The following is a 72,089-nucleotide window of genomic DNA, read 5'->3' as shown; positions in this document are numbered from 1 at the left end:
TAATGCCTAATATACATGGGCTAAGTACCTTGAATTTCTCCTTGATGTTCAAAATGATTAAATCAATTTATTTGTTAAATTAAGCTCAAGAGCAAAGGGGAACTAAATCCGACAAAGGAAAGGAAAAGGTGATCGAATAGACGTTGAAATCGTTCGACAACATTGGAGGTAAGTTTTCGAGTAATGGAACTTAGATTATGATTCGATTAGGTCATGACATATAAGTATGACAAGTAAACGGTGATATAATGATTCTACTTGAATTATTTATTGAGGTCATTAGTTTATACCTATGACGGGTAGCCGAATGTGTATAGAGATCATGTTATAAAGCCAATCAAAATCGTGCTCTTTGTATGTGGCTATTGAGCCGAAATTAGTAAGTGTGATAAGTGTCTTGTGTTTGAGCTTTGGTAATGAAAATGAAATATGGATGTGTCATGATTTATTGATATATGTGCATGGTTATTCGAATGATATCCGGGCTAAGTCCCGAAGGCTTTTATGCTAGTGACTATATCCGGACTAAGATCCGAAGGCATTTGTGCGAGTTGCTATATCCGGGCTAAGACCCGAAGGCATTTGAGCTAGCGACTATATCCGGGCTAAGTCCCGAAGGCATTTATGCTAGTGACCATATCCGGGCTAAGACCCGAAGGCCTTGTGCGAGTGGTTATATCCGGCTAAATTCCGAAGATGCTTGGGTTTGGAAGTGAGCGATCTTGCTGTAATAATTTCAATTAATACGCTCATAAAATCCAAACGATAAGGTATGTTTCGTACATGCATCGGAAAAGTCGATTCATTTTTAAATAGTATCCGTTAAATTGATTAACGAATTTTCGGCCTTTAGATAGGTTGATACCTTGTGTATGAATATATTGGTTGAAGTGTAAAGTAAGTATGATTATGAAAATGTGCATATATGAAGTTATTCATTTAGCTATATGAATGTTATACCTTAGCCGAAACTAATTTCATTATTCAAAACTTACTAAGCATTAAATGCTTACTCCGTTCTTTGATTCTTTATTTTATAGATTTTGGTTCGTCAGCTATCGGACTCGGGATTGTCGAAGTCGAAGTCGTCCACACTATCAAAGCCCTTTGGTACACTTTTGGTTGAACTCTGAAAATGGCATGTATAGGACTGCCCTTGTGTTATTAGTCAAGTACTTTGGTGTTGTATATATTTGGATAGCCATGCGAAAATGGCTTATATATTTTGAGCATAGTGTTATAATCATCTTGTATGTATATGGTTATTGAGAGGTGTGGATATGCTTGGCACTGATTGGCCATTGGAATGGTTAATCATGATCATATTTTTGTGCTATATATGCTAAAGGGCTAGTTGAATCATGGAAACTATGAAATAGGTAAAGTCTACCTTAAAAACAGATGCTGACAGCAGAAGTGGTGTGGATTTGAAAAATCACTAAAAATAGTAGGAATGGAATTAAATAGTGAATAAATTATGTAATCGAACCTTGATGAATCTAATTTCATATGGAGGAAACGAAACAATCATATGAGTCGGATTTTAAGAGATATTTGAGTTTTCATGGAACAGGGCCAGAGCAATTTCTGGATCCCCTGATCTGACTTTGGAAATTCATTATAAATTAACCAGAGATAATTAGAAGTCATGAAATATATGTATAGATTACTTTTTCAGTCTAGTTTCCTTAGAAACAAACGGCATAAGTATTGAAGCCCTGTACAGGTAGATATATACGACGTAATGCATGAAGGTCAGAGCAGTCGAACCCTGAAATAGGGGAGACTTTAACTAATAAACTGTACTAATTGGCCTGACCAAAAATTCTAGAAAAAAATTTGTAGATGGACTTGTGGGTCTAGTTTCAGAAAAAATTTACGGAACTGGTTTTCGAGTTTTGGAGCTCGAGATATTATTTTGAAGGTGACAGTGATGCAGTTAGCCAGCTTGTCTGGAAATTTTAAATGAACTGTGTTTTTACAATGAAATAAGTCTGTTAACATCTCGTGTTCGACTCCGGCAACGGTCTCGGGCACGAGGCGTTACACTGCACTCATCCGAACGTTCAAAGAAAAGTGCGCCTAGCACTTATCGACATATAGCCGAAGTAACTCGTACTTAATCTATCCTATAGCTTGCCAACTAAATCTAACTTTGCCCGAACAGTTAATAAGGTAACCAATTATTCAATTCATTAAATAATAAAAATTACACTTCATCATCTCCAATTCACAATTCAATTCATCACTTTATCACAAAATATATTCCATCCTAATTCAAAGTCAATTTCATATTTTTATCAAATTACACTTTTTATAATTCTATTCAATTTAATCCTCTATTTCGATAATCAATCTTAATCATAACAATTCAATTCAAATAATCATTTTTAACTCACACCAATATCATATTATGCAAAACAATATAACTATGTAACAATTATAATGATTTGAATAATAGAAATACAAATCGAAGACTCGAGTTACTCGTCGTCAACTCTCGCCTTTCCTTTCCCTCTCAATAGCCCTGCATCATCTTTAGCTAATAATAATAATAATTGTAACACCCCTAACCCTATCCATCGCCAGAACAAGGTTACTGAGTATTACTAGAGTTTACAAAATCAGCCCAGATAAATCAAGTAAAAGTAGTACTCATATCTGAAAACAATCATATCATCCCTTAAATGGACCCTCGTAGCCCAATACGAACAGTAGAAACGAATCGGGACTCAATCAGGATCTCATATAATTTTCCTTAAAATTTTTAAAATTTTGCTTATGAACAGTACCCACACACCCGTGTCTCTAACCTATGTAACTCTCTAACTTATAAGGCATGAAGAAATTGAAGTCACACGGCCAAGTCACAAGCCCATGTGCTAGGTCATGGTTCATTTTCAAATTTACATACAGTTTTCACACGGTAGTGTAACACACCCGTGTTCAAGGCCGTGTCAACCACACGGCTAAGACACACGCCTGTGTCTCTGCCCGTGTGCCCAGTTCTGAAAATTTTTTTTTCTCATTTTTAAGGTGCAAGGGACATAAGGTCCGACCACATGCCCATGGGACGAGCCGTGTGTCACACACGGCCAAGACACACGCCTGTGTGTCTACCCGTATGGACAAAATAAAGCCATTTCCTAGCCTCATTTATCACCCAAAACTTACGATTTTCTTGCACCAAAACTCACAAGTATATATCCACCAATCCTACATCATATTCACATAAAATTAGTCATCAATCATGGGTATTATCTCATGCATCAATGGATATAAACTTATATGCAATATAATTCCATCAAACCAACACAGAATAAGCATTTTTATAATTACCAAAACATAACTTTTAAGATAACCAAGTTAGATCATCACTAGCCACTCTAATGGATAGTTTACAAAATAACAATTACAAGCCATCACTGGCCAAATAAGCTTATACATGTCATTATACCAAAATGAGATTTCTATTTATACCAAAATGAGATAGTGGATAGTGTGATGATTGCTCTGATCGACTTCCAACCTTTGCGAGCGTTTGAGCACTATAAAACAGGGAGAATTAAATAGAGTAAGAATTTTATGCTTAGTAAGTTCGTATAATAGAAAATAAACTTACCAATCATATTTATCAATACAAGCATACATAGTCATACTTCCCATAAATTTTGGGTGAGTTTACCTATACACAAACACTTAATCAAACAAGTTAAATATATAACCTCATATAAGAATCAAGTAAACATAGATGAGCTCATCACATTACCAGCATCCATTAATTTCACCTTTCCACACTTCAAGAGTCTTTTTTTTCAAACTATTGAAATTTCGATGGATTTTCGGATAATATATTCATGTGCAAAAGTACCCATTAGGGTACATAATAAAAAGGCACACTCTTGAGCAGCACATTTTACAGCAGGATTACCAGTCTAGGCTAAATCCTATCTATAGCATATGCTCTAGAGAGCTTAATTTGGATTACCCGTCCAGGCTAAATCCAATTTATAACCTAAGCTCAAGAGGGCTTACATTAGAATTACCCGTCCGAGCTAAATTCTATCTGCAACATATGCAATATTATTCTTATTCAAGAAATCACCTTAATCCATCGAAATTCAACATTCAACCGGAACATGACAATTTGTCCATATTTCACAACTTATGACTATTTCATTATGTATATTATCTCATACATATCAACTCAATGATACAATTCAATTCAAGCATATTAACATACATATTTAAGTTACACAAACTTACCTTGAAAATGGTTCGTATTTGAATTTCAACTAATCCGAAACCTTTTGTGTTCCTTGATCTAGTTCCGTAGTTGGTCTTTCTGGATCTATATGGGTAAATTTAACTATTAATCTATCACATTTCATATACATTTGCATCCTATTACATCCTAGGCAAAATTATCATTTTGCCCCTATCTTTTTCAAAAATTCTAATTTCGTCCCTAAGCTCAGAAAATGAAATTCGTGAAATTTATCCCTCTTTCCAAGCCTAGCCAAAATTTATATACTACATTTATAGCACATAAATTTCAAAAATTTCAAAATTTTCCATGGGTTTTACCACTTTTTCATTTTAGTCCCTAAATCAAGTTTTCAAAAAAATTGTTTTGTAAAAGTTGTTATCTATGAATAACTTTTCATTTTCTACCATAAATTTCTAATTTTCAGCATATTCATCCATGACCCAAATTTCATACCTTAATAACCTTTCAAAGAAATCCCCTAAATAGAAAGATTGGACTATCCCGATTCTAAAAATATATAAATTACTAAAAACAGGACTTGACTTCATACCTTTTTAAGCTTGAAAAGTTTTCTTCCTCTCTCCTAGGGTTTCCATAGAAAAATTGGAAAGATTGTATGAAAATAGATGATTTTTTTCTTTTTAATTAATTATCGTCTATTAATTTTATTGATTTCCAATTTAGTCCCTACCCTTTTCTAATTTTTCCATGGATGAGTCATTAAAATATCTACATACTTTTCTTTAATGGTCTAATTACTATATAAGGACCTAAAGTTTTGAATTCCATAGCTATTTGATACCTATAGCTAATAGAACCCAACTTTTGCATTTTATGCAATTCAGTCCTTTCCCTGATTAAACACACAATCAGTAAAATTTTCATATCAAAATTTTCATGTGACCTTCCTATCATGATGCCAAACGTAAAATAAAAATAAAATAAATTTTTATTTTTGGCTCGAATTTGTGGTCCCGAAACCACTGTTCCGATCTCGCCGAAAATAGGTTGTTACAATAATAATAATAATTACAAAGTCATACGTATTTTGCAATCTATTCAATTTAACATTCGAATTAAAACCCGACTTCACATATATCTATTAAGGACCTTCTATTTTCTATCCGTACCAAAATTTCATGAAAAAATTATATTTATTCAATTTAGTCCCTAATGTACGAAATTATCAATTAATGTTACAATTTAGTCCATTTTCTTAAATTAAGCTTATTTTCTATGAATTTCACACTAATTTTATCAATTTCTCAACTATGGAAACTTTATAAAACTTTACTAATTAATCAAATTAATCCTTGGGTTAGCTTAATCAAGCTTCCAAGACAAACAAATATATATAAAAATCAAAGAAAAAAAGGATAGGGACTTACTTGAAATTAAGGCCAAAAAGCTTAAATAAAACAACAATGGTGTCCTCCCCATTGTTTTGATCTTTAGACGGTTGAAGAAGATGATACTTCATCTCTTTCCCACTAATTTATATATATATATTAAGTTTTAATTAGTTCAATTAATTATGTTTTAACCTTGATTTACTTAATTAATCCAAAATCATCATTACCATCTACTAACACATGATTATTAATGCTTTAATAACCATTTTGGCCATTTAGATAATTTCAATTTAAGTCCCCAAGCCATTTACCAATTAAAAAAATCCATATTGATTGGATTTTACAATTAATCCCTAGGCCTTAATTAAACAAAATTTTGGCTAAATTAACCATCATAATTTCAATTCATATAAATATTAACTTTTTAAATATCCCTATTTAATATTTACGGACTCGATTTACGAAAAAAATGTCTTGAAACCATATTTTCTGACATAACTAGAAATTGGGTCATTACAAAAATGTATAGAGTTTAAATCCCTTAGGACTCTCATTTTGTAGATAGACACTAATCTCATTTAAATACCTATTTGCTTACTAAGCATTTGATATGCTTACTCCGTTACCTCCTTTTTTCCTTGTAGATTGCTAACTTGCAGAACCTGCCTAGCAGATCGATAAGAAGCTTACACTATCGCGTTGTTGATTCAATAGTCTTTCAAATGTTTAAAAGTCTGATTATATGGCATGTACATAGGTATTTATATGTGTTAGCTTGGAATGTTAACTTATTTTGAATCCTATTTAATGTTTGAATTTGACAAGGTTAATGCTAACATGTATATTTATGTTTTAGTAACTTGTTGCGACATTGTGGATGGCTTTAAAATGGTATATTTGAGAATGAAATGGTATAGATAAAATGATGAAATTGAATGGGTAAAAGCATGGTAGAGTAGATTGTGTTTGAACAGTTTGAATTGATACGTTTTGATGTTAACTTGTGGCCTATTGAATTGATTGATTTGAAAAGGTAAAATGAAATGTTTAGTATGTGTTTTTGGTATGTTTTCATGAAGGTAAGTTGTGCAATTATGCACCAAACTTAGAATTTGAGAGGTTGACATGAAATAGGTACCAAATGACTCAAGTTTTACCAAAAATAAAGTCCACGTACCAACGAGTAATCTTCCTCGTCGCAATGTCGACCAACAGTATACGATGTTGCGATGTCAAGTGGTCTGACATTGTGACGTGAAAAACTATTTGGAGATGTCATGATGTGGAGGAAGTGACGTCACGAAATTGGCTCTGGAATTTTAAAACTTTACAATTTGGTCATATTTTATGCTCGAGTTAACAATTGAGCTTTCGTAAGCTCGATTAAGGCTCGAATTTAATTATGTATCATAATAAGAATGTGTTTATGATATGTTTGTATGTTTGATTGATTTATTTACCGTATATTTGATTGTAGTTGCTCCAGCAACAAATGCGGCATCCTGTAGCTTGGACCCGGTGATCGGGTCGGGCAATGGGTGTTATAGGTTTGCTCATTTTCGATTAGACTAAAGACATGTTTAGGTTCGTGTACTAATATAAGTTGTCTTTCCATATTACGATTCGACCACGTAATACCACTAGTATTAGTTAAACATTAGACAACCAGTGAGCTAATATTTGCTTCCATTTTGCTTTGCATGCAAAAACCATTAAGGACAACATACAAAAGGTATTAATTTAATTCCTGATTAATTTTATTAAAGTAATTTGGAAAAAAATACAAGTATACAAACGAATATACTACACTCAGGGCACCACATCCAACACAATTGTTGATGTAATTCAATTTGTACCGCTGGGTTTGAGGGAGCTCAACTAAAATAGAGGTCTTCCCCCTCATTTATAATCAATTCATCCCTTTTTTTTCCATTCAAAGTAAGAAAATACATTTAAGAGCATTTACTCAAACACTTTGTGTGCTATTATTTTCTTATGAATTTTCTATTAGATTCAAGTCCCTTTATCTATTTTAGTCCCTTTCGATTCATTTTGGTGCCTTAGAGAAATTCCTTTGTGAATTCTAATGTTTGAGAGTAAGGTCGACTTAGGTGGATTTGAAGCAAAGAAATTGCCTAAGGCCGCGCAGTTTGCCAGACTAAAGTTCTAGCCTCGTGACACTTGAAACTAGTTTATTATAAGCTTCTTTCGTTAGATCCCTAACAAGAAAAAAAAACTTCTTTACTGCAAACAACAACAACATAGTACTCGAAGATGTGTTTGTTTTCGCCATTGAATTTAGCAATCTTGAGGTCTTAGAAGACATCAACTTGTTTACCATTGATTATAGAGCGTTTGAACCATTGCTTTCTCCAAAAACACCATGGCTTAAGCTCAACTTTACCGCCAAACTGACTCTTTCCCTCAGGGCCTACAACTAAAACTGAAAGACCATGGAGTAACAGATTATTACACCAAGTGGCAGTGGCTAAACGACACTGATCAAAAAATTGATAGAATACGTAAGTTTTGAGGATTAAATGTTCTATTATTATACTAGTTAGAAAAAAGGGTCATGTCATCAATTCCATTAACTATTTAACGAAGAATGACAAAAACAAAAGCAATTTAAAATGTTAATGATGAAATTGAAAATTTTTATAGTTTGGTGACCAAAATAGAAACACGCTAATAGTTGAATGACTAATTCTATATTTTACCTTACTATTATTATTTGGCTTAAATCACTATTTGAGGCTAAAATTAGCAACTATTCTCGAATTAGGACTTGAACTGATTTTTTTTTTTGCCCAAGTTAGGCATTGTACTTAGTAATTGTTCTCACATTGGGTTTGAATTAGGCAATTGTTTTCACAGTAGGGCTTAAACTTTTTTTTTCAAGTTAGTCGTTAAACTTGACAATTGTCCCTATATTGAGGTTTGAACTTGACAATTATTTCCACATTAAAACTTGTTGTAAATTAAATGGATGTCTATAACCCCCTTAAGCATATTAAAGTAATGAGATAAAACTCTTTACTTCATTTATAATCAGGAGATCATTAAATGGGGTAATTAAGAAAATTTAGTTCATTAAATGTAATACATTTATTAATTGAATGTAAAGAAGCTAATAAATAGCACCTTATAAGTGAAAATAAGACAATGAAAAATTCTCTCATATTTTCATTGTGACACCCCTAATTTGACCCTAGTCGAAAAGTGGTTTCGGGACCACAAAATCGAGTCATACAAATAATTAGCCGTCATATTTTATGTTTATTATATGTGAATATGAATGTGTGAAAGTTTTAAGCTTTGATTTAGTAAATTGCATGTGAATTTAGTCAATAGGACTTATGTGTGACACTTTTGAAATGTGATAGGTCAAAACATAAGGATCTATTAGTGCATGTAATAAAAAGGGTGGACTTGCATGTCAATTTCCCCCCCTAATTAGTAGTGGTCGGCCATGACAAATAGGGTGGACAAAGTGTGATGGGCAAAACATGTCATAACATGTTATGTTGGTGTTTCATGGGAGGAATGATAAAATAAGGAGCATGGTAATAAAATAATGGAAGGGAAAATGATGAAAACAAAAAAAAAGGCTTCATCCTCTTTGTTCTTCTTGACCGAAAAAAAAATGAAAGAAAGAAGAAATATGTTTTGAGGATTTCGGCAAGATAGCAAGCTAAAAATTTGAGGTATGTGCATTCGGTCATAGAGAAAATTGAATCAAAAGTTGGTTGATCCTTATCCTCCATTACCGTAGCCTAAAGGGAGGGAGAAGAAAGTTTGGTTGCCTTGATTTTTGGCTTAGAAGATGGCTAGAATGAGGTATGTATTGAATGATTCTTGAAAATCTATGCATGTTTGAGATGATTAGTTCAAACTCTACTTATCCCATAGATTAAACTTAGAATTTTGAGGTTTGGAAGAGGTAAGTACCTTGAAATTCTTGGAAAATTATGTATAAAGAAGGTGGTTAGTTCAAGTTCTAATCATTCAATGGCTTGTTTATTTTGTTAAGTTCGGTTTCAAGGTTTGATCAAATTATGGTTATATTTGACATGGTTGGTTTATTTTGTTATGCTTGTTATATGATAGGTATGATTTGTGTTTGGGTGATGTGTATGTGATATTGATTATATGATTCGAAAATGAGATATGTTAATGATGAAATATAATCGGCCATGGAAGTAGCTCATTTTGGAAGTATGATTTGTGGTATATTTTTTTTGTGGTTGATTATAAAATTTGGCTTAAGTGAGGTAATTGGTAAAAGATGTGTTTATGATATAATACATATGCTTTCATAAGCTAAGTTATGTATATGTGATATCTTGCATATTGGTTGTTAAGTTACATGCTTGAGTTTAAAATGTGCCTTATATGTGGTTTATGAATTTGGTAAATGATAGATTGATATTTTGGATATTTCATTAGTCAAGTGATATTGTAACTATGGTATGATTTGATTCGGCACTTATGTGTAAAATTGGTAGTTATTATTTTGGTAAAATGTGCAAAATTTGGTAAGACCAAATTTTATACTTAAGCTTAAGTGAAGTTGTTAATGCTGTATATATTAACGATTAATAAATCATGTGGTTTGGCTTGACTTAGTAAATAGTGAAGAAATGCATATTTATACATAGTGTTTATGAAAGGTAGTTTTATAAATGTGATATGAGTATTTTGTTTGTAAATGAGTAGTAAATATGTTAAGAATGGTTCTAAAATGTATATGGATGCCGTGTGATTGTGTTTGATTGGGAAGTAAATTGTTTGATTTAGCTCAAGAGCTTAGAGGATCAAAGTCGGATAAGGGAAAAGAGAAAGTAAACGAATAGCCGTGGATATCTAGTCGTCGACCACTTCCGAGGTAAGTTTTAAGTGATTAAACGTTGAGTAAATTCAATCATAATAGGACATAATGAGCTGATTTAATAAGATATGATGTGGCCATGACATGTCTTAAACTCAAATGGTAAGTTCATAAGTGTTTGGACTTGGAAATTTAAGAGCAAATTGTAATAATTTGCTTTGGACAGCAGCAGTAACGTGATTTTAGAAAATCACTATAAATTGTTGGTGTGGAATTATAGGCTGAATAAAATATGTAATCAAAGCTTAGTTAGTCTAGTTTCTTATAAAAGATACCGTGGAAGCAAAGAAATTTCCTATAAAGAGATATTTAAAGTTGTGTGGGACAGTGTTAGGATGACTCCGAAATCCCCTGTTCTGTTTTTAGAAAATCATTATAATTTGTACAAAAATGTTTATAAGATAATATTTATATGCTTAGACTCCTTAATGAGTCTAGTTTCAAATGAAATCAAATAGAACACATTATGAATTCTGTACAATGAAAAATTTGACTCGTAGTGAAGAGTGATCAGATTAGTCAAACAGTGAAACAGGGGAAACTTTAAGAAAAATATGGTATTGAATGACCAAACCAAAAATTCTGAAAATTTTATGGATGGAAGATATACGAGTCTATATTCAGGAAAATTGACGGCAATTGATTTGGAGTTTTGTAGCTCCAGTTATAAATAATTCAGTGACTATTGCTCAGGAAAAACAGCTTATGCTGAATTTGAGATTATGTTGTAAACCTTGACAAAACTTGTTTTAGTTGCTCATAAGCATTGATTAAACCCATACGTGAATTCTAAATTGTGATATTGTAAAATGATATATGAGTGATAGATGGATCTTTGATATTAAAATTTGTGAAATTGTAAGTTCATAAGTATTTGAATATGAAATGATAGTATGGCATGAAATTGAATTATTCATTGGAAAATGATAGATGTAGATTCAGCCAAGACAAAGTGTATACGTGAAAGTATATGTGGTATGTGAAGTATATTTGGATAATTGTGATGTGGATACATGAAAATTTATATTTTGATTTAGGATTTTATGTGATGAATGTGAATGTGCATATATGAGATAAGGCCGAATGGCCAATGTGATGAATGTGAACATGCATATATGTGATAAGGCCGAATGGCCAATGTGATGAATGTGAGCACGCATATGTGTGATAAGGCCGAATGGCCAATGTGGTGAATATGAACATGCATATATGTGGTAAAGCCGAATGGCTAATGTGAAAAATGTATGAGAAATGTATATGTAGTAAAGCCGAATGGCTAATGTGAAATATGTATGAGATATGCATATGTGGTAAAGCTGAATGGTCAATGTGAAATATATATATGAGATATGTATATGTGGTAAAGCCGAATGGCTAGTGTGAAATATGTAGGCAATGTGCGTATATTGTGGCCGAACGACCAATGTGAAAGGTGTGTATTATTAGATATTTGATGAGGCAAATGAATTTCAAATATGACAGTCGATGTGAATGTTGCAACATGTGATTAAATGTACATGAAACTTGGAAATATATTCCGGGTAAGACCCGATGACTACATGTGGAGATTATGTCCGGGTAAGACTCGATGACTACGTGTGGAGATTTTGTCCGGGTAAGACCCGATAACTTCGTGTGGAGATTTCGTCTGAGCTAAAGGTCTCGCCGATAATCCGAGTAGAGGTTAAAGCTATAAGACTTCGTAATAAGAATTGCTTATAAATATATTCAATGCGAAATGTTAAACAGGTATGTACTCCAAGTTTATATGTGAGCTTGATTTGAACTAAATCATAAGGTAGTTATGTGATGCATACGAGAGCAATCTATGAGACTATTCCTATGATTATGTGACACCGGATCAGTGTGAGAGGTTATGTGCAATCATACAATATATTTATGTCACATGAGCTCACTTTTATGTGAAAGTTTAACTGCCTATTGTACATGATGAGTTGTGCATATTCGGTAAAGGGATGGCATGCCCGAAGGAAGAGTGAAATAAAATATACGAACAACTATGTTATAATTTGATTGTTATCTGTTGACACTGCTTAAAACTTACTAAGCATTATAATGCTTACTCCGTTTACTCTGTTTCCTCTGTTTTATAGATCTCATTGCAAAGCTACAGGCTCGGGGATCGTCAGCAACTAGTCACACTATCACTATCCACCGCTTGTTACTGTTATGTTTAGAATTATTTTATGGCATGTATAGAATAGACTAGTGGCGGAAGAATATTTTTGGTTAATGTATATAAGCCATGCGAAAATGGCATCTTTTGAATGTTTACTTAGTGAAGTTTAAATTTTACCTCTGGTTGTGCTTAGTACTTATTTAAATGAACAATCTTTATTTCAAGAAAAAGTTCAAAATTTTATTGTTCTGACATGAGCTACAAGTCCGGTAATACCCCTTACCTATTCTGGCGACGGTTACGGGATAGGGGTGTTACATTCATCCACTTTTATTTATTGTTTTATTAATTGTCTATAACACGTTATCATCACGAGCTTCTACGAGTTCATAGTGAAGTTCATGTCATTTTGACTTTATATAATTTACCCGTATAACTCCCGTTAAACTATATAGGGTATACGTATTTTCATAATTCTTTTATTTTATTTTCTAGATGAAATATTTGCTTTGAGTAACATTTGCACATTTATTTTTCAACTAAAATCTAATAATTATTATTTTATATACATGTTTTCTTTTATTAAAAGAAATTTTAATTAATGTAATTTGTGTTAAGTTATTATAATGACTATTCCTCTCTATGCCAATATTTAACATACATATTATTATTTAACAAATTTGGTATATATAATTGAATTATTTTATGATTGAGAATACTTATTATTTTAAAATATTTTTTATTATTTTGATTCAAGTGATTATAATGTCAAATCTTGCCAAACTTGAATTTGCGACATTAGACGTCTCAGGCAAGAATTATTTGTCATGGGTGTTAGATGCTGAAATTCACCTAGATGTTAAAGGTCTAGGAAATACTATATTAGCAAATAAAGAAGCATCTAATCAAGACAAGGTAAAAGCAATGATTTTCATCCATCATCATCTAGATGAAGGGTTAAAAGTGGAATATCTCAATGTGAAAGACCCTCTTGAGTTGTGGAAAAATTTGAAAGAACAATTTGACCATTAGAAAATTATTATACTCCCTAAAGCTCGTTATAATTGGATGCACTTATGGTTGCAAGATTTTAAGACTATAAGTGAATACAATTCAGAACATTTCAAAATTAGTTCTCAACTAAAATTATGTGGAGAAAACATAACTGATGAGCGCTTGTTAGAGAAAATATTTTCAACCTTTCATGCTACTAATGTGCTCCTGCAGCAACAATACCGTGAAAAAGGTTTTAAAAGGTATTCTAAATTGATTTCATGCCTTTCGGTGGTTGAACAAAATAATGAGCTGTTGATGAAAAATCATGGAATTCGTCCAACTAGTTCTGTACTATTCCCTGAAGTGAATGTAGCAGTACATAATAATTATGAAAATAGAAAATATAGAGGTCACAACCATGGTCGTGGACATAGTGGGGGATGTGGTCGAGGACATATTAGTAATCATTATCATGGTGGACATAACACTGATACTTCTAACCACTATAAAAAGAATAACAATGAAAGACAAGAAAGAAGTGGTCAAAATAATTCTTCAAAGATTGTTGAGAATATATACTACCGATGTGGTGTGAAGGGGCATTGGTCACGTACCTGTTGTACACATGAACATTTAGTAAAACTTTATCAAGCATCCATTAAAAAGAAGGGAAGGCATATGGAGACAAATTTTATATCCCAAAATGATAAAATGGAGGCAAAAGATGAAGATATTCACTATAATACTAAAACTAACCATGCTTAGAGGGTGATAAATTTAATGACCTTAATAATATAACTCACCTAGATGTAGCAGATTTCTTTGAGAATCATTAGAAAAATTGATGTTATTTTGACATTTTTATATTGTTTTAAGTATGTTTTATTTTCTTGCATAAAGAATAATTTATATATTTAATAAATATTTGCAATGTTTCTCATATTATATTTTGTTTGTTTATATGAAGAATATGAATATTCAACAAATTTTGATGGACCCAAAATCAATGGAGACATGTGTCTTGCAAATAGTGCTACAACACAAACGATACTCAAAGATAAAAAATATTTTATACGATACTCAAAGATAAAAAATATTTCTCATTTGACAATTAGTACTGCCCATGTTAATACAATATCGGGTAGTTCAAAACTCATTGAAGGCTCTAGAAGAGCTATTATATTATTACCTAAAGATACAAAATTTGTCATTAATGATGCTTTATATTCCACTAAGTCTCAAAGAAATTTATTGAATTTTAAAGATATTCGTCTTAATGGATATCATATTGAGACTATGAATAAGAAAAATATTGAATATCTATATATCACAAATGTTGAACGTGGAAAAAATATGTTTTGGAAAGGCTACCTGCTTTTTCATCATGTTTGTATTATACACATATTAGTGCAATTGAGTCACATGTTACTACAAACCAGAAGTTTGTAGAACCACATACTTTTACTATTTGCATGACCGATTAGGCCATCCTAGATCTATTATGATACGAAGAATCATCGAGAATTCAATTGGACACCCATTAAAGAACCAAAAGATTCTTGAATTCAAGGATTTATCTTGTGTTGTTTGTTTTCAAGGAAAATTTATTATTAGACCATCACCAGCTAAAATTAGGATTGAATTTCTCGCATTTTTGGAACGTATTCAAGGAGATATATGTGGGTCTATTCATCCACCATGACCATTCAGATATTTTATAGTATTAATAGATGCATCTAGTAGGTGGTCACATGTGTCTTTATTATCGACTCGCAACCTGGCATTTGCGAGACTACTCGCTCAAATAATTCGATTAAGAGCACAATTTCTAGATTATGCAATCAAAACTATTCGTCTTGATAATGTTGGTGAGTTTACATCCCAAGTTTTTAATGATTATTGTATGTCAATTAAGATAAAAGTTCAACATCTTGTAGCTCATGTTCACACACAAAAATGGTTTAGCTGAATCGTTTATCAAGCGCCTCCAACTAATAGCTCGACCATTGCTTATTAGAACAAAACCCCCTGTTACAGCTTGGGGATATGCTATTTTGCATGCACCAGCACTTGCGCGCTTAAGGCCAACAAGTTATAATAAGTACTCCCCATTACAATTGGCTTTTGGTCAAGAGCCAAATATTTCCCATCTTCGAATTTTTGGATGTGCAGTATATATTCTAATTGCTCCACCACAACGCACAAAAATGGGTCCTCAAAGAAGGTTAGGAATATATGTTGGTTATGAATCTCCTTCTATAATTAAATATGTTGAATCATTAATTGGAGATTTATTTAATACACGATTTATTGATTCTCATTTTGGTGAAACAACATTCCCAACATTAGGGGGAAAGAAAATAAAACTGGTAAAAGAAATTAAATGGAATGGATCATCATTATCTCAATTAGATCCTCGCACAAGTCACTGTGAACAAGAAGTTCAAAGGATCATACATTTCCAAAACATTGCCAATCAATTGTCAGATTCATTTACTGACCTAAAAAGAATTACAAAATCTCGCATACCAGCTGAAAATGCTCCAATACAAATTGATATCCCAGTAGGGCAAATTGTTAGTGCAAAAGAAAGTAATCCACGCCTAAAGCGTGGAAGGCTAATCGATTCCAAAGCTAAAAAATACTTGTAAAAGGAAAGGAGCAATTATTCAAGATGATAATATTGTGGAGGCAAGTTCCCAAGAAAAGGCCAAAGATATAACTAATAAAAAAAAAACCCAGAAGAGGTTCAGGTGCCTAAAAATGGTGATAACGAAGAAATCTCAATAAGTTATGCTACTTCAGGAAAAAGATGGAACCAAAAAAATATAGTTTTCAATAAAAAAAATTTCTTATAATGTTGCTATTGGAATAGCAAAAGAAAATGAGGATCCTGAGCCTAAATCTATTGAGGAATGTAAAAGATTGGCCAAAATGGAAAGACGCAATTCAAGCAGAATTAAATTCACTTTCTAAATATGAGGTTTTTGGACCTATAGTCCAAACATCTAAATATGTAAAGTTGGTAGGATATAAATGGATAATTGTACGAAAACGAAATGAGAAAAATGAAGTCGTAACATATAAAGTACGACTTATAGCACAAGGATTTTTACAAAGGTCTGGCATTGATTATGAAGAGACATATTCTCCTGTGGTGGATGCAATCACGTTTAGATACCGTATTAGTCTAGCAGTACGTGAAAAACTTGACATGCGTCTAATGGATGTTGTTACAGCCTATTTGTATTGGTACATTTGATAATGAAATTTATATGAAAATCTCAGAAGGATTTAAAATCCCTGAAGGATATAGAGTTTCCCAGGAAAATTGCTCAATCAGATTAAAGAAAAGTTTATATGGATTAAAACAATCTGGACGTATTTGGTACAATCGTCTTAGTGAATATTTGTTAAAGGAAGGCTATAAAAATGATCTAATCTACCCATGTGTTTTTATAGAAAGGTTTGAATCAAACTTTTTTATAATTGCTATTTATGTTGATCATCTAAATATTATTGGAACTCCTAAAGAGGTTCAAAATGCAGTAAATTATTTAAAGAAAGAATTTGAGATGAAAGATCTTGGAAAAACAAAGTTTTGTCTCGGCCTGCAGATCGAACATTTAAAAGATAAAATTCATGTCTATCAGTCAACTTATACGAAAAAGATCTTAAAGAAATTTTATATGGATAAAGCACATCCATTGAGTACCCCAGTGATTGTACGATCATTAGATGTGAATAAAGATCAATTTCGTCCTTGCGAGAATGATGAAGAGTTTCTTGGTCTTGAAGTACCATATTTAAGTGCCATAGAAGCATTGATGTATCTTGCAAAACAACACAAGACCTAATATAGCTTTTGTTGTAAACTTGTTAGCAAGATTTAGTTCTTCTCCAACACATAGACATTGGAATGGGGAATTAAACATGTATTTAGATATCTCAGAGGGACCATTGATATTGGGTTATTTTATTCAAATGATTCAAAATCCCTATTAATTGGTTATGCTGATGCTGGATATTTCACGGATCCCCATAAAGGTCGATCTCAAACGGGATATTTGTTTACATGTAGAGGTACGGCTATATCATGGCGTTCGACAAAGCAAACATTAGTTGCTGCCTCTTCAAATCATGCTAAAATAATTGCAACGCGTGAGGCAAGCCGAGAGTGTGTTTGGATAAGGTTATTAACCCAACATATCCAGAAGATATGTAATTTGCATTTACAGGAAAATATGCCAACTATCTTATACGAAGATAATACAGCATGTATAGCTCAATTAAAGGGTGGTTTGAAACATATTTCACCAAAATTATTCTTCACTCATGATCTTGAGAAGAAATGTGACATAGAAGTTCAACAAATTCGTTCTACTGATAATTTAACAGATCTTTTTGCCAAGGCATTGCCAACTTCAACATTTGAAAGATTATGAAACAAGATTGGAATGCGTCGACTTAAAGATATAATGTGATGTTGCCATTAGGGGGAGTCTAAAACACATTGTACTCTTTTCCTTTAACCAAGATTTTGTCCCACTGGGCTTTCCTGGTAAAGGTTTTTAACGAGGTAACTTGTAATAGGAGATTGTGTACTCTTTTTCCTTCATTAGGTTTTTATCCCACAAGTTTTTCCTAATAAAGGTTTTAATGAGGCACATTCTTATTTAAAAGACATCCAAGAGGAGTGTTATAAATTAAATGGATGTCTATAACCCCCTTAAGCATATTAAAGTAATGAGATAAAACTCTTTACTTCATTTATAATCAGATCATTAAATGGAGTAATTAAGAAAATTTAGTTTATTAAATGTAATACATTTATTAATTGAATGTAAATGAGCTTATAAATAAAACCTTATAAATGAAAATAAGACAATGAATTTTTTTTTCATATTTTTCATCCACTTTTATTTATTATTTTATTAATTTTCTATAACATGAACCTTATAGTTTTTATGAAAATATCAAAGAATAACTTAAATGAAAAAAAAAGAAAAGAAAAGTTAAACTCCAATATAAAGACAATTACCAGCTAAAAGCCACTAACTTAAATAGAAAAAATTCAAAGAAATTACCAATTTTAGAAACAAAAGAAAATTGAAAAAGTTGCGATATTATTAATTTTTCTCCCGAAATGAGATAACAAGAATTACATAAGTACCCCCACCACAGCAATCAAATCTCAAATCTCAAATCTCAAATCTCCTACCCACCGAAACCTCAACTCAAACTCATCGAACCAGCGCAGCGAGAGATTGAAGATCAGATATTGAAGCCCCTATAATGGGTGACGTCAAGACAGCGGAGAGCAGTAACAAAGCTAGGCTAGCCATTATGGAGCTGGCCAACATGATAAGCGTCCCCATGTCTCTCAACGCTATCGTCCGCCTCAACGTACCCGATGCTATCTGGCAAGGAGGCGCCAACACCCCTCTCTCCGCCGTCCAGATTCTCTCACGGGTACTCCCTTACGGCGGCGGAGACCCTGAAAACCTCCAGCGTATCCTCCGTATGCTCACCAGCTACGGCGTTTTCGATGAACACCTTAATTGCAGCGGTGATGACTCCCACTCCCCGGAGAGAAAATACTCCCTAACTGACATCGGAAAAACACTCGTAACAGACGCTGAGGGTCTATCCTATGCACCATATGTCCTCCAGCACCACCAGGTAGGCCTATCCCACTTTTTCACTTTCAACCACAGATTCTCCCCAGATCTCTCCTTCATTTGATTGATTTATAGCGAAACCGTCATGTGTAGAAGAGTAGAGCTATGGGTTTTTACATGAAATAAGAAAGGTAATTGAGTGGAATAAATGTATTAGGATGCTTTGATGAGAGCGTGGCCATTGGTGCACGAAGCAGTGCTGAATCCGACATCGGAGCCATTCGTGAAGGCGAATGGGGAGGGAGCTTATAGTTACTATGGGAAGAAACCAGAAATGAACGGGCTGATGCAAAAGGCGATGTCGGGAGTTTCAGTGCCATTCATGAGAGCAATATTGGACGGCTATGATGGGTTGAAAGGCGTGAAGAGATTAGTTGATGTGGGAGGCAGCGCGGGGGATTGCCTCCGAATGATTTTGCAGAAATATCCCCATGTTGAGGGAATCAACTTTGATTTGCCTGAGGTCGTTGCCAAAGCACCTAGTATTCCGGGTCAGATTTTTCAGCTTTCTTGTTCACTAATCAATTTTACTTTCACCGCCTTTACTCCTTCGCTATCATTTAAAGAGATAATTACTCGGTAATTTAAAACCAAGATATCAAAAAATGAAAATATAAAAAATAAAATTTAATTTAATTTTTAAAAACTGTTATTAAAATAATTTGAAATTTGTTTAAGATATGATATTAATCTATTTTTTATTAAAATAATTAAAAGAAATGGTTGGGTATTGTTTTTATTAATTGAAGGGTGCGTGGTTGTTAAAGTGTTGATTGATTGTAGGCGTGACTCACGTTGGGGGTGACATGTTTGAGTCGATTCCAGTAGCTGATGCAATCTTCATGAAGGTGAATTTCATATTTCTTTAATAATTTACATATTTCACCTAATCTTTTTCTTTGATTTTTATAATTACGAATCATATTTTTTAAAATAGTATATTCACACAAATTATAAAGAAAGTAATAGTTTTAGGATAAATTATCTTTTTGACATGTGAACCATATTAATTGATGTGACATTAACATAAATATTAAATAAATGATAAATTTATGTCATACTTTGTTCCAACAATATATAAAATTATTCATAAGGTATTTTTTACTTTATTTACAGTAAATAAAAGGATTATTCATAATTAACTACTTTTTAATTAAACTCATTGTATGGATATGGAACTTTTGCTTTTGTAGTTAATGTAACAAAAAATTTAACTTCGTTATATTTTCAATCTGCCAAATTTTGTGAATTTAGTACATTTATTCTTGGGTTAAGAATAGTTAAATTTGATATTTTACTTTGAAATTATGGACAAATTTCCCATTGTAGAAATTTGTTTCAATTCTGCCACCCACTTTGTTTTTTAAATTAAAATTTACTATTCAGATTTAGCACAATTTGAGGATAATTTTTTTTTAAAAAACAGAGAGAGGTTATTTTGAATATCTTCTTTTAACAACAAATAATTTATAAGAATATTAAAACATAATAAATGAACATAAAGTTTTTATTTCATGAAAGAAAGACTTGAAAAACTTAAAAAAACAAAATATCTAAAAATTAAGTTTAGTTGTTATAAAATAAATTTTTAATTAGTTATTTTGTTATTGTTAAATATTATAATAAATACTAATTTTTTTATCTTCAAATTATTCAAAATTAAAATTGGATATCAAAATTCAAATAAAACAAACATAAAGTGCCAATTCAAATATTGAATTGAAAGATAGTGATAATTTTACTTTAGCCCAAGACAAATATTAAGAATCATTCAATGACGAATTTTAATTTGTAGAAAACAATGACAAGTTTTAATTTTATAGTGAGAAATTTGTCATTTAATCTTTGCGTTGCGGTAGCACCGGCAAGATTTCCAACCAATTGGGTCATCTCGGAACTTGGAACCACATTTTTCATTAAAATAAAATTTTGAATTGGAGTTTGGTTTCAGTTTGGGGCCTCTGAGTTGTCGTTTTGTTCATCATCTGCTTATTTATTGACACATTGACATTACTTATGTCACTGTTGGCAGGGCATTGGGTGGTCCATTAATTCTAGGGTAGCTTTAAAGCCCTCTTTAAAATGAATTCCTACTATATACAGAGCATTCACATTGACATTAATTCTAGGGCATTGGGTGATCCAATCCAAGCTTACGGTGACTTTAGGATTATCTTGTAAAATGAATTCATACTACATATATATTTTTTTAATATTTAAAATTACTCAAAAATAAGATATTTGAATATATGCCAAGGTCAGTGGTAAGATTTAGGGAGTTATAAGCATGTGGGCACCAAGTCCAGGATTCAAATCTTGGGTTGTAATGCTTATTCAGTATAATAAATATTTATGAATTAATGTCATTCCATGAATAGTGTCAAAGGCATTAATTTGACCAAATTTGACAATGGGTGATGCAGTGGGTGTTGACAACATGGACAGATGATGAATGTAAGGCGATAATGGAGAACTGCTACAAGGCACTTCCTGTGGGAGGGAAATTGATAGCATGCGAGCCAGTGTTGCCCAAGGAATCAGATGATAGTCATAGGACTCGGGCACTCCTGGAAGGTGACATTTTTGTGATGACGATTTACAGGGCCAAGGGTAAGCATAGGACACAAGATGAATTCAAACAGCTTGGTCTCTCTGCTGGTTTCCCTCATTTTCGAGCTTTCTATATTGATTACTTCTACACTGTCTTAGAGTTTCAAAAGTAGAACAGATCTCGGAATTACTGCCTGACAGACTCAGTAAAAGTATTTTATTAATAATTAATAATGATAAGAACCTCTTTGGCTGGCCTTATTTTAGTTTCTTAATTGTTTTCTTGAATTTTTTTTATTGGATGCAACATGATGAAATATCATGAGAAAAAGTTTCAGATTTTGAAAACATGAGAAGAAAATACTACGTTCAATGTGTACGTTTGAAAAGAGACAACATATGAGGGAATGCTCCTTCAGGAGCCTCAACATTAGGCATTTTAAGTTTGACTTCTTGCTGTTCATGCATAGTTTCAAACAGTGAAGTTCCATGGCCATATATAAGATTTATGTCTGATCGATACTAATAGGTATTGAACCCACTCATTGAATATCGAAAACCTTCCAAAAAAATGACATGAATGTAACTGTAGAATAATAATGAGGGGAAGAGGGTATTGGTGCTGTATATAATATAAATATAATATTTTAGTATTGTTATATCTCTTCCATGAATGAGGACATGTGGCAGATCGGAAGACCATCCGAGGGATGCACCTTACTTGCTACAAATGGAGTGTCACCAAGAGGAGGTGCATCCTAACCACCCAAACAAGTAGAAGATAACCATTCAAGGAAGTTAACCATTTGTCGCTCTAGGTACTTGACATTTTGTTAAGAACGTGATCTTTTTGGTTATCAAATCCCACATGAGTTTAACTGCTCTATATCAAATCAGAATGAATGACAGGATCTGCCCTATTATAGACATCCTCATCCTATTGAAGACATCTGCCTCATGCATCTTGCAATGATGACTTGATGATGAATCCAACATGTTAATACCATTGTAACGCCTTCAACCCGATCCGATTCATCGGGTCCAGATCTCGGGTGTCACTAAACGATACAAACCATTTAGCAAAAATAGTTTATAATTTTTCATTTATTTTAAAACTGTTATTTGAAGTTCCCAAAAGAAAAACTTTAACATTTCGAAATTTAAAATAATATATATGTGATATATATATGAATGATAAGTACTTATTACATCAGATTTGTTACAGACTACTACAAGAAAGAAAATTATTTTAAGACAGACTTGAAGGATGTATTTAAGACTGCACCACATATCCACTGAATGCATAACAGCTCACTCCACCACAAACTTGGCGTACTCCTGACGCTGTTCCTCGGGCGAAGTCTCTTCTACAACAACCCTGAAAAGCAATAACAAACATTGTAAGTACAATAGTACTTCGTGAGCTCATGAACCATACATTGATGGGTGCTTTGTAATCTTGTAGGAATTTTCTATGAGTCAACTACTTCTCTGTATCATTTACTGTGGTTGGGACCATCACAGTATTAACATTCCTTTATACGCCATTTACTATTCCCTTATCATATTTAATCTTCCATATCTTGTTAGCTAAAGAATCCTTTCAATCACCACATAAATCTCTTGTTCCATAATTCTTACTTAACAAAACATACTCTTAGAAACCACTTCTGTAATGCCCCAAAATTTATATTTTTGGTTTTGTTAAAATTTAACACAAGTGTGTATCTGCTTCAGTGGTTAAGTGTTTTGGGTGTGTGTGAGAGGTTCCAAGTTCAAGCTTTAGCTTGGGAAAATTTTTACTTTTAAATGAATAAACCCCTATCCCTAGTCAGTAGGCTTATAAATAAATGTTGGTAAGTTTACATTAGAATGGGCCTGCTGGTCTAGTGGTTAAGTGGAGTGTTAATGTTGCAAGAAGCCTTGAGTTCGAATCCCTACGCGAGCAAGGGATTTATTTTGCTGCTTGGGCCATGTGAGAGTTTGAGTAGATGAGGATTCTAAGTAGTGGATTTAGTGGAGAGGTTGATGTAGATAATTAAGGAGAGTTGGGGTAGGGGAGTTATCAGTATTTGGTTTAATTTTTGTTTCTCAAAATATCGATTTTTCAATTTCTGACGTTCTATCCTTATTTTCCCTCCTCTGCCGAATTTTTTCCCCCTTGACTATCGAATTTTACCCATATTTCTCTTCTGATTCTACTTCCCTTATTATCAAAATCGTATCTTCCCCTCTTCCTCTCTATCATTTACTTGTGCAGCACTGGTAAGTGGAATTTTGGTTTTTGTCTGTACGTTGCGTTTTCTAAGGCACTAATCTAGGGTCATATCGTTTTCTTGGGCAGCAGCAAATTCTAGAATAAGTGACTCGTCTTTCGTGGAGTTTTAGTCGAATTCTTTCGAGATGTTGTGGGTAAGATCGAATCGTTCAATGTTTAAGTTTCATTGTCGGATTAGATAATTATTCGACTGTTAAGTGATTAAATAGGTGCATATTGTTCAATTACAGGTTTTGGAGTGCTCGAGAGTGCTTTCGCAATAGAACGTGTGACAGCCCAAAATTGACCCTAGTCGGGAAGTGGTTTCGGGACCGCTAAATCGAGTCACCGAAATGTTTGAATGTGATATTTATTGTCTAGAATATGTAATTATGAATGTGTGAAAATTTCAAGCTTCGATTTAGTCGATTGCATGTGAATTTAGTCAATAGGACTTATGTGCGACATTTTTGAAATGTGATAGGTCGAAGCATAAGGACCTATTAGTGCATGAAATAAAAAGGGGGGACTTGCATGTCAAATTCCCCCCTAATTAGTAGTGGCCGGCCATGACAAGCATGGTAGACCAAGTGTGATGGGCAAGACATGTCATAGACATGTTGTGTTGGTGCATCATGGGTGGAAAAAATAAAATAAGGAGAATGGGCATAAAATAATGAAAGGGAATATGATGGAAACAAAAAAAAGTGTGTGGTTGTCTCCCCCCCCCATTTTGCCGAAACTAGAAAGAAAAACAAAAAAAAAAGTGCTCATCCTTTGGTTCATCTTTGGCCAAAAATTTTAAGGAGGAAGGAAGAAGAAAGGTTGGAGGGGTTCGGCCATGCATGTAACTAGGCTAAGGTATGTTTGATGATGTTCCATGAGATGCATGCATGTTTTAGTTGTTAGCTTGAGTTCTACCTAGCCCATGGTCTAAATCTTGCTATGTGATGGAAATGACACTCGGCCATGGATGCATCATTCTTGCTTGGTGTTGATGTTGTGTCGGTGAGATACCAAGTTATTTCGTGACCAAGTTGAGATTTGAATTTTTGGAATAAGTAAGGTTTCGGCTATGGAGATTAATAAGGGTGATGGTTGTGTTTCATGCTAAATCTAGATGAAAAATGGTAGTTACTTACATCTTGATGATTATGAGTTTCTTTCTTGGTTCTACCTTAGATCCATGAAGTATATTTTTATTTGGTGTTGTTGGAAGTATCGGCCATGGTATATCCATGAGTGTGATTTATGCTTATTGCATGGTAGGTAAGATTTATGTTTGGATATATGTTTAAATTTGGTTATAATCAAAATTTGGGATTCGGCTCTTGCACATATATATATATGATTGCACATGATGGTGCTTCGGTTATGGATTAAATGATGGATGCGTATTGAGTATAATATGGAATGCATTAGTTAGTAAAATGTATGTCATTTATGTGTGGTATTAAGTATATAATCGGCCTCAACATAGACATGCATATTCGGCCATAGGAAGAAGATTGATGTTGCATGTATTCGGTTAGAGGCAAGCATATTGATGCTTTTGTCTTGGCTTAGAAAATTCGGCCAAGGGGGAAAATTAGCTAAAATGTTGAGTTTGATTCATGATTCCGTACATATGTGACTTTAATGTCTAATGTATAAATATGGGCTAAGTGCCTTGTGTTCCTCTTTTCGATGCTCAAATGATTAAATCAATTTATTTGTTTAATTAAGCTCAAGAGAAAAGGGGAACTAAATCCGATAAAGGGAAGGAAAAAGTGGTCGAATAGCTATCGGAATCGTTCGACAACACCCGAGGTAAGTTCTTGAGTAAAAGAGCTTAAATTATGATTTGATTAGATCATGTTTTAAGCAAATTAAAATCATGCTCTTTGCATGGCTATTGAGCCGAAATTGCAAGAATGATAAGTGTCTTGTGTTCGAGTTTTGCTAACGAAAATGAAATACGAATGTGCCATGATTTATTGTTAAATGTGCATGGTTATTTGAATGATGTCCGGGCTAAGTCCCGAAGGCTTTGTGCTAAGTGACCATATCCGGACTAAGATCCGAAGGCATTTGTGCGAGATACTAATTCCGGGCTAAGCCCGAAGGCATTTGTGCGAGTTACTAAATCCGGGTTATGTCCCGAAGGCAATTGTGCGAGTTACTACAACCGGGCTATGTCCCGAAGGCATTTGAACGAGTAGCTATATCCGGTTAAATTCCGAAGGTACGTGAATTGGGAATGAATGATCTTGCTGTAAAAATTTCAGTAAATACTCTAGAAACATCCCAACATTGAGGTATGTTTCGTATGTGCTTGAATTTAGTTGAGCCCTTACAAATAAGTATTCGCTCAGTTGATAAACGAGCTACTGGCCTTTGGCTAAGTTGATCTTTTGTGTATGTACATAAGGGTTGGTAATATGGAGCAAGTATGATATTGAAAAATTGTGCATATGAAATTATCCGTTTAGCTACATGAATGCTATACTTTTGTTGTGCTGGAATTCCTTGCTCAAAACTTACTAAGCATAAATTGCTTACTCCGTTTCTTTGATCCTCTGTTTTATAGATTTTGGTTCTCCAGCTATCGGACTCGGGATTTTGAAGTCGAAGTCGCCCACACTATCAAAGCCCCCCCCTTTTTGGTACAATTTTGGTTGAACTTCGAAATGGCATGTATAGGACTACCCGTTTGTTGTGGGTCATGGACCCTTTGGACTTGTATAATTTTGGATAGCCATGCGAAAATGGCTTATATGTGTTTGAGTATAATGTTACAATCATTTGGTGTGGATATGCTTGACAAGGATTGGCCATGGGAATGGTTAATCACTATCATAAATTGTGCTATTTATGCAAAAAGGGCTAGTTGAATCATGGAAACCATGAAATAGGTAAAGTCTACCTTAAAGGCAGATGCTGACAACATCAGTGATGTAGATTTGGAAAATCAATAAAAATAGTAGGAATGGAATTAAATAGTGAATAAATTATGTAAACGAACCTTGATGAATCTATTTTCATAGGAAAGTAACAAAACAATCATACGGACAGTATGTTAAGAGATATTCAGGTTCTCGTGAGACAGGGCCAGAACGGTTTCTGGATTTCCTGTTCCGACTTTGGAAATTCATTAAAAATTAACCAGAGACAATTAGGAGTCAATCCATATATGTATAGATTCCTATCTGAGTCTAGTTTCTATAGAAACAAACGGCATCAGTATTGAAGCCCTGTACAGGGAGATATCCAAGTCGAAATGCGCAAAGGTCAGTGTAGTCGATCCCTGTAACATGGGAGTCTTTGACTAATAAACTGTACTAATTGGCCCAACCAAAAATTCTAGAAAAAAATATGTAGATGGGCATATGAGTCTAGTTTCAGGGAAAATTTACAGAACTGGATTCCGAGTTTCTGAACTCAATATATGATTTTTAAAGCGACTAGTACGCAGATTGGCAGTGTCTGGGAAATTTTTTAAAAGTCTGTTAACACCTCGTGTTCGACTCCGGTGACGGTCTCGGGTTCGGGGTGTTACATTTGATTGGTATCAGAGCTACGGTTTAGTCGATTCTAGGACTACCGTAATGCGTTGGGTCTAGCTATACATGCCATTTTATGTGATTATTTGATAGTGTAGTGATTTCTGACATTTGCAAATGTGTTTATTTATAGTAATGGATCCCGATCCCGACCGAGCGGTAGCTGATGATCTTGAGAGTGTAGCGCCTGCTCTCGCACAAGGGACAGCGCCGGTGAACTCTCAACCTAATGCTAGTAACCCGAATGATGAAGCTAGACAAGCTTTCTATAGCGTGATGAATGATTGGTTCAACCAATACATTCGAACTAATACGGCTGTTCCACAACCTCCCTTCCCGACTAATACAACCCCCGCACCTACAATACCTCCGGTAACTGACCAAATAAGGTCAAATAAGCCCCCAGTTGACAGAATCCGAAAACATGGGGCTACTGAATTTAAAGCTACGGATAGCGACGATGCCGAACAAGCTGAATTTTGGTTGGACAATACTATCCGGGTACTCGATGAGCTATCTTGTACACCCGATGAATGCCTAAAGTGTACTATCTCCTTGCTACGTGATTCTGCCTACTATTGGTGGAGTACTCTGACTTCTGTTGTGCCCCGAGAGCAAGTAACTTGGGAGTTTTTCCAAACTGAGTTTCGGAAAAAGTATATCAGTCAGAGATTTGTTGATCAAAAACGGAAGGAATTTCTTGAGCTTAAGCAAGGTTCCATGTTGGTTACTGATTACGAGCGAAAATTTGTTAGACTTAGCAAATACGCTCGGGAATGTGTTTCGTCCGAGGCTATCATGTGTAAACGCTTCGAGGATGGGCTGAATGAAGATATAAAAATGTTCGTTGGCGTTCTTGAAATACGAGAGTTCGTAGTACTTGTCGAGCGAGCTTGTAAAGCCGAAGAGCTTAGAAAAGAAAAACAAAAAGTTGATGTGGGAACTGGAGAGTTTCATAAAAGATCTTCGGGAAAGTCTCTTCAACAGGCATCGAAGAAATTTTGAGATGATGTGGGCTGGTCGAGAGGCACTTCGGGCCTTTTTAGACGAGATCGTGATCGACCCCCTGTGGGTACACGAGGCACTTCGGTCGCCAGTGTTGGGAATGAACGTCGAGACAGAACGAAATGTCGATATTGTGGTAAATGGCATTCGGGGAGTTGTAGATTCCCTGACCGCTCCTGTTACAAGTGCGGATCAGTTGACCACTTCATTAAAGATTGCCCGAGGTTGTCTGAACAGAATGTAAATCAGAGTGGGAAACCGGGTGCTACCACTGCTCGAGGTAGACCATCTGGAAATACAGGCAATGCTAGTGGTGGTCAGAGAGGATCTAGAGATGCTACGACCAGATCCGAGGCTCGTGCGCCTGCTAGAGCTTATGCTATACGTGCCCGCGAGGATGCTTCTTCGCCTGATGTTATTACCGGTACTTTTACTCTCTTTGATACTAATGTAATTGCTTTGATTGACCCCGGTTCTACTCATTCTTACATATGTGAAACCTTAGCATCCAGTAAGACTTTACCTATTGAGTCTACTGAGTTCGTAATTCGGGTGTCAAATCCCTTGGGTCGTTACGTGCTTGTCGACAAAGTGTGTAAGGAATGTCCCCTAGTAATTCGAGGTTCCTGTTTTCCGGCAGACTTGATGCTTTTTCCATTTGATGAATTTGATGTTATTCTTGGTTTGGATTGGCTGACCGCGCATGATGCTGTTGTGAACTGCAAAAGCAAGACTATTGATTTGAGGTGCGCAAATAACGAGATAATCCGAGTTGAGTCTACGGACTTAAAGGGGTTGCCAGTTGTAATATCCTCAATGTTGGCCCAGAAATATGTAAGAAAAGGGTGCGAAGCATACCTTGCGTATGTACTTGATGACAAAGAATTAGAAAAGAAACCCGAATCTGTGCCGGTGGTTTGTGAATACCCGGATGTTTTTCCTGAAGAATTACCGGGTTTACCACCTGTTCGGGAGATAGAGTTTGGTATTGAGCTTGTACCTGGGACTACGCCGATTTCGATGGCTCCGTATCGTATGGCACCAACCGAGTTAAAAGAGTTGAAAGCTCAGTTGCAAGAATTGACGGATAAAGGTTTTGCTCGACCAAGTTTCTCACCTTGGGGTGCACCAGTATTGTTCGTGAAAAAGAAGGACGGAACCATGAGGTTGTGCATTGACTATCGTCAACTGAATAAAGTGACGATAAAGAACAAATATCCGTTACCGCGTATCGATGATTTATTCGACCAACTGAAGGGAGCCTCAGTGTTCTCAAAATAGATTTGAGATCGGGCTATTATCAGTTGAGAATTCGAGATTCGAACATACCCAAAACTGCCTTCAGAACGAGATATGGTCACTACGAATTCTTAGTGATGCCGTTTGGGCTCACTAATGCCCCTGCGGTATTTATGGATTTGATGAATCGGATCTTCAGACCATATTTGGATCGGTTCGTAGTTGTGTTCATTGATGACATCTTGGTCTATTCAAGAGATGAGACCGAACATGCTGAGCACCTGAGACTAGTGTTGCAAATTTTGCGGGATAAGCAGTTATGTGCTAAGTTCAGTAAGTGTGAGTTCTGGTTAAGAGAGGTTAGCTTCTTGGGTCATGTGGTATCCGCATCGGGTATTCGAGTTGACCCGAGCAAAATTTCAGCCATACTTAACTGGAAGCCTCCAAGAAATATTACCGAAGTTCGGAGCTTCCTGGGGCTCGCCGGTTATTACCGACGATTTGTCAAAGGTTTCTCGATGATAGCCACACCAATGACGAAGCTACTTCAAAAGGATGTTAAGTTCGAATGGACGGAGAAATGTCAGAAAAGTTTTGATCAACTAAAAACTTATTTGACTGAAGCTCCAATTTTAGTGCAACCCGAATCTGGCAAAGAGTTTGTCATTTATAGTGACGCATCCTTACTTGGGTTGGGTTGCGTATTGATGCAAGAAGGTCGAGTGGTGGCCTATGCATCGAGACAATTAAAGCCACATGAGAAAAATTATCCGACCCATGATCTTGAACTAGCTGCCATCGTATTTGCTTTAAAAATATGGCGACATTACTTATTTGGTGAAAAGTGCCATGTATTTTCGGATCACAAAAGTCTTAAATATTTGATGACTCAAAGAGACTTAAATCTGCGACAAAGACGTTGGCTTGAGTTGTTGAAAGATTACGAGCTTGTCATTGATTACCACCCGGGAAAGGCTAATGTGGTTGCGGACGCCTTAAGCCGGAAATCATTGTTTGCTTTACCAGCGATGAATGTGCACTTGTCTGTTCTACCCGACAATGTGTTAGTAGCTGAATTAAAAGCCAAACCATTATTGATTCATCAAATTCGTGAAGCCCAGAAAGTTGATGATGAATTGGTTGCAAAACGGGCTGAGTGTGCTCCGAACAAGGAATCGGAGTTTCAAATTGATGATGATGATTGTTTAAGGTTCAGAAGTCGTTTGTGTGTTCCAAGGAATTCAGAACTCATTTCGATGATTCTGAACGAAGCCCAGTGTAGCCGAATGTCAATTCACCCGGGGAGTACGAAAATGTACAACGATTTGAAACGTTGGTTTTGGTGGTATGGTATGAAACGAGACATCTCCGACTTTGTTTCGAGATGTTTAATATGTCAACAAGTGAAAGCGGAACATCAAGTGCCTCCAGGATTACTTCAGCCGATCATGATACCCGAGTGGAAATGGGATCGAGTCACAATGGACTTTGTGTCCGGACTGCCATTGTCAGCAAGTAAGAAGGATGCGATTTGGGTTGTTGTTGATAGACTGACTAAGTCGGCTCACTTTATCCCCGTGCGTACGGATTTTTCATTGGATAAACTAGCCGAGTTGTATGTTTCTCAGATTGTGAGATTACACGGGGTACCTATTTCTATCGTGTCGGATAGAGATCCGAGATTCACCTCGCGATTTTGGAGGAAATTGCAAGAAGCTTTGGGTACCAAGCTGCATTTTAGCACTGCTTTTCATCCCCAAACCGATGGTCAATCTGAGCGGATAATTCAGATACTTGAGGATATGTTGAGATGTTGCATCCTCGAGTTCAGTAGTTCATGGGAACGGTATTTACCTTTGATTGAATTCGCTTACAACAATAGTTTTCAATCAAGTATTAAGATGGCACCTTACGAGGCTTTGTACGGTCGTAAATGCCGTACACCATTGTTTTGGACCGAGCTCGGTGAAAGTAAAATTTTCTGAGTTGATTTGATTAAAGATGCCGAACAGAAAGTAAAGGTAATCCGTGAAAGTCTGAAAGCAGCCACAGATCGTCAAAAATCGTATGCGGATTTGAAACGAAAGGACATTGAATATCAGGTGGGAGATAAAGTGTTTCTTAAAGTTTCTCCTTGGAAGAAGGTACTCAGATTTGGCCGTAAGGGCAAGTTGAGCCCGAGATTCATTGGGCCGTACAAAATCTCCGAACGAGTTGGTCCGGTTGCGTATAGATTGATTTTGCCCCCTGAACTTGAAAAGATTCACGATGTCTTTCATGTTTCGATGCTTCGACGTTATAGATCCGATCCGTCACATGTGATTAATCCCTCAGAAGTTGAAATTCAATCTGACTTGAGTTATGAAGAAGAACCGATTCGTATCCTAGCTCGTGAAGTGAAAGAGTTGCGAAACAAAAGGGTTCCGTTAGTTAAGGTGTTATGGCTCAAACACGGGATCGAGGAAGCTACTTGGGAAACCGAGAGCTCGATGAAAGAACGATACCCAAACCTATTTACCGGTAAGATTTTCGGGGACGAAAATTTCTTAAGTGGGGGAGAGTTGTGACAGCCCAAAATTGACCCTAGTCGGGAAGTGGTTTCGGGACCGCTAAACCGAGTCCCCGAAATATTTGAATGTGATATTTATTGTCTAGAATATGTAATTATGAATGTGTGAAAATTTCAAGCTTCGATTTAGTCGATTGCATGTGAATTTAGTCAATAGGACTTATGTGCGACATTTTTGAAATGTGATAGGTCGAAGCATAAGGACCTATTAGTGCATGAAATAAAAAGGGGGGACTTGCATGTCAAATTCCCCCCCTAATTAGTAGTGGCCGGCCATGACAAGCATGGTAGACCAAGTGTGATGGGCAAGACATGTCATAGACATGTTGTGTTGGTGCATCATGGGTGGAAAAATAAAATAAGGAGAATGGGCATAAAATAATGAAAGGGAATATGATGGAAACAAAAAAAGTGTGTGGTTGTCTCCCCCCCCCCATTTTGCCGAAACTAGAAAGAAAAACAAAAAAAAAGTGCTCATCCTTTGGTTCATCTTTGGCCAAAAATTTTAAGGAGGACGGAAGAAGAAAGGTTGAAGGGGTTCGGCCATGCATGTAACTAGGCTAAGGTATGTTTGATGATGTTCCATGAGATGCATGCATGTTTTAGTTGTTAGCTTGAGTTCTACCTAGCCCATGGTCTAAATCTTGCTATGTGATGGAAATGACACTCGGCCATGGATGCATCATTCTTGCTTGGTGTTGATGTTGTGTCGGTGAGATACCAAGTTATTTTCGTGACCAAGTTGAGATTTGAATTTTTGGAATAAGTAAGGTTTTCGGCTATGGAGATTAATAAGGGTGATGGTTGTGTTTCATGCTAAATCTAGATGAAAAATGGTAGTTACTTACATCTTGATGATTATGAGTTTCTTTCTTGGTTCTACCTTAGATCCATGAAGTATATTTTTATTTGGTGTTGTTGGAAGTATCGGCCATGGTATATCCATGAGTGTGATTTATGCTTATTGCATGGTAGGTAAGATTTATGTTTTGGATATATGTTTAAATTTGGTTATAATCAAAATTTGGGATTCGGCTCTTGCACATATATATATATATGATTGCACATGATGGTGCTTCGGTTATGGATTAAATGATGGATGCGTATTGAGTATAATATGGAATGCATTAGTTAGTAAAATGTATGTCATTTATGTGTGGTATTAAGTATATAATCGGCCTCAACATAGACATGCATATTCGGCCATAGGAAGAAGATTGGTGTTGCATGTATTCGGTTAGAGGCAAGCATATTGATGCTTTTGTCTTGGCTTAGAAAATTCGGCCAAGGGGGAAAATTAGCTAAAATGTTGAGTTTGATTCATGATTCCGTACATATGTGACTTTAATGTCTAATGTATAAATATGGGCTAAGTGCCTTGTGTTCCTCTTTTCGATGCTCAAATGATTAAATCAATTTATTTGTTTAATTAAGCTCAAGAGAAAAGGGGAACTAAATCCGATAAAGGGAAGGAAAAAGTGGTCGAATAGCTATCGGAATCGTTCGACAACACCCGAGGTAAGTTCTTGAGTAAAAGAGCTTAAATTATGATTTGATTAGATCATGTTTTAAGCAAATTAAAATCATGCTCTTTGTGTGGCTATTGAGCCGAAATTGCAAGAATGATAAGTGTCTTGTGTTCGAGTTTTGCTAACGAAAATGAAATACGAATGTGCCATGATTTATTGTTAAATGTGCATGGTTATTTGAATGATGTCCGGGCTAAGTCCCGAAGGCTTTGTGCTAAGTGACCATATCCGGACTAAGATCCGAAGGCATTTGTGCGAGATACTAATTCCGGGCTAAGCCCGAAGGTATTTGTGCGAGTTACTAAATCCGGGTTAAGTCCCGAAGACAATTGTGCGAGTTACTATAACCGGGCTATGTCCCGAAGGCATTTGAACGAGTAGCTATATCCGGCTAAATTTCGAAGGTACGTGAATTGGGAATGAATGATATTGCTGTAAAAATTTCAGTAAATACTCTAGAAACATCCCAACATTGAGGTATGTTTCGTATGTGCTTGAATTTAGTTGAGCCCTTACAAATAAGTATTCGCTAAGTTGATAAACGAGCTACCGGCCTTTGGCTAAGTTGATCTTTTGTGTATGTACATAAGGATTGGTAATGTGAAGCAAGTATGATATTGAAAAATTGTGCATATGAAATTATCCGTTTAGCTACATGAATGCTATACTTTTGTTGTGCTGGAATTCCTTGCTCAAAACTTACTAAGCATAAATTGCTTACTCCGTTTCTTTGATCCTCTGTTTTATAGATTTTGGTTCTCCAGCTATCGGACTCGGGATTTTGAAGTCGAAGTCGCCCACACTATCGAAGCCCCCCCTTTTTGGTACAATTTTGGTTGAACTTCGAAATGGCATGTATAGGACTACCCGTTTGTTGTGGGTCATGGACCCTTTGGACTTGTATAATTTTGGATAGCCATGCGAAAATGGCTTATATGTGTTTGAGTATAATGTTATAATCATTTGGTGTGGATATGCTTGACAAGGATTGGCCATGGGAATGGTTAATCACTATCATAAATTGTGCTATTTATGCAAAAAGGGCTAGTTGAATCATGGAAACCATGAAATAGGTAAAGTCTACCTTAAAGGCAGATGCTGACAGCATCAGTGATGTAGATTTGGAAAATCACTAAAATAGTAGGAATGGAATTAAATAGTGAATAAATTATGTAAACGAACCTTGATGAATCTATTTTCATAGGAAAGTAACGAAACAATCATACGGACAGTATGTTAAGAGATATTCAGGTTCTCGTGAGACAGGGCCAGAACAGTTTCTGGATTTCCTGTTCCGAATTTGGAAATTCATTATAAATTAACCAGAGACAATTAGGAGTCAATCCATATATGTATAGATTACTCTCTGAGTCTAGTTTTTATAGAAACAAACGGCATCAGTATTGAAGCCCTGTACTGGGAGATATCCAAGTCGTAATGTGCAAAGGTCAGTGTAGTCGATCCCTGTAACATGGGAGACTTTGACTAATAAAATGTACTAATTGGCCCAACCAAAAATTCTAGAAAAAAATATGTAGATGGGCATATAAGTCTAGTTTCGTGAAAATTTGCGGAACTGGATTCCGAGTTTCTGAACTCAAGATATGATTTTTAAAGAGACTAGTACGCAGATTGGCAGTGTCTGGGAAATTTTTTTAAAAGTCTGTTAACACCTCGTGTTCGACTCCGGTGACGGTCTCGAGTTCGGGGTGTTACAGAACGATACCAGGTGTGTACCCAAAACACCGAAAATGAGGATCGACGAAAAGCCAAAAAAGTATTCTATCGACGCCACACAGGCGTGTGGTTGCCCGTGTGGTAAGCCGTGTGATGAAACACGAGTGTGTGAGTGACGAGCCAGGCTGTGCGTGCGTGACACGTTCGTGTGATGGCCAGTGGGCCATGTGTGACACACGGGCTCGACCAATTTGGGCTGTGTGGGCCCACACGGGTGAACCACATGGGAGTGTGAAATATTGGGCCAGGCCGTGTGGTCCACACGGGTAAGGCCAATTTGGGCCGCGTGGACCACACGGGCAGGTCACATAGGCGTCTGAGCCCAAATTATTGATTTGTTTGCTAAGGTTGCACGGGTCGCCCGAGTCGACTATGAACCTATTGTGGGATCAGTAAGCAATGCTTTGATTCCCTAATTGACTGAATGATATATGTATTACTGTTTATTGAGTATGATTAGAATATTGTACTGATTATAGGCATGACACTATGCGATAGCATGCCATGACTGTATGTTGCATTACATAGGGATGGGGTTATATTACTCGGAGGAAGTGCACTGAAAGGCATCGAGCCTGATTTACTGGAAGCTCAGTTGCATATTACTGTATAGTGCTGCATTTGGTACTACTTAGAGTGTAGGGTTGGGTGGGTTGATTATATCCCCACATGGAGTGTAGGGTTGGACAGAGATGGTGTGTAGAGGCTGGTTGGGTAGGATTCTTGTGACTGTATATATGTGACTGTTACCGTACTGAGATGGGCTAAAGCCCAAACTGGATTGGCATTGTTACTAAAAAAGGGCTTATGCCCAGACTGTGTTTATCTGTATGCTATCTGTTTTTATGCATGGGGATTACACACTGAGTTTTCGTAAACTCACCCTTTTTTTTATTGTACAGGTAATCCTCAATCATAGGTGAATCGGTGCCGCGAGGTACTCAGAGGTGGCCACACGATCGCATATATTTTCGTACTTGATTATGATTTTAAGTATTATTATTTGGGGTATTTTTATTGTAATAAGGCCTTTATGGATTTTTACTTTAATTTGGGATTTGTTTATCGTTGCTATGATTTATAATCATTAGTGGTAGGGAAACATGGATTTTTAAAAGTTACAAATGTTTTTTTTAAAACACTCACCACTACGCAAACCATTTTAAAAGCTTCCGCAAATTATAACGACTGAAAAAAATGGATGATGTTTTGAAAACAACTAACTTGGTCTAGAGATAATATAAGATAACAGAAATTGTTTAAACAGGGAAATGGTTTATCAATGACTTAATTTTTGAAAGCACTTTCATGTGACACCGCCAGATTCGGCCATAACGTCTAGGCCGGGTTTGGGGGTGTTACATTTAGTGATATCAGAGCCATGTTGCAAAACTCAGCTGTGAATTTGGGTTTTTAAAAGAAAAACTTGTTTTTAACTAATTTTTAAATACTGGAATATTTCTACTGACCGTGTGGTGCATTGAGTCTCCGGTGCCAATTTTGTAAGTTCTCTATAACTATTATATGTTTTGACTGAAACTGTTATAGGTTATATATACTGAGATTACTATAGATGGACTGTATGGAAAACACTCAAAATAGTGTACACTGATACTGTAGTTAAACTGATAGACACTATGTTGTACGAGAATGAACTCCGAATTACTGATACTGTTGTGCATAAAAATTTTATTAAACAATTACTAAAACTATAAAGTGATGCATAAAACTGTTAAATTCAGATAAATGCGATTCGATAATGAGTATTCAATGTACTCGCGGATGAGGTACAAGAGGCCGTGGTAAAGGCCGTAAAGAGGCTCGAGTTGAGTCCTCTTCACTGGGCGATATGCCAAATTTAGACACTAGCGAGACGCCGGTGTCACCGGTTATAGAGATTGGGTCTGGGTTAGGGTCTCATGATCGAGTGGCTGAAGAAGAAGCACTGTCCCAGGCCATGTTGGGGATTTTGGAGAGGATCGTTGGGCCCAATACTAGAGCTGGAGGCTGAGGGTGTAACACCCCATACCTGTGTCCGACGCCGGGATAGGATCTAAGGCATTACTGGACTTAAATGCAATCAATCATGCAAACCCAGCCATAAAATTTCATTCATATTTCGAAATATCCAATCATATGTACATAGTCCCTTATTTGGGTCTACGAAACTCAAATTATACTTTAGAAGGGGTTCGGGACTAAACCGAGAACCTCCAAAAGTTTTACATCACTTAGAAAATTTTTCATGTTTTAGAGAGTCACATGCTCATGTGGGTAGGCTGTGTGGTCTCACACGCCCGTGTGGCTCTAGACACATTAGTGTCCTCAGCTCGTATAACTCTCTGTTTATGACGTCAGCAAACAAGTAAGGGTCACACAGCCAAGTCACGCGCCCGTGTACTAGACCGTGTCTCTGCCTGTGTGGCCAGCACATAGCTATTTTTCAAGCCTTTTTGTCACCCTTTACATGCATACACACAAACATGGATCCAGAAGCATTCAACATCCTCAATTATGATGTAGACATTTCAATTACTTATCAACATACATGTGTTACACATTCTCACATTAAATCAAGTCTAGACACACCATATCTTATTCATTTGGCTTTATCAAATACCTTACGACTTATACCTTTATACCATAGTTATCTCCATGTCTATTTAATTCCAACTTATCATCAACCATAACCTTCTAGCCAAGTCATAACTTTATATAGTGTCCACTTTTCATATGCATAAAACAATATGCCTGACTAAGACATTCTACACCAATTCCATATTCAATTTAACATTATTACTATTTCTCACTTTATACCATTGTACCATGGTTACCAAACTATCCATCAAACGTCCATGTTCAAGGCATTATCATTTTATTTCTACATTACACATTTAATTCATGGTCATGACCACCTCGATTGATCATAAAACATGCATTCAACACACATGACATATTACCAACCATGCATGGCAAACAGGCATATTCATATTACAATTATTAGACACAGCATGAATAGCTAGATTTACAAGTCATAATCAATAACTCAATATAGGCCAATACATTTGGCCAAATTATAATAACACATGTTATAAAACTAGGTCCCTATACATGCCACTCACTTGATATTTCTAACTTATGTATAAATACTCCAAAGGTATTGGTTTGATAGTGTGATGCTGCCTCTGACGATCTCCAACCCCGAGCCGACCTGAGAACACTAAGGAATGGAATGGAGGGAGTAAACTTTACCTTAGTAAGCTTGCATGAAAAATAATAAGCAATGTATTAACATGCTATTTTCAAATTCTTTCTATTTATTCAAAGTCCAGTCAAGCTGTTTTCTCGAGTCGTAGTGATTAAATTATTTATATTCAGAGCTACATAACTCCAAATTAAGATCTATTAATTTTTCCTGAAACTAGATTCACATATATTCTTACCATAAAATTTTCAAAATTTTTGGTCTACCCAATAAGTATAGTTTATTATTCAAAGTCTCCCCCATTTCGTTGTTTGACAGTTCCGAACCCTCTGCATTAAACATTAATTATCTTTTTATACAATATTTTTATAATGTTTTTGTTTGTTTCTTTCGAAAATAGACTCATTAAGGATTTTAAACATATAAATTATAACCCAAAATTAATTTTGTATAATTTTTAATGATTTTCCCAAATCAGAATAGGGGATTCTGAAATCATTCCAACTTTGTTTCACAAAAATTCAAATATATCATAATATGAAATTCTTTTGCTTACACCGTTTCCTTTATATAAAAATAGACTCAATAAAATTTTATTTAATATCTTATTCAACTTATAATTCAATTGTCACACAATTGTTGCTGTCCAAAACTATTTTATTACTAAATTTCACTCTTTCATGTTTTCTTTGTAGTAACTTTTATTATAACACTTACTCCATATCAATCTTAACAAAGTTCGATCACATATCGAGCACGTTGCTCATAAGTTTACACACACGAACCCTCACTTATTCATTACATAGTCATGTTCATATGTATTTTCACTTAGTAAATTTCCCATTGAACTCATCGGAATAATAACAGATACCCTATGGCCTGTACATATTACCACCCTTGTAACCGAAGCTCTCTGGTACGCATAGTAGCCTGCACTTAGTACTACACATGCGACCTAACAATTCAGTCACGTAGTAGCCTGCACTTAGTACTGCACACGTGACCTAACCATCTGATACACGTAATAGCCTGCACTTAGTACTACACACGTGATCGAAGCTATCGGGTACGCATAGTAGCCCCCACTTAGTACTACACATGTAACCTAACAATCTGGTACACGTAGTAGCCTGCACTTAGTACTACACACGTGACCTAAAACTGTCTTAAACACATAGTAGCCTGCACATAGTACTACGCATGTGTTCTCACAACGGATCATTCGTGTCCTTTCTATTCCGAAGGTCCAACCGGAAAATTCTTCACTTTTCAGCATTTTACTAATTCATTCTTAGTCAATTTCGATTCGTAATTTACATCAAATGATCATTCTATAGGCAGCTACATTTCATATAATAACAAAAGATAATAACATAAAAAAGAATCGATATATTATTTACATACAAACTTACTCGTTTCAAAGAAATATCATGTTTCATCAAATTTTCATTATATTCAATCATCCAATCACATGTTATCAACATTTAAGCTATCAATTACTTCATGGGTACATCATGTTCCCATACATAATATCATTAACATATGAATCAATACAACCATAGAAAAATAGATTTCAAGTGTAACAACAATAACATGAATATCATGCTTATTTAATAACATGAACTTACTTGTCGAAATCTCGTCGGGTATAACCGTGTAGCAATTCACACAACTCATGTAATAGTAATTTAACATTAATCACATTTTCCACATCATATTCATCATCTATAAATTTTTTTAATATATTAAATCATATATTTTATGCCATAATAATAGATAATTACAATTCAAGCATGATATTGCATTATTATTACCATACGAACTTACCTCGGGACCAAAATAGAAAAAAGGAACCTAACTGTCGATTTTTTATTTTTCACCCGATCTAGGTCCAATCCTCGTTTTCCTTGATCTATAATATCACATTTAGTCTAACTATTAGTTACTTTATTTAATGTGAGCCAAAAACCATATTTTGGAAAAAAATTATTTTTACCCTTAAACTTTGTCAAAATTACACTTTTACCTCTAGGCTCATAAAGTGATTTTTATTTAATTTTCTCACTCTATAGGCCTAGCCGAACCATTTTCATAACTATATAAAACTACAATTCTCATCAAAACACCCTTTTATACTACTTTTACAACTTTTACAAAAAGGTCCTTTCGGAATTTTTCATTGAAAATTGCTTAGTAAAAGTCATTTATTTAACACCCAACACTCATTTTCTACCATTAGACATCAAAGTGCATGCATGTAATACACGGGTCAATTTTTAAACATGAACCCTAGCTGAAATTAATGGTAGAAATAGATAGATCTTGTTACGGGGATTGCAAAAAAGTAAAAATCATTAAAAATGGGGCTAGAACGAACTTACAATCGACCTTGGAAGCTTGAAAAACCCTAAACATGGTTTCTCCATGCAAGTTTAGGCCAAGAGGTTGAAGATGGACAAAAATTGGCTTTTAATTTTGTTTTTAATTCATTTTTATAACTAAATAACAAAAATACCCTTAATGAAAAACTTTGGAAACATGCCTAACCATGTCCATTTTTGTCCACCAACTTAACCAATGGTCTAATTACCATATAAGGACCTCTAATTTAAAACTTCATAACAATTGGACACCTCTAGCATGTAGAACTCAACTTTTTCACTTTTTACGATTTAATCCTTTTGACTAAATTGAGTGCCCAAATGTCAAAATTTTTTAACAAAATTTTCATGAAATCATTCCGTGAAATTGTAGACCATAAAAATATAATAAATATAAAATATTCCTCATCGAATTTGTGGTCTCAAAACCACTATCCCTTCTAGGCCTAAAATCGAGATGTTATAGAGGGTTAGTTATAGAACGACTCCAGTCGAATGGAGCTGAGATATTCAGGGGTTTCGTTGGGGTCGACCCTAATGTGGTTGAGTACTGGATTGAGGCCACAGAGAGGATCATGGACGATCTGGACTGTATCCCCGAGCAGAAACTAAAGAGGGTAGTATCACTGTTGAGAGATGAGGTTACCTGTGGTGGCTTACGGTTAAAGAGGGAACTCAGCCCGATCGACTGTTTTAGGAGTTCTTCAAGACTGCCTTCTTGGGGAAATATGTGGGTGGCAGTTATGTGGATACCCGTATGAGAGAGTTCTTGAGTTTGACCCAGGGTGATAAATTAGTGGTCGAGTATAAGGCTGAATTTCTGCGACTGAGCCGCTATGTGCGAGGTATGGTGGCGACTGAGTATGAGCAATGTGTTCGCTTCGAAGATGGCCACAGGGATAATCTGAGGGTTCTGATAGCTCCATAGAAGGAGCGAGATTTTGCTACACTGGTTGATAATGCGAAGATCGCTGAGGAAGTAAAGCGCATGGAGCACCAGAATAGAGAAAGAGGTAACAATAAGAGGGAATCAGAGCCCTCGAGTTCTGTTCAGAGGCCTAAGAAAAAGGCCAGAGTTGATGGGTCGATCAGAGTTGGGGCTCCTATAGCTACTACTGGACAGCTGACTTATACTGACTGTGGTAGACGCCATTAGGGTGAGTGTTGGAAAACAATTGGGGCTTGTTTAAGGTGTGGTTCATTAGAGCACTGTATTAGGGATTGTCCGTGGAGGTCCGACCAAATGCAAGCCCCGGGTACTGGTACTGCACCACCTCTGAGAGCAGTTCAGCAGCCATCGAGAGGTCGTGGTCAGGCTAGAGGTGGTAATGGATTGGGTCGTGGTCAGAGAGCACCGAGCAAAGGTACAGGTCATGCTGAGGTAAGACAGTCGGCTCTAGTTTATGCCGCTCATCGTTTTGAGGAGGTAGATACTTCGGATGTCATAATGGGTACGTTTCTTATTTATGATGTGCCGTACTGCATTGATAGATATAGGATCTAGTCACTCTTATATAGCTTGTACTGTGTCCGAAAATTTGGGTATCTTGGTTGAAAGCATTACGAGTGAGGTGGCTGTATTAGTTGAGAGCACTACGAGTGAGGTGATTGTACTAAGTCTGCTAGGGCAATCGGTAAGGGTAAATAAGTTGTTTAGAGATGTCCCTTTAGAGGTTCAAGGGGCTATCTTTCTGTGGGATTTGATGGAACTTCCTTTCGGAGAGTTTGATCTAATACTGAGAATGGATTGGTTGGTCAAGCATCGAGTAAGCTTAGATTGTGCTACAAAACGGGTTGTACTGAGAACTGTGGAGGACAACAAAGTAGTTGTAATCGGGAAACGTCAGAATTACTAATCAGATGTGATTTCTGCATTAAGGGCTGAAAAGTTGGTTCGTAAGGGGTGTGAAGCGTATTTGGCCTACATTAGTGTTTCAGATTCTGGGTATGCCTCGGTTAATGATATCAAAATGGTTAAGGACTTTCTGGACGTTTTCTCGTAAGAGTTACCAGGGTTACCTCTGAATTGTGAAGTAGAGTTTAGGATCGAGCTTCTTCCCGGTATAGCTTTGGTGTCCATCACTCCCTATAGAATAGCATCGAAAGAGCTTGTAGTGCTTAAGGCTCAAGTTCAAGAATTATTGGATCATGGATTCATTCATCCTAGTGTGTCTCCATAGGGAGCACCAGTACTGTTTGTGAAAAAGAATGATGGATCCATGTGTATGTGTATTGACTACCAACAACTGGATAAGCTGACCATCAAGAATAAGTACCCCCTACCGAGTATAGACGATCTGTTTGACTAGTTCCGAGGTGCTTCAGTTTCTCTAAGATTGATCTCCAATCGGGGTATCACCAATTGAGAGTTAAGGAGGCTGATGTGCGTAAGACAACGTTTAGGACTCGTTATGGACATTACAAGTTCCTAGTAATGCCATTTGGATTAACTAATACACCGGCAGCTTTTATGGATCTGATGAACCGAGTGTTTCAGCCTTATCTGAATCAGTTTGTAGTGGTATTTATTGATGACATACTGGTGTATTCGAAGACTGAGGATGAGCATGATGAACATCTTAGAGTGGTTCTCCAAATTCTACGAGAGAAATAACTATATGCCAAATTTAGTAAATGTGAGTTCTAGTTACATGAAGTAACGTTTTTGAGACATGTGGTTTTAGCTGAGGGAATTAGAGTCGATCCTCGAAGGATTGAGGCTGTTTTGGATTGGAAACAGCCTAAGACTGTATCTAAGATCCGTAGTTTTCTAGGACTAGCAGGGTATTATCGACGTTTTGTAGAGGGGTTTTCATTGATTGCGGCACCCTTGACTAAGCTGCTACGCAAGGGTGTGCCTTTCGACTAGACTGATGCGCAATAAGAGAGCTTTAAAAAGCTCAAGACTAAACTGACTAAGGCCCCTGTATTAATACAGCCAGAGTCTGGAAAAGAGTTTACTGTCTACAGTGATGCATCGCATGTCAGATTGGGATGTGTGTTGATGCAAGAGGGTAAGGTGGTAGCTTATGCGTCTCGTCAGCTTAAGACTCATGAGGCAAATTATCCGACGTACAACCTGGAGTTGGTCGTAGTGGTTCGTGAGCCATTACCTTTACAATGAAAAGAGTATCATCTATACAGATCACAAGAGCCTCAAGTATCTCCTCACTCAGAATGATTTAAATCTTAGGTAGCGTGGATGGATTAAGCTGCTTAAGAACTATGACTGTACGATCGAATACCATCTGGGTAAGGCTAATGTGGTGGTCGATGCACTAAGCCGTAGAGCCATGACTGATTTGAGGGTAATATTTGCTCACCTCAGTTTATTTGATGATGGTAGTTTATTGGTCGAGCTTTAAGTTAAACTGACGTGGATGGATCAGATTAAGGGTAAATAGTTGGAGGATGAGTCACTGGGTCTTCGTTTCTGAAGATTGAGAGTGGTAGCACTTCAGATTTTGAATTGAATAGTGAAGGGGTCCTCTATTTTCGTAGGAGGGTCTCTATACCGAAGGATACCGAGTTAAGGCAGTCTATAAGGCGAGAGGAGTATAGTAGCCCTTATGATATGCATCCTGGCGGAAATAAGATGTATTAAGACCCTTGTAAGTTATATTGGTGGCTAAGTCTTAAGCGTGAAATTACAGACTTTGTGGGTAAATGTCTGACATGTTGTAGGTTAAGGCTGAGTATCAGTTGCTTTCGGGGTTGCTGCAGCCAGTTAAGATTCCCTTTTAGAAGTAGGAGCGAGTGACTATGGACTTCGTTAGTGGGTTTCCCCTAACGCCCACTAAGAAGGATTCAGTATGGGTTATCGTGGATCGATTGACCATGTTCGCCCATTTCATACCTGTTCGCACTGACTACTATCTGCTAAAGCTGGCTAAATTGTATGTGTTTGAGATAGTGAGACTACATGGGGTACCAGTTTCAATCATCTCTGACAGGGATCCTCGCTTCACGTCTCGATTCTGGAAGAAGCTTCATGAAGCTCTGGGTACTATATTGGACTTCAGTACTACTTTCTATCCTCAGACAGATGGTCAGTCAGAAAGGGTGATTCAAATACTAGAGGAAATGTTAAAGAGTTGCGTGATTGATGTCTGTGGCAGTTGGGATGAGTACTTGCCATTAGCAGAGTTTGCTTATAACAATAGTTATTAGTCTAGTATATAGATGGCACCTTACGAGGCTCTGTATAGTCGTAAGTGCCGTACTTCTTCATGTTGGACTGAGTTGGGCGAGTGGCGTGTTTTGGGCCCTGAACTAGTTTCTGAGACTGAGGATAGGGTTTGGTTAATTAGGGACTGTCTAAAGGCAGCTTCTGACAGAAAAAAATCTTATGCTGATCTGAAAAGGCTTGAGATTGAGTATTCTATGAGGGACTTCGTGTTTCTGAAGGTCTCACCTTGGAAGAAGGTTCTAAGGTTTGGTCGCAAGGGCAAGCTGAGCCTTAGATTTATTGGGCTTTACTGCATTCTGAGATGAGTGGAACCAGTTGCTTACCAGGTACCTCTAGAGTTGGATCGGATTCACGACGTGTTCCATGTCTCTATGTTAAGGCGTTACCGCTCTAATCCCACACATGTTGTGCCAATTGAGGAGATCGAGGTTAGACTAGATCTGATTTTCGAAGAGGAGCCGGTACAGATATTGGATAGAGATGTAAAGGTCCTGAGGAGAAAATCGATTCTACCGGTTAAGGTTCTCTGGTGTAATCATAGCACTGAGGAGGCCACGTGGAAGCCTGAGGATGCGAAGCGTCAGCAATACTCCACCTATTCTGATCAGGTAAATTTCAAGGCCGAAATTTTTTTTTAGGGGGATAGAGTTGTAACGCCCCAAAATTTATATTTTTGGTTCTGTTAAAATTTGACAAAGTGTGTATCTGCTTTAGTGGTTAAATGTTCTGGGTGTATGTGAGAGGTTCCAAGTTCAAGCTTTAGCTTGGGGAAATTTTTTCTTTTAAATGAATAAACCCCTATCCCTAGTTAGTAGGCTTATAAATAAATGTTAGTAAGTTTACATCAGAACGAGCCTGCTGGTCTGGTGATTAAGTGGAGTGTTAATGTTGCAAAGGGTCTTAAGTTCGAATCCCTGCGCGAGCAAGGGATTTATTTTGCTGCTTGGGCCTTGTGAGAGTTTGAGTAGATTGGGATTCTGAGTAGTGGATTTAGTGGGTTGATGGAGATAATTAAGGAGAGTTGGGGTACGGGAGTTATCAGTATATGGTTCAACAGTCGTGTGATGACCAGGTGGGCCGTGTGTGATGCACGAGCTAGACCAATTTCGGTCGTGTGGGCCACAAGGACGTGTGGGCCTACACAGGTGAACCACACAAGCGTGTGGAATGTTCGGCTAGGCCGTTTGATCCATACAGCCAAGGCCAATTTGGGCAGTGTGGGCCCGCACAGGCAGATCACATAGACGTGTGAGCCCAAATTACTGATTTGTTTGCTAAGGTTGCACGGGTCACCCGAGTCAACTATAAACCTACTATGGGATCAGTAAGCAATGCTTTGATTCTCTAATTGACTGAATGATATATGTATGACGTTTACTAAGCATGATTAGAATACTGTACTGATTATACGTATGACACTATGCGGTAGCATGCCATGACTGTATGTTGCATTGCATAGGGATGGGGTTATATTACTCGGAGGAATCACACTGAAAGGCCTCGAGCCTGATTTACTGGCAGCTCAGCTATATATTACTATATAGTGCCGCATTCGGTACTACTTGGAGTGTAGGGTTGGGTGGGTTGGTTATATCCCCACATGGAGTGTAAGGTTGGACGGAGATAGTGTGTAAAGGCTGGTTGGGTAGGATTCTTGTGACTGTATATATGTGACTGTTACTGTACTGAGATGGGTTAAGGCCCAAACTGGACTGACACTATTACTGAAAAAGGACTTATGCCCAAACTGTGTTTATCTGAATGCTATCTGTTTTTGTACATAGGTATTACATACTGAGTTTTTGTAAACTCACCCATTTTGTTTTATTGTACAGGTAATCCCCAGTCATAGGCGAATTGGTGCCTCCAGGGACTCAGAGGTGGCCACATGACCGTATATATTTTCATACTTGATTATGATTTTAAGTATTATTATTTGGGGTATTTTTACTGTAATAAGGCCTTTATGGATTTTTACTTTAATTTGGAATTTGTTTATCGTTGCTTATGATTTATAATCATTAGTGGTAGGGAAACATGGGTTTTTAAAAGTTACAAATGTTTTCTTTAAAACACTCACCACTACAGAAACCATTTTAAAATTTTCTGCAAATTATAACGGCTTGAAAAAATGGATGATGTTTTGAAAACAACTAACTTGGTCTAGAGATAATATAATATAATGAAAATTGTTTAAACGGGGAAATGGTTTATCAGCTATTTAATTTTCAAAAGCACTTTCATGTGACATCGCCAGATTTGGCCATAATGTCTAGACCGGGTTTGGGGGTGTTACATCTTCTAATTAATGCATGCCTTAACCCATACTCTTATTTCAAACAATAGTTCATTGACATTGTCTTGGGCGGATACATATACATGACGGATACTTACGTAGAGTTTCATACCAGTGGTTCACACTCAAACCTACCCTAATCCAATTCTATTCACATAACCATACTGATAATTCAAAGCTTATAACATCCAGATGAACTCCTTGTCATGCTATAACAGAATCTCATAATTCAAAACAACATTATCTCAAATTCAGAATAAATTTGGAAGAAGATGCGATACCCCTTTCTTTTCATACTTACAAATCATCATAAAAGATACCCTTCTTGACATACAGATACACATATTTTTTTCATGAAAAACCCTTAAGACTTTATTCAATACTTATTCTAAAGTATATCAATACTGTATCTTGGTCATACTTATTACAAAACTACTATAATTTACTCATCTCTTACCAGATAGACAGACATTCAGATTCATAGCTTACTAGATATTCCTAACAATTCACGCCACACAGACTTAGCAGAAACACTATACAAACAATCAGATAGAACATACTACTAAGGCAATCGTTTTAGAATTTTCCACAAAGGCTATTTTTTCAGAGTTCGCCACAAAGGCTATTATTTTATAGTTCGCTACAAAGGCTGTTCTTTTAGAGTTCACCACAAAGGCCATTCCTTGTTGTCGTGTTGATGATATGGATTTTCCTAAACTCACATTACGTGAGGTTTGCTCATCATCATCCTGGGACACGCAGAGAATCCCATTGGCTAATCACCATTCCTTAGTTCTTATTCAGACAATGTCATGGCTATGGACTTTTCCTTCAAAGTTCATATCAGAGTTAGTGTTTTCAGGCCCCATGGACTCCTCAGACACTATTGTGGTAAATAGACATAGATTCTCTTGACAAAATCTTCATGCATTGGCACAATCTAACTTCAACATTTTATTTCACTAACATACACCCAATCAGATCACACATCTCGTAGTATACATTTCAGACATATACATACTCAGTCATACTTCAATATTTCAATACTCATACATCAATCATCACATACTATACTTTTCATGACTTCAGATCTAGAGTCCAATCAATTTTTTTTATAGATGACACTCAATATGAATAGTATATATGTAGGAGTCAATATAGAACTCACTTGACATCTACGAGCTATAGTGTAAGCTACCAACTCAACCATCCATTATGAAACTACAACAACCTCTGCTTAAAAAACATAGGAACATCATTGAGAATCATTTGTATACAATTTTCCATCGATTCGAGCATTAACAACTCCCATTTAAAGCTTTATAATTACATCTTACTGTTTATGCACTTCTTACAGACTTACTTTTTCAGAATTTAACATTCAAAATAGTAATACTTACCCTTGAATGGAATAACCACTAATCATAACATCACATTAGCTTCTAGATTATTGGTAAATACATACATCCAGACTTAAAGAAAGTATCAGTAATTTCCACTTAAGGAAGAGGAAAAATAACATATTCTCACATATAAATATGACTCATCTTGCTTAGGGAAATTTAATTAGTGTCATACGTATCAAAACTTGCATTCATATTGGCCTACAATTTTCAAGAAAAGTATAAATAAGTTTCCTTCATCAAACTATTTGAACTCAGGCTTTTACTTACATCAAAGTATACGAGTCACACATATATAGTTCGTCATCCACTTAGAATTTAGGTATGCCACATTACGAAGGTTTCAGGATTTATTCTTCTTGGGCCCAATCTGATGTCCTGTCAATCCAGTCAGTCACACCTATGTCTCTATCTTCTGGGAGTTTTCTGCTTCAATGCCCAAGACAAAGCATCTCGCCAATTGGACTTAAAGACAACATATTAGTCTTTCAATCAGTTTGCTCATTTTTTTATTAAACTACATGTTTAGGTTTGTCTACTAATATAAGTTATCTTTTCATATTATGATCCGACCACGTAATACCGTTTAGTATTAGTCTAAACATTAGACAACCATTGAGCAACATTTACTTCTATTTTGCTTTTTGTGCAAAAACAACATAAGGATAGTTGTACAAAGTATATTTAATGTAATCAATGAATTTGTTTTATTAACCAATCTGTTCGAAAATATTACAAGTTTACAAAAAAATATGCTACACTTAGGGCACCAGATTCAACAACTTGGTAATTCAAAGCCATTACCATGGTTGACTTTGAGAGAATCATTCTTTTCTGTCTGATCACCTCTGGCGGCATTAAGGGCATCTTTCATCACATCTTGATTGGCACTAAAAGCCTCTACCACATAGTCCTTGAGTTGCTATTTCATCAAGTCGAACTCATTGGTGCATCCCTCAACTACCTCAAAGGCCTCCCTCATATCCCTCATGGACTCCTCCAGATTGATCATTCAATTTTCCAAAAACAATAGTATATCCCTCAATCTACTATTTTTCCTAGACCACTCATAGGTCTCCATCAGGACATTTTGCTCGTCTACTCCTTTTGTCATTTTAATCGGTGCCTTCGAACATTAGCTCGGATACCAACTACCACAGGGGTAGAACTTTAGTCTGGCAAACCACCTTAGGCGATTTCTTAGGTTCAAATCCACCTAAGTCAGCCTTACACTTGAAAAATGAGAATTCTCTCATTAATTATCTAAAGCACCAAAGCAAAGCGGAAACAAACTCGAAATAGAAAGAAGCCACAAACGAGCCACAAACGAACAAAAAAGCCACAGAAAAATAGTGCACGCCAAGTATTTGAGTAAATGCTCTCAAAAGTATTCTATTACTTTGAAAGTTTACAATTGAGTGATCACAAATAAGGGGGAAGGCCTCTATTTATAGTTGAGCTCCCCCAGATCCAGCAGCACAAATCAAATTACATCAAAGGTGAGATTTGTGCCTATCTACAAAGCGAGAGTCCTAAGGGATTTAAGCTTTATACATCTTTATCCCTTTCGATTTACAATAATTACCCTGGTAACTCTAGTTTTACTAGAGTGTTTCAATGGGCCATCAATGCTTCAAGTAGATGGGCTTCTCCATATATTCTACGAGTCGAGATGGTTCAAGGGGGTCAAATAAGCTCTGTTTAATCAATTGACCTCCATCGTACGTTCTGTAGACCTTGCCTCGAGACATAACTCCTAGTGTCTCAAGACATGTTAATATCGAAGTTAAAATTGTCAAAAAGTAAAAAAAAAACATAGGGCCTGTGTCAAGACATAAAGTTCCCTGTCTCGAGATTCGACATTGAAATTTGATAATTGAGTTTGAATTTGAACCCTAACTCTCAAATTGACTTCACATAACCCCGTAACTTGATAAATTAAGATTTATACACTAAATATGCTTGTGTATAAATATGTTGGATGAATAAAAGGATTGATATGATAATTGTCCAGTGTATGATGTGGTTAAGTAGTAAGTTTGCCAGAGTTGCTTCGACAACGTAATGTGACATCATACATTTAGATCCGGAAATCGGTTCAGGTGCTAGGGTGTTACATGTTTCCCCATTATTGAAAGAGAGCTCAATTATTCAAAACAAAACACACACACACACACACACACACAATGATTCACCAAAAAAAGTTTCTTCGAATGTAAGTTTTGGCTTTAATAAATTTGGGTTTGATTTTGTTTTAACATAATTTTTTTATATTTTTAATAATTTATACTTATTTTAATTTTTTTTAAAAAAATTTAGAACTATTGTTAAAAATTTTAAAAATAATGTTATTTTAGCTATAGTTTAAGGACCAAATTTGTAATTAACCATTTAGATTAATGTTCCATGTCATCATTTAATAGATAAAATATAACGGAGGGAGTAATTTGCATGTTCCAAAATGTATAAGGATTAATTTGTTCATTTTTCAATATAGAGGCCGAAATGCAATCTGTCCATAAGTACAGCGGCTTCCCTAGTACTTTTAGCAACACACCAACTATATATATACAAAAAATTGTATATATTTATAAAAGAATTTATTCATCAATTGAATTATAAGTTTAGTGATAAAACAGCATATATTTACCTAATTTTACTAATCTCAGTTCAATCCTTAGACATGAATTATTTTTAATAGTTTTATTCTAAAATTTTAAATAATGATTTAATCAAATACTAAACAGAAAAAAGAAAAATGTAATAGTATAGTCGGATAGAATATGAACTACTTTGTTTTGCAATTACCTTTGCATAAATTTATTTCGGTTCCATACTTCATTCACATTTATGTGCATCAATTTCAAATATGTTAAAGAAAAAGCCACAGCTAAGCACAGACCCAAATCTAGTTTTTAAAGTACAAAACTGAGGAGTGATAATACAAACTAAGCCGCAGTTTGCAGCCCACTGAAACATTGGCCACTGATAATATATAAATATTTAACTTGGATAGAAGAGTACCAAAGAAAACAGCAAGAGATTGCATAATCTGACTCGACCTAGGTGAATTTATTTGAGCTTTAAACATCATATAATGAAGTAAAAACCAGAGGCTGCCGTGGAAACCGAAATGCCAAAGGATCAAAGCTGCCCTATAAGAGAAAGTACTTCCCTTCAAGCAAATGATACGGAAGAAAGCGTGGAAGAAAAAGAAAGCAGCATCAGCATAGAATCAAGACCCTAGCTAGGTCACCTCTTGCTTGGTTGGTGCAAGGGGTGGCCTGGTGATGGTGTGCATAATTAAAGAGGGGGTTTTATACTGAAGCTTCATATGGGCTTATAGGAATCCGAAAATAAAATAATTAAAACATAAACACCATCATAATAATACATATTAAAAAGATGTTGTGAGTTATTGGTTAAAAGTGAAACCGAAAAAGAGAGAAGTGGAGGTTGCTAGATTCAGCATCTTCCAAGGGATATGCCATTGCAAAAGCTCCTAATTCGCACCAGATATGATGACAGCACTCTTTTTTTGATTCCCCCATAGGATTTTTATATATGGATGGTTCCTTTCCTGTTTCTCACATGGAAAGGATAGCACCTCTCATCTTTGTCAAGGGTCATGTTTTAAGAATGGGACTTGTTCACCACTCTCTTCCTGCCACCTGCATGCCAAAATATTTTTTGTCAATCCGCTATTGTCATGATGGATTTTGTATTTATCTAATTTTAAATCTCAAATTAGTATGAAACTGAACTTAAGTGTTTATCTAATTTTAAATCTCAACTTTTACCAACTATTCGAAAATTTTCTAGATTGAAAAATGTAGGAACAGATGAATCTCTAACCCTTGAACTAGGTCTTGTGTAGTTTAGAAACCTGGAAAAGAGTAATATGATTATAGGTCGGCCGGTGTCTTTGTTGTTGATGTTCAATAGCTTTTTCTTTCCCCCCTTTTTTTTGGGGGGGGGGGGTTACAAAAATTCTGAATAAGATTCCATGTTCTGAGTGACACCAGCAGTATAATTCTTTTGTTTACTGAAACAGAGAACTCCAATACTCCATTTTCTTTTTTATTTGATGGCGTAATGGCTTTGAAGGACAATTTTCACTTAGCTCCAGTCATGCAGTACATAGTTGTAGTACCAAATTATAAAAGCAGACTATACTTTCACCAATTAAAGTAGGGTTTACTACAGATTTGTAAACTGGAAATAAGAAGTTACTATCATGCCTTAATTTGAACACTAAATCCACTTGTTTGCAATGGAAGGGAAAAGGGTATTTGACCCCAAGAAGTATGAAATTTTTGCATTAAGTGACTGGGTTTAATTCTAAATCTGACCTCCAAATTTGCTGCCATGATTGGACTAGCATTAATATTATTGATGCCTTCTCGTAGATGTATTAGACTTAAAAGATGAGTTTAGGAGGAAGTTGGATCGTGTTGGAGGCCACATGTTCCTCCATAATGAACCGAAAGTATACTGAAGGTTTTTGTACCATGAGTTAATTTGTTTTTTCACTAAAAAATGAATAAATTAATCTATATATGTTAGATTAATAAGTAAATTGTTCATTATATTAAAATTTTCATCTATATCTATTGCTAAGTGATTATGTGGCATAATCAAATAGCGACACACTATGTGCAATGTAAATATTATGTTCATGTGCCATGGAACAAATTGTTGTCCAAGCTCGCATCCAATTCATGTTAGACGTGATTTTTTAAAATAATTATAAAATTATAAAAATAGAAAATTATTAAGAATTATAGAAAGTTACACAAAAAATTATGAAAAATTAATAAAATAACTAAAAATAAGATCTAGAATGAATCTGAATAACCATTTGTTCATATTCATTATGGATTGGTTTTTTAAATAATCATAGAAAATTTAAAAAAAAATTATAGCAAATTTTTTAAAAATTATTGAGAATTATAAGAAATTATTAATAATTATTTTTTAAAAATAATAAAAAATAAAAATATTTTATATACACATATTGTATGTTTAAATAATTCAAATCTATCTATCTATATATATATACATATTACTCTTCTTAATTGAGTAGATATTTTTAAATATTCAAATTTTTTACTTCATTAATTTCTTATAATTCAAATATAGGTAAAAATATAATAGTAACGTTTGATAATAATTTCTTATTATTAATTTTTAGAAATTTAAAAATTGTTTATAATTTCTTATAAATTTTAATAATTATTTTAAAAATTATATATTTTTTAACAATTATTTAAGAAACGGCTTAGGAATGGACTTGACAACCATTTTTTCAGATTCATCTTGGATGTGATTTTTAAAATAATTATTAAAAATATTTTTGTAATAACCTATACTCGACCCGGTTGTCGAGCCTGAGAACAGGACGCCACATCAAACATCACAACATCACACATTCCACATAGTCTCATTTTCATATGATCATTGTCACACCTAAGCATTTATAGAAGATTTAAGTCTAAAATACTTTAGGCGATATTAAAATTTTACTAATCATACATTAATTGACCATAAAATAAGTTAATAACATGCCTAGGGACCACTTAAAGAAAATTTTCAAAAAAGTCACGTAGGTATCAACACTCAAACTCAGGTATCGATATTTATAGGTATCGATACCATTAGAAAAATCGGTACCTTTTGTAGTATTTTGTTTCTCTGAAAAATTTAAAACCTAGCAATTTATCGATACAATTCAAAAAGTGTCTATATTTTTACCCTGAGTGTCGATACTCGAGAATTGGTATCAATGCTAAAATGAGCTACTGTTTTCTTGCACTTTCGTTTTAACATGGAGGTATTGATACATATGCTCGAATATTGATACCTTTGTACAAATCAGCAAAAATTACAGCAAAACAGGGCATTTAACATATTCAATCACATGCCACTTCAACATACATCCATAACTTCAGTATTCAACATCAAAATGTCCATATTTGCAGTTCATAGCAATGTCAATAATTCAAGCCAAGACAACCCAATAACATAATGTCAAACATCCATCAATTCCTAAGAGTCTAAAATCATATCAACCATTTAAGACATAATAATAATCAACCAAAAACGTCTACCACATTGCCTTATTCCCACAATTCAAAGAATAATATGAGTTTTATCTACTCAAAATCTAAAGCCCAACTTGGATCACCTTCTTGAAATTTTGCACCGCTCACATCGCAACACAGTTATAAACATGATTGACTATAGTAACATATTAAAATATTCATGCATCAGTTTCCAACTTTTCTAACTTTGTAATTACATAATAATATGCATACATCACATTTCATAATATTACATTCAACGATAAATTGGCACTTGATGCTATGAAATATAAAAGTGGGATCTACCACTACACATTGGATACACAGATATCCAACACCCCAGTGACTCAATGAGTGGAACATATCCCAAAAGCGTAGCATTTAGCTAACACTCTCCAACACACCAACGTATCCCGATGAACGGAGCTTGGCTCGTGATAAACCATAATTTATACATATTTCTACCTCATGTTTAGCTTATTTTTTGGATGAATTATCCTTAGATTTGGTGAATTCGATGCTCCTAATCCTTTAATTTCATGATTTATACTTAGGTGAGCACAGGAGAGTAAAAGGAACGAGAAATGGGCCGAAAACTGAGAAAATGGGCCAACGTGGGAAATCAACACGGCCTGGACCTCCTTACACGGGTAGACTACACGCCCGTGTTAATTTGACAGAATCGACCCAAGACATACATGGGTAGACCACAGGCCCGTGCCTATTTAATAGCCTTGAGCAAGGATTGAAGAAATCGCACACGAGCGTGTCCCTGTCGAGCCCAAGTCTAATTCTATTTGGAAAAGGGCACTCTTTAGGGCTTTTAGGCATTCTAAAGCCTATTTAAACACCTGAAGAGGCAATTAGAAGGGACACACAAAGTAGGAGGCAAGGAATTACTCAAGGAAAGTCGATTGATCCATCTCAGAAGCCAGATTCATCGTCAAGACTGAAGATCTCCCTTTAATTTCCTTTAGGAGTTTTGGATTTTCTTTATGTTTTGTTATCTTTATTCTTTTGAGATGTCTTCTTTCATAATTATAGACTAAACCCCTAAATACCTAAGGGGAATGAAACCTAAGACAGATCTTGTTATTATTATCTGAATTGTATGATAAATATTTGACTTGTTCTTAATTATGTGTTCTTAATTCTTGTTTTAATATTCCAAGATATTGATTCAAATTAATGCACTTATTCAGAGGAGCAAAAATCCCTGTCTAAGAGTAAATTTGTCGTAATTAAGCGGAGTTGATTGCAGCCTAGAGATAGGGTGACAAGATTTTGCCAGATTAGGGTGAAACCTAATAAGGGAGTCCATAGATCGAGTTAATGCAACACTAGGGTGTTAATTAGAAAGATATTTCAATTAATCAACCTAGGGTTAGACGCTATTAGTCTTGAGAGAGATAATAATATAACTTAGGGATTTCTACGGATCAAGTCAAATGCATAAATCGTCTGATTCAGAGTCAAATAACAAGTGAAGTCTAGGTGGATTTTTCCTTGGGTATTGTCTTAATCAATTGAGTTTTCCCAAAAGCTTTTCCCCAATCTTCTTTCTGTGCACCCTTAGTTTAGTAAATTAGTTTAGATAAACAAATCCCTTAATTTTTAGGCTAGATAGTAAAAAGAAAGTAATTAATAGTACTCTTGGTTCCTTTAGGTTCGACAATCCGGTCTTGCTAAAGCTATACTACTGTTCGATAGGTACACTTGACTTCATCATAATAATAGTTAGTTTCAAGAACGATTAATTATAAATTTTTAAAACCTATCGCGAATATCACGTATCAAGTTTTTAGCATCGTTGCCGTGGAACTAAGATATTAGGAACACTCGATTTTTATTACTTTAGTCATTTTACTTTATTTGCAATTTAAATTTTTATTTTCTTTTCTAATTTTCTCTTTTATTCGCTTCTGGCAGGCTTTTTTTATAGTGTATGACTAGAAGAAACCCGTCAGGACCATTACTTTTTGATAGTGAGATCGATCGTAGAGCTCGCAGAAACCGAAGAGAAATAAGGCGAAGCTTAAGATACATAGAGGAAGAGCAAGAGGATGATATTCAAACCACAACCGAGGAGATGACTGAAAAACAGGAAAATCCGCTACCTCCTGCGATTGCCGCTGATCCAGTAAATCAAAATCATGCTCCACGCACTATGTATGATTATGCTAAACCGAATTTAACAAGAACTGAGTCAAGTATAGTGAGGCCTGCTATTGCTGCAAATAATTTTGAACTGAAACCTAACACCATTTAAATGATACAGCAATTTGTTCAGTTTGATGGTTTGCAAGATGAGGATCCAAACACTCACTTGGCAAATTTTCTGGAACTCTGCGACACATTTAAAATCAATGGCATCTCTGATGATGCCATTCGTCTTCGGTTATTTCCCTTTTCATTAAGGAATAAGGCTAAACAGTGGTTGAACTCGTTACCACGAGGGTCAATCACTACTTGGGAACAAATGACCGAAAAGTTTTTACTAAAATATTTTTCGCCAACTAAAACGACTAAATTAAGGAATGATATCTCTTCTTTTGTGTAGATGGATCTAGAAACACTCTACGATGCATGGGAGAGATACAAGGATCTATTGAGAAGCTGCCCTAACCATGGGCTACCACTCTGGCTACAGGTTCAAACTTTTCATAATGGCCTGAATCCTTCAACTAGACAGATGGTTGACGCAGCCACTAGTGGGACTATCAATAATAAGACACCTGAGGATGCTTATGAATTTATAGAAGAGATGTCACTGAATAATTATCAGTGGCAAGTCATGAGGACAAAGCCAATGAAAGCAGCCTCCATTTTTAACATCGATTCGATCACCATACTCTATAATTAGTTAGAACTTTTGAATAGAAAAATTGACGGTTTTCTTGGTTCTTCACAAGTTCACCCAGTATTGCAATGCAATGCAAGTGGAGGAGGGACGAGCAATTCAGAATACCCACCTTATGGCCACATCATGGAAAACGAGCAATTAAATTATATGGGTAATAATCCTCGACCTCAAAATAATCCTTATAGTAACACTTACAATGCAGGATGGAGGAACCACCCAAATTTCTCATGGGGAGGCCAAGGGAATCAGAGACCACCCCCACCTCCAGGCTTCTAACAACCACATTACCAATAGGAAAAGAAACCAAACCTTGAGAAGATGCTAACAAAGTTTATCTCGGTGTCAGAAACTCACTTCCAAAATACTGAAATAGCACTTAAGAATCAACAGGTGTCGATCTAAAGGCTCGAAACTCAGATAGGCCAACTCACCAAATTGATTTCTGAACGACCATAAGGTATCCTGCCAAGTAACACTGAATCTAACCCAAGGGAACAACTCAACGTAATTACCATCGAAGAAGAGGAAGGGTTAGTTGAACCTGAACCAGAACTGAGGTAAGGAATTGTGGTAAGTAAAGCTAAAGGTGAGGTAGACCACAATGAGCAGAAACCGGTAAGTAAAGAGTACAAACCACGAGTGCCATACCTCAATGCGACAAGGAAAGACCGCACAGATGAACAATTTGATAAATTTCTTAAATTATTAAAGAAATTACACATTAACTTACCGTTTATTGAAGCTCTTTCGCAAATGCCAAACGCAGTCAAATTCTTAAAGGAGATTTTAGCAAATAAACAGAAGTTGGATGAGGTGTCACATGTGGAGTTAAATGCAGTTTGCTCAGCCATTCTACAAAACAAGCTTGCCAACAAATTGAAAGATCCAGGGAGTTTTACGATTTCTTGTTTAATTGGTAGCTTAAATGTTAAAATTGCTTTGGCTGATTTAGGGGCTAGTATTAATGTCATGCCCTAAAAAATGTTTAAACAACTAGGTCTTGGGAAACCTAAACAAACTAGGATGAGTATTCAGTTAGCCGATAAAACTATCAGATTTCCTAGAGGTATCATTAAAGATGTACTTGTAAAAATTGATGAATTTATATTCCTAATCGATTTTGTTGTTCTAGACATAGAAGAGGCCAGTGACACACTTCTAATTCTAGGAAGGCCCTTTTTAGCAACTGCTAGAACCATTATTGATGTTGGTACAGGTGAACTCACACTTCATGTGGGTGATGACTCAGTTACTCTTCAAGCTCGTAATCCTATTAATACTGACCATGTGGTGCAACCTTCTTTACAGGAAACACGTTCGAAGAGCACACATAAGCCTTGTTCAAGTAACAACCAAGAACCCATCTATGAAGAACGAAGGCTACAAATCGAGGAACTAGATGAATGTCGAACACATAAACCAAGGACACACGATAAACCAAAACCACGCCATGACGAGCTCAATATTTCACCAAATCAACTTAAGGTTGGAGACAAAGTACTACTAGATACAGCAGACCCTCGTATTGCCACTCCTGAACCTAACAGAGCAATCCCTCTTACAGTACTCAGCATTTTTCCATACGGAACAGTTGAGGTAACTCATCCCAAACTCGACACTTTTAAGGTAAATAGTACCGTTTAAAACCTTATTTTGATGAAATTGATAGCAGGGATGAGGAGTGTAAACTCCTCGCACCACCATGATCACGCAAAAGAGAGCTAAGTCGAGCTTAGGCTCTAAATAAGCGCTCTCGGGAGGCAACCCGAGCACTAACAATATTGATTTCTTTAAATTTTAGTTTTTAACATTTAATTCACTAATTGAGTCACTGAACACAAGATTTCTAGAACCACACAGCCAGGTACACGGGCGTGCCTTAGGCCGTGCCCAGACCACTGGAGGCAACACGGCCGTGGATACGACCGTGTAAAAATAGAGCAAAAAAGTTCCCCCAACTTGGGATTCGATAAATTGCCACGGCCGTGTGACATGGCCATGAGAAATCCTACCAAATTAACACGAGCGTGCGACAAGCCCTTGCCCACCGACCGTGGTCGAGCCTATCAAAACAAAACGGGCGTGCGCCTGCATACACGGGCGTGGGAGAAGCGAATGAAGAATGACACTGCCGTGCAACATGGCCGTGTGCACCAACGCGCCCAATTTCGAAAACCACGAAACGCACAGGCTAAAATGGGGGCACGCCCGTGTGCCCCAATTTCTTTATAAACACCTATTATTTTTACTTTTTTTATCTTTATTTATATTTTGAAATTACTTTTATTTCCCTTTAATAATATTTTTATTTTATCTTGAGATTTTATAATTTTTATTAGGCTATTTCATTATGAGCAATTATGCTTCCTTATATTTCCTAAAGAGTTCTTGACTTTATCATAGTTGTAAAGAGCTCCAAAGCTCATCATCACTTAAGAATTTGAAACTTCACTGGAAAAGGTTCTTCACGACTGCCATGTCCTGCTCAACCACGACCATAGCTACTACCAGATATAATATTCTTTTGGCGTAGGACTTATGGACTAATGAACCTCTACCACCACCAGAGTATCCTCCTCCACCCTCATCATTGCCTTAGCCGATTATTCTCTATAACTCCAATTCAAGGAATCCATTCATCATTCAGGAAATTTCACTTCTCTCCCTATCTTATGATTATATATCTATATTTTTCAGTATATCTATCATTGTACATTGAGGACAATGTACATTTTAAGTGTGGGGGGGTCATTTATATCATTATCAGAAAATCCCTGAATTTTGTCTTGTTCTCAAATAATTTTCTCAAAGAATAAATTTTGATTAATTTATGATTTTTATTAATATGTCTTGAATTAAAACATAGGCATTTATGCATTGATTGTTTAAACTTTAAGGAATTAGAGAATCAAGCATGATAAGTTGATTTTTGAGAATTAAAAATTTTTAGGTTGTTTCCCCAAGTCTAGGTATTATCTTGAATTGATGTTCATAGGTTAAACATCAAAAAGCCATAATTTTTGTGAGATCTTGAGCCCTTAGAGCATATATTATTTCTTTCATGCTCACTTTTATTGTTTCTTTGAGTGCGTCAATATCGAATCATTATTCTAGAACTTGTTTGATTATGCATGTCAAGACCACACCTTTGATTTGATATGTCAAAATGATAAGGGCACTTAGGTTTAACTCACTCACTCCATAAAAGCCTACCTTTATAATTAAACCTTAGTAAACCCCCTTGAGCCTAATAATCCATCCATTGGTTTACCCTCAATATTAACTCATAACCCATTATTGTTGAAATCCCCTAAATTAATTTGATCCATATTTTTGTCGAGATTTGATTTGAATAAATTGCTTAGCTATGTTTTATTTTTGATAGTTAGCCTATGTTATTTGACTTGTTCTTAAAAAAAAAACAACAACACATACATACATATTAGCAGTAATTCGTTGTTTTTGAGCTTAAGTGTTTAATCCCATATTCTGAGAAGAAGCTCACTTATTTTCAATTGATGATTAGTTATTTTTCTAGTTAAGTAATTTTTCAATTCAATATCGATTCTAACCTTTTCTTTCAGCTTGTGACCACACCCCCTAACCAAAATCACGTTACAACCCTCTAAAAACCTTTTAATTGATGTATCATCTCAATACATAGTGGTGGAGATGTGATTTTCATGCAAGCCTAAGGTAATAAATTTTCATATTGACTAATGAGTGCTTCATTTATTGTCCTTAAACACCTCGAGTGATTTGAGTGAATCTTTAGTGAGGAGATTAAACTTTGTGATATTTTGAATCAAAGGTAATTACTTAGATGAGGGGAGACACCTATGTTTTTGTGATAAAATGATCAACTTGGAATGTTTGAAATTTGATGTTCTTCTAGTTGAATTCTTAATGTGTGATTACTTATGGTTTATTTTGAGAGACTATTGATGAGAATTACAAGTTGAGAAGAATTTATTTTGATTGTGAGTTGAGGATTTTGCTTGAGGACAAACAAACGCTTAAGTGTGGGGGTATTCGATAAACCATAATTTATACATATTTTTACCTCATGCTTAGCATATTTTTTGGATGAATTATCCTTAGATTTGGTGAATTCAATGCTCCTAATCCTTTAATTTCATGTTTTATACTTAAGTGAGCACAGGAGAGTAAAAAGAACGAGAAACAGGCTGAAAACGGAGAAAATGGGCCAACGTGGGAAATCAACACAGCCTGGACTTCCTTACACGGGTAAACCACATGCCCGTGTTAATTTGACAGAATTGACACACGACTTACACGGGTAGACCACACGCCCGTGCCTATTTAACAGACTTGAGCACGGATTGAAGAAATCGCACACGTGCATGTCCCTGTCGAGCCCAAGTCTAATTCTCTTCGGAAAAGGGCACTCTTTAGGGCTTTTAGGCATTCTAAAGCCTATTTAAACACCTGAGGAGGCAATTAGAAGGGACACACAGAGTAGGAGGTGAGGAATTACTCAAGGAAAGCCGATTGATCCATCTCAGAAGCCGGACTCATTGTCAAGACTGAAGATCTCCCTTCAATTTCCTTTAGGAGTTTTGGGTTTTCGTTATGCATTGTTATCTTTATTCTTTTGAGATGTTTTCTTTCATAGTTATGAACTAAACCCCCTAAATACCTAAGGGGAATGAAACCTAAGATGGATCTTGTTATTATTATCTGAATTGTATGATAAATATTTGACTTGTTCTTAATTATGTGTTCTTAATTCTTGTTTTAATTTTCCAGGATATTGATTCAAGTTAATGTGCTTTTTCAGAGGAGCAAAAGTCCCTTTCTAAGAGTAAATTTGTCGTAATTAAGCAGAGTTGATTGCACGCCTAGAGATAGGGTGACAAGATTTTTTCGGATTAGGGTGAAACCTACTAAGGGAGTCCATAGATCAAGTTAATGCAACACTAGGGTGTTAATTAGAAAGAGATTTCAATTAATCAACCTAGGGTTAAATGTTATTAGTCTCGAGAGAGATAATAATATAACTTAGGGATTTCTACGGATCAAGTCAAATGAATAAATCGTCTGATTCAGAGTCAAATAAAAAGTGTAGTCTAGGTGGATTTTTCCTTAGGTATTATCTTAATCAATCGAGTTTTCCCAAAAGCTTTTCCCAAATTTTCTCTCTGTGCACCCTTAGTTTCGTTAATTAGTTTAGATAAACAAATCCCTTAATTTTTAGGCTAGATAATAAAAAGAAAGTAATTACTAGTACTCTTGGTTCCTTTGGGTTCGACAATCCGATCTTGCTAAAGCTATACTACTGTTCGATAGGTACACTTGCCTTCATCATGATAATAGTTAGTTTCAAGAATGATTAATTATAAATTTTTAAAACCTGTCCCGAATATCAAGTATCAGCTCGACATTTCCTTATCCCTCCAATCTGTCATGGGGCCTCAATGCCCAAATAACAAAACTAAAAGGTGAGTACTCATAATCCTATGGCATACTAACTATATCCAATGGTTTCACAAGATCACAAGGACAAAGTATCCGCAAATGCACACATTTAAATATTGTTCTTATGCACTTAATCTTTGTTAATAAACTTCAATTTGCATCACAATTTGTACAGAATTCATACTTATCGGATTCACATTTAAGTGCACTTTAAGTGCCACAACTATGCTCATTGAGCCATCACATATTTGTTTGCAAATGAAGACATTAAACATCAGATTATCACATACCACATACCAATATTCACTTACTTTACCTATCATATCAGCATCACATTCCACAATTCAACACATATGTGCTTATCGTTTTCTACACACTTTCATTGCACATTTATGTCGCTAACACAACATCATCACTACCATTCGGCATGTTTAATATGCTAAAAATAAACACATTCACAAGAACTGTCACAATATATATCACATGTTACATTATCATAACTTAATACTCAATCCATATCACATAATCACATACTTTGCAAATTAAATGAGGGGTATAAGAAAGCTTACATTTTGAAATTTGAATATGGGTTTAGGATACTCCTAAGCTCCCATTTAACAATATGAATCATTTCTACTAGTAGCAATTCCAAACACTTATCGTTCGCAATTTCGCCTAGTCGCCGAAAACTTAAACTAGCTTTACCTTTCCTTTTTCCTTGCTCGTCGAAGACTCCAGTGGTTTCGAATCTTCACCAAAATTAACCATACAAAAAACATAAATAATAGTCAGCCGCAAACTCACCTAAAGCAACCAAAACTGTAGGCCTAAGCTAGATCCACTTGAAACTGAAATTTTGACTAGCTTAACCGAAACACAAAAATCTCAACTCCTACTCCTTCCCATCGTATAAAATTGATTCCAATAATTTATTTATATATCTAAGAATAATTCCCAAACTTCAAACTACACAAAACTACACAAATCCATGGTTTCAAAATTTTGACATACAATGACCATCTTTCATGAAACTTAACAAAAACTTAAAATCTTTTAGTGAAACTTTAAGGAGAGTTTAGAACCATTATAATCACATCAAAATGAGTTGAAAAACACTCTAAAACATTGATTTCATTCAAAATCCCGAATTTCACCATTAACGCCCCAAATTTCGGTATTTACACAAAACCTTTTATTCAGTAGATAAAAAATTGATTTAAATAGCTAGAGTTAATAAAAAACTATTAGGAAAATGAAACATTATATTCATTGAGAGAAAAAAGAGTGTTTGGTTGAAAATCTGAAAAACCCACAAGTTGAAAAATGGTAAAATCAATGGTGTTTTTTATGTTTTCCTTGAAATTCTAAGAAGGTTTTAATGCTAGGAGGATGATAGAAAACAAGAGATTGGAGCTTTTGAAGATTGAAATTGGAGGATGAAAGTTTGAGATTTTTCCTTCCTAATGGACGGCACAAGAAAAAGATGAATAATGTTTCTCCTTTTTTTTTTAAACGTCAAAAGTAAGGTAAAAGGGGGGAAATGGGCTGATTTTAAAACTAGGTATATGTATTTTAAAGCTATTTTTAAATTAACCCATTTACAAAACAATCCATTTTTTAAAATTGGAGGCCTTATCTACATTATTTTCATAAATTAATTTAAATTCCTAAAAGCCATAGATGAAGACATTTTTGGTGTACCATGCTTTGAATTTCCAAACACAGTTTGAGTTAAAATTCCAAAATTACCCTTGAAACTTTTAGGCCTAATTTTTGGGTGTGACAATTTTTTGATATGTTTTTTTTAATTTTTAAAAATTTGTAGACGTGGCAAAATGCCATATCAACATGAGGTTTACATGGCACACTACATGTTGTTATCTTGTTGCTTCCTCAACCACATAATCACTTAACAGTAAAAATGGATGAAAATTTTAATAGAACTAAATTACTCTTTGATATAACATACATGAACTAATTTACTCATTTTGAAGTTGATGAGAAAAAATTCAATTCAATTCATGATATAGGGACCTCTTAGTAGTTTTAGCTTACCTAACTGTTTCTCTATAGAAACACACTTTCTTGGAAATCAATGAAATTGAATCTAGCTAAGCACAACATTCTATAAGCATTTTTTAGGGTAAAGAATTGCTTAATTAGAAATGTTTCAAGACCATTTCCTCGTGATACTATTGAATCCTCTAAGCTTTCATGTTTCATGACAAGTTCTTCACACTAAACTTCTACTTTTACATATTTATGGCTTCTCTGATGATGATAACAAGAAGGTAGTGATCATCATTTATTGCTGTTGGTAGTGTATCGAACATGATAGGTGAAGGCATTAAGAGGAGGGTGATGTTGAGTCTTTAAATGAAGAAGATATCATTCCTGAGGACCTTGATTTGGACTTGGAATCAGAGTTGGTTAGAGGATTGTGAATCAATAACATTGATGCTTTGTTCGAGTGTTATTAAAAGTATGCCAAGTTGAAAAGTTTCAGTGTAGTGAGGAGATCAGTATGTAGAAACAAGTATGGTTTATTCACTTATGATAAAAGTGGGAAAGCTGGTGAAGTAGTAGTTGTGTTACGTATTTATGGTCACAAACTCGAAACTTAGGTACAGGTTGGATCGCCTACTAGCGACCCGATTGGGCCCTACCAGTTTGATGCATGCAGGTCTTGTAGTGGGGGTTCGCCAGAAGGACTCATAAGAGTAATTTGCGATCCCAGTTTGCAAATACCAAGGAGTTTGCATATAGGGGCTGTCGAAACCTTTTTTTGAAATCAACTTTTTATTTTAAAAATGGAGTCGCCACCAATCTTTTTTATTTAGGTGTGATTGGATCACCTCCAAACTTGGTCTTTGTAATAAAATGTTAGATTTACTAAAATGATAATTTTTGTTCTACAAAATCCAGGAAATGGGTTCAAGAGTCGGTTACGTACGAGGAAGGATTAGCACCCTTATAACACCCAAAATTGGTACCTAGTTGATTACTTGATGTCTTAGTGTTGAGAATTGAGAATTCAAAGAAAATTTAAAATACGATCCCATTCTTGCATGATTTGATTAAAATATCGCTAACTAAATTACATTTATGGGAAGGGCCTTCTTATTTTGAGTTAATCGAGAAAAAATGTCATGTCCAATAAGTTAGGGCACGGTATCTCGAATCCTTGAAAACAAGAATACCCATCATTTGATTATTACCTAAGTCCTACGTGTCTTGAATTTTAAATAGGATATTTAGTTATTTCGGTTCTAGGAAGAGGCCATACTCCGTAAGTTAGGAGCACGATACTTCGAGTCCCGAAAATAACGAACATTGCCTCAGTTTTAATTTTTTTATGCGCTTACGCCAAAAAATAGATAAGTGTATGTAGCATAATTTACTATGTATGATGATGGAAAAATTATGGTATTAACAAAATAACAACATAAATAATGGAATAAAATGACAATACTATAGTGAATACAATAATAAGAAATAATAATGACAATAATAATAAAAATATTTAATTAATAATATTATATGATAATAATGCTAATAATAGTGAAATAATATAACAATGTATGATAATAATATAATTACATAAAATATTTATATTTGAGCAAATTTCAACAAAAATAATATTAATTAGCAATGATAATTACTTAATAGTATTAATAGTATCAATAAATAAAAATAAAATACCAAAATATAACAATCGGGAAATTCATGGGAGAAAATGTAAATAGCACAAATTATAAATGCTAGAAATTAAAAAAAGAGAGGAAAGAATGGGGTAACTTTAATAAATATAAGACTGAATTAAAATTTAAACAAAATTTAAAGCATGAATTGCAAAAAGAAAAAAAAGAAAAGGGAAATAAAGGACTAAATTTGAAAATATAACAAAATTAAAAGCCTAAATTATAAGGAAACATAATATGAAGGATTAAATTAAAATGGGATAGAAAAGTACAGGGATCCAGAGAGTAATTATCTGACCATATTTATATGTGTCATTCTACCAGTGGGTCAAGGGACTAAATTGCACAAGAATAAAATAAAAGGGCAAAAATAGATGTGAAATAATGAACTATAGGACGAAATTGGAAAATAGAAAAAAAGTGGAAGGGTCAAAGCAGTAATTAGACCCTCCCCTTTAAAAACACATGAATCCTAGGGGAATCTTTGTCAAGTCATCAAGTCGGCCTTAAACGACGTCGTTTTTGGTCATCTAAAGACAAGCCCAAACAGTCGTTTCCAGAGGCTATATAAATAAAAAAACTAAAAAAAAAACATTTTCAATCAGTTTTTTTTTATAAATTTCCTTTCACCCCTTTTTCTTTCTAGTCTCCCCCTTGTTCGACCATATGGCCATCGCAACTCTACCATGGCCACCATTCATCGGCAATGGCAACCGTCGCCTCTGGTGGTCGGAAGTTCAAAAAAACCCCATTGACCCCCTTGTTTTACGTAGAATGTCGATTGGGGTTAAAAACCCTTGAAATTAAGCTAAAACTTGACAAAAGGGTTGGAAACCTTAGTTTCTCCTTGTCCAACAAGCCCTCGACGAAACCCTAGTGGGTTCAAAGGCTTCTGCATCGGAGTTGGCCTTCCTCAGCGGCGGAAGATGGAGCATCGTAAGTAAAAAATTTAAACTTTTTTTTATGTTTTTCGAAATGAAAAAGAAAAAATAAGAAAATATAAAAAAATGAACTACTTTCATTTTTATATTTTTTATATTTTTTTTGTTATTCTATCTCCTTCCCCTTTTTTGAATTACATAGAGGCTTCGGTTTTATAGCTAAATATTACAACATATTGTTCTTTTCTTTTTCTTTTTTCTTTATCTCTGTTTTTATCCTTTTTTTATTTTTCTATTTCTATTCTCTATTTTTTGCATGTGGTGGTGGCAAGGAGGGGTGCAGGTAATAGTTGGAGGCCTGCCTACTGACGTGGCAGAGGGCAACGACGCTGATGGCATTTAGAAATTCGGGTTTTCTGATGAGTTTAGGTTTTTGGGCTTTCAGGCATTGGTTTCTTTGATTTTTTTGTAAATGGACTTTTAGTTAATGGACATGTTTTATTATTTTTATTTATTTGTTGTTTTGTTAGGTTAAACGAAATTGGGCCTCTACAGTTGCCCCTCTTTGTTCATTGCAGTGTAATGGGAAGGGAGCAAAGACTTTAAAATAGGACAAATTCTGTCCGGTCTCACTAAATCTTGACTTCTCTGGTGCTTCTTTTTTTCAAGTAATCCACTTTTTCAGTTCCTCTATTACTCTACTTTACTGTATCCGCTTCACTACAAATTTGGGAAGGTAAGATTTAGTATCATGGCTTCATCTTGCTCCATTGCAATTTAAAGAAATAAGATTTGTTGTTGTAGTTTCATTTCAACTTACTGCAACTTCAATGGTATAGGATTTGTAGCTTCATCTTGTTTCCCTACAACTTTAAGAAGATAAGATTTGCTATTGTAGTTTCATTCCAATCCACTGCAACTTTATGAGTATAGGATTTATAGTTTCATCTTGCTCCACTACAACTTTAAGGAGATAAGATTCGCTATGATAGCTTCATTCTGACCCACTTCATCTTTAAGGGCATAGGATTTGTAACTTCATCTTGCTTCACTAGAACTTCAGGGAGATAAGATTTGCTATGGTAGCTTCATTCCGACCCACTCAATTTGAAGGGCATAATATTTGTAGTTTCATCTTACTCCACTGCAACTTTAGGGAGATAAAATTAGTTATGGTAGCTTCAATCAGACCTACTACAACTTCAGGGGTATATGATTTGTAGCTTCATCTTGCTCTACTATAACTTTAGGGAGATAAGATTTGCTATGGTAGCTTCATTCCAACCCACTGGAACTTCAGGGGTATAGAATTTGTAGCTTCATCTTGCTCCACTGCAACTTCAAGGAGATAAGATTCGTTATGGTAGCTTCAATCTGACCTACTAGAACTTTAGGGGTATATGATTTGTTGTTTCACAGATCTGTTACACCGCTCTTTAGGGACTTGTAGAATCCATTTCATAGGCCAATATTTTATGCCAAGAAATTAGGATTTTATGATCAAACTGAACCAAATACTCCTAACTAGATGTATATGAATTATATTTGTATGAATACAAAATGTAATTTTCGAGAATTGTCCCCTTTTTAGTGCTTAGGCTGACATTGCTCATTGTTCGTCGAGATTCTATCACTAATGTGTTACTATGCCCTCTTGTTCAAGTCCGGTATTTTTGACAGTAAGCTCGAAGAGGTAATCACAATCTGGACTATTCATTCTAAGATCTTTCCAACCTTCAAATTTGGTTAGTTCTAACTAGTGGTCCTGTTTCAGGTCCCTGTACTGTTTAGAAATCTTTTAGAGGAGTATGCAAAAATCTTTTTACTTTAATATTGTTAGTCCATTAATCATTATTTCAATGCAAAAAATGCTTGAAAAAGGTCGTAAAAATGGACAAGACTAAAATTTATTGAGGGCAAAGCTCTTAATGAAAAGAGTAATCAAAGTGGGAAACGCTGCCAAAATACAAAGTGAGTAAGATGAAATTAGGTGCCCCAGATACTGTAGTATGAGCTTCTCCGAGCAAACTTTTTGAAGACCATTCTAAGCCTAATATGTGTTTAAGAGATCTAGAGTACTTTTTTGATGTCCTAAGATGTAAATTTTCCCTCATTGTTAGTTTTGAGGGGAAACGACTATTACACACGCATTCTTGGATCAAAATTTGAGTTGTCCTTTTCGGGTTTTCAACTTAAAACTCCTTTGATATCAAGACGCCCTTTGCGGGTTTTCACCTTGGTCTTTCCCCTTTTTTATTTTTAGGTGAAATATTTTTTGACTAAATCCGAATTCACAGGATTGAGTATTTCTTTACCTTCTATCTTGGTTAGAATCAGCACTCCTCCAGAAAAAGATTTCTTTACCACATAAGGTCACTCCCAATTTGGCATCCATTTTCCTCTGAAGTCCTTTTATATGAGAAAGATCTTTTTCAATACCAGGTCCCCCATATGGAACTCTTTTGGGGTGGACTTTTTTGTCATAAGCTTGCATCATTCGTTTTTGGTACATCTGACCATGACAAGTAACTTTTAACCTCTTCTCTTCGATCAAGTTCAATTGATCATATGGATCCATTCTGCTTCATCTAACTTCAGTCGAAGGTCTTCTGGCAGTCCTCATCTCATACACCTAGATTATGTTTCCTAAGGAAATGGAATATAGGGTCACGTTTCTCGGTTAATTGTGAAATGAACCGGGCAATGTAACTTAATGTCCCTAAGAAACCCTAAACCTCATTTTCGGTACGTGGCAGTGGTAACTCCTGTATGGCCTTGACTGTATTCGGGTCAATCTTGATCCATTTCTTGCTGACTATAAATCCCAGCAATTTACCTGACGTGGCCCTAAAAGTACATTTTGCTGGATTCAGCTTTAGTTGGAATTTTCTCAACCTCAAAAACAATTTCCTCAATACTGCCACATGCTTTTTTTTGTTCAAAATTTTGTGACCGTATCATCTACATAAACCTCAATTTTTTTGTGCAATCATATTATGAAACAAAGTCACTAATGCTTTTTGATATGTTGCCCTTGCATTTTTCAGTCCAAACGACATCACTTTGTAACAAAACTTTCCCTACATTGTTATGAATGTAGTCTTCTCCATATCTTTCAGATGCATCTTTATCTGGTTATACCTAGAGAAATCATCCATGAAAGATAATATTGAATGAATTGCTGTGTTTTCCACTAAAGTTCTGATTTAAGGCAACAAGAAATTGTCCTTCGGGTTGGCCTTATTTAAATCCCTGTAATCTACACACATTCGCACTTTCCTATCTTTTTTAGGGATGGGGACTATATTGTCTACCGACTCTGAATATTTGACCACTTGTAGGAAACCAGTGTCAAATTGTTTTTTGACCTCTTCTTTTATTTTCAACAGTACGTCTGGCCTCATCATTCGAAGTTTCCGTTGAACCAGCTTGCATTCTTCATTTGTGGGAAGCCTGTGTACCATGATATCAGTACTTTGACCAGACATGTTTTGATACGGCCATACGAAAACATATTTGAATTCTTGGAGTAATTCAACGAGGTTTCACCTTATTTCTGTAGTGATGCAAGTTTCGATTTTCACCTCTTTCTTTTCTTGTTCATTACTTAAGCTCACAATTTTCACTGACTCTCTGTGAGGTAAGATCTGTTTCTCATCTTGCTCAACCATCTTTAACAAATTAGGAGACAAGTTACAATCTCGATCATCTTCAAAGTCCTGAGATTTATCTAGACACATATCCTGCTCAAAAGGAGACTCCGAGTCAGTAGCAACGTCACTCGATATCAATGATATTTGGGGACTTGTTATAGGAATAAAAGAATACCCAAAGAACAAATAAATTTAAGGATGAATATTTGTGTGGGATGAGTATGAATGAAGGAAATA

The 72,089-nt window shown here is 35.5% G+C and overlaps 1 protein-coding gene and 1 non-coding gene across 2 annotated transcripts; one reads left to right on the top strand and one right to left on the bottom strand.

The window, feature by feature from the left end:
- Positions 1–18,710: 18,710 nt before the first annotated feature.
- On the top strand, positions 18,711–22,141 carry LOC107948130 (nicotinate N-methyltransferase 1). Its single transcript, XM_016882597.2, has 4 exons — positions 18,711–19,331; positions 19,488–19,821; positions 20,114–20,178; positions 21,754–22,141. The coding sequence occupies exons 1-4, from the start codon at positions 18,945–18,947 to the stop codon at positions 22,051–22,053; spliced, it is 1,086 nt and encodes a 361-aa protein (XP_016738086.1). The 5' UTR covers positions 18,711–18,944; the 3' UTR covers positions 22,054–22,141.
- Positions 22,142–57,842: 35,701 nt separating this feature from the next.
- Positions 57,843–57,949, bottom strand: LOC121228576 (small nucleolar RNA R71). The gene has a single exon (XR_005926152.1). It is a non-coding gene; the product is annotated as a small nucleolar RNA R71 (small nucleolar RNA).
- Between the last annotated feature and the right edge of the window lie 14,140 nt (positions 57,950–72,089).

This window comes from Gossypium hirsutum, chromosome A04 (genome assembly GCF_007990345.1).
Source record: "Gossypium hirsutum isolate 1008001.06 chromosome A04, Gossypium_hirsutum_v2.1, whole genome shotgun sequence".
Classification (NCBI taxonomy): domain Eukaryota; kingdom Viridiplantae; phylum Streptophyta; class Magnoliopsida; order Malvales; family Malvaceae; genus Gossypium; species Gossypium hirsutum.
This window is presented reverse-complemented; position numbering and strand designations above follow the sequence as displayed.

What these genes read in the sequence shown, in the direction of transcription:
- LOC107948130 (XM_016882597.2), top strand. Translation starts at nt 18,945, where the DNA reads ATGGGTGACGTCAAGACAGCGGAGAGCAGTAACAAAGCTAGGCTAGCC. An exon ending in ATGTCCTCCAGCACCACCAG is followed by an intron (nt 19,332 to 19,487) that starts GTAGGCCTATCC and finishes TAAATGTATTAG; the next exon opens with GATGCTTTGATGAGAGCGTG. An exon ending in CAAAGCACCTAGTATTCCGG is followed by an intron (nt 19,822 to 20,113) that starts GTCAGATTTTTC and finishes GATTGATTGTAG; the next exon opens with GCGTGACTCACGTTGGGGGT.